Source organism: Juglans regia, chromosome 2, assembly GCF_001411555.2.
Source record: "Juglans regia cultivar Chandler chromosome 2, Walnut 2.0, whole genome shotgun sequence".
In the NCBI taxonomy this organism is placed as follows: domain Eukaryota; kingdom Viridiplantae; phylum Streptophyta; class Magnoliopsida; order Fagales; family Juglandaceae; genus Juglans; species Juglans regia.
In genome coordinates, this window is record NC_049902.1 from 24394935 (window position 1) to 24464104 (window position 69170).

General features: G+C 35.4%; 3 protein-coding genes and 1 pseudogene across 4 annotated transcripts; 3 read left to right on the forward strand and 1 right to left on the reverse strand.

Annotated features, from left to right (window-relative positions):
- Positions 1–13412: 13412 nt before the first annotated feature.
- LOC118347687 (protein FAR1-RELATED SEQUENCE 5-like) lies at positions 13413–15430 on the reverse strand. Its single transcript, XM_035687711.1, has 2 exons — positions 13764–15430; positions 13413–13512 (listed from the first exon to the last, which is right to left on the reverse strand). Exons 1-2 carry the CDS (start codon positions 15428–15430, stop codon positions 13413–13415), a joined length of 1767 nt encoding a protein of 588 aa, XP_035543604.1.
- Positions 15431–17926: 2496 nt separating this feature from the next.
- Positions 17927–30553, forward strand: LOC109012175 (serine/threonine-protein kinase BSK2-like). The gene is made up of 10 exons (XM_035687892.1): positions 17927–18208; positions 18624–18847; positions 19394–19529; positions 20362–20495; positions 21754–21859; positions 25002–25087; positions 26066–26254; positions 26359–26517; positions 27644–27757; positions 29880–30553. The coding sequence occupies exons 1-10, from the start codon at positions 18139–18141 to the stop codon at positions 30129–30131; spliced, it is 1470 nt and encodes a 489-aa protein (XP_035543785.1). The 5' UTR covers positions 17927–18138; the 3' UTR covers positions 30132–30553.
- Positions 30554–34162: 3609 nt separating this feature from the next.
- Positions 34163–39982, forward strand: LOC109012176 (ent-kaurenoic acid oxidase 2-like). 2 transcript variants are annotated; one of them, XM_018993693.2, is made up of 8 exons: positions 34165–34669; positions 36323–36803; positions 37348–37611; positions 38061–38150; positions 38274–38352; positions 38453–38559; positions 38854–38975; positions 39596–39982. In XM_018993693.2, exons 1-8 carry the CDS (start codon positions 34434–34436, stop codon positions 39717–39719), a joined length of 1503 nt encoding a protein of 500 aa, XP_018849238.1. In that variant the 5' UTR covers positions 34165–34433; the 3' UTR covers positions 39720–39982. The 2 variants fall into 2 exon arrangements, with proteins under 2 accessions (XP_035542255.1, XP_018849238.1); XM_035686362.1 differs by lacking the exons at positions 38274–38352; positions 38453–38559 and having other exon boundaries at positions 34163–34669; positions 39596–39800.
- A 13605-nt stretch (positions 39983–53587) lies between these two features.
- Positions 53588–69170, forward strand: part of LOC109012178 — a 15867-nt pseudogene continuing 284 nt past the window's right edge.

Genomic DNA, 69170 nt, shown 5'->3' on the forward strand with positions numbered 1-69170 from the left:
AAGAAATGATTTAAAATAATATAATTCAAGATAATGAATAAACTTAATGATATTCAGCGTTGGATTTCCCGAACAAAGACCAGAGAGAATGAATGAAACAAAGTCCTACTTCTCTTTAAAGAGTCAAACTAATCCCATCTCATCTCTATAAACAAACACATTTTATGTTATCTCATCTTATCTTATCTATATTCAACATATCTCAATATTATTCACACATATCTTAAAAAATCTTATCTCATCTTTGAAAACAAACGGGACCTAAGAATATGATTTATTTTTCATTATAAGATAATGATGATGTGGCTCAATGTTATTGACTGATGTAATAGTTAGTTACTTAGTTACATTTAGCTTCTCTTGTATAAATTGGTTGATGTAAACAGCTGTATACAACTCAGTTTTATAATACAGAAGCAGAGCTACGCACGACTCTGCTTTACTCTATTTCATTGTTCATTTTGCTTCAAGATTCCATGTTTAGATTCAGAATTTATCATGGTATTAGATGATTTTCTTTGATTAATCTGATTCTACGTGGATTCATTGAATCAATTTCACAATTCATTCAAGATGATAGATACAGATTTGCCTCCACCTCACAGTTCAATTCCATGGAATTCAACTCCACCAAACCCGATCGAGGATTCTTACTATTTGCATCATGGAGAAAATCCAAGTTTGATGTTAGTATCACAGCAGCTAAATGGTGACAATTATCATACATGGGTGAGAGATATGTCCAAAGCACTCAGTACAAAGAACAAGATGGGCTTTGTTAATGGAACCCTAAAGAAACCTGCAAATACTTCAGATCCGAAGGTCTCAGCATGGAAAAGGTGTAATGATATGGTATTATCTTGGTTACTCAATTCGGTCACCAAGAATATAGCCTCGAGCATTCCGTGTATCGATGTAGCGGCAGATGTTTGGAAGGATTTACAAGAAAGATTTTCGCAAGGGAATCAACTTCGAATTTTCAAATTAAAGAAAGCCGTCAGTTCCTTAACTCAAGAGCAAAAATCGGTTAGTGATTAATTTACTCAATTAAAAGTATATTGGGACGAATTAGCCAATTATCACCAATTGCCACAATGCACATGTGGAATAGTGAAACAAATTTTGGAATTTCAGCAAGAAGAGTATATTTTGCAATTCTTGATGGGATTAAATGATTCATTCACTAGTATAAGAGGAAATATTCTATTGTTGGATCATTTACCATCCAAGAATCAAGTTTTTTCCCTTGTTTTTACAAGAGGAAAAATAGAGAGAAATAAAGATGAATTCTGCACCGAGCTTTAACTTAATTGCTGCTATGACAACTAAGAACACAAAGAATGTTAACACATTCAACAAACAATTTGGATTTTGGAAAGATAGACCTATATGCAGTCATTGTGGATATACGGGTCACACCTCGGACAAATGTTACAAAATCCATGACTTTCCACCAGGATTTAAATCCAAGAAATCCAATGTTCACTCAGCAAATCAAGTATCCTCTTCTACAGTTTAGGAAAGTAACGAGATTCCACAGTTATCATTAACACAAAATGTCAGCAAATTCTTGCTTTAATCAATCACTCTCCCAAATCAAATGGTCCTAACTCATCAGTAAACCAAGTCTCCAATTTGGCTGCAGAAATACCTAACTCATATAGTATTCTTCCAACGCCAAATGCCAAATATTCTGAAAAAATTTCAGGTAAAATTTCTTCTATTCTTTCTATCTCTGCCTCTGTTAATTCTCCACACATTCCTTGGATTAATGACATTGGTGCCACAGACCACATGGTTTGCTCTACCAGTTTCTTTTCTTCAATTAATTCTTATGTTTCTTCATCTGTTAAATTGCCAAATAACACTCTTGTTTCAGTTACTCATATAACAACTGTATCTCTGTCCTAAGACTTGGTATTACACAATGTTCTTTGTGTGCCTTCTTTTTCATTTAACTTTATATCAGCAAGTAAATTGACCAAAGATACTCATTGTTGTCTTGTTTTAATTTCCAAATTCTGTTTTATACAGGGCCTATCTACATGAAAAACGTTTGGAGTGGGTGAAGAAAAATTTGGTCTATATCATCTCTTGCAAAAACACTCGGTTGGTTCATCATCTATTGCTCTTTCAATCAAGAAAGAATTCGACCTTTGGCATTACAGATTAGGCCACCTTTCTTTGTGTAGGTTACAAAATCTAAATAAATTTGTACTAGATATTAAAATCTCCAATTCTTCTCCATGGACTATTTGTCCATTAGCAAAACAGAAATGTCTCCCATTTGAACTCAGTAATAACACTTCTTTGATTCCATTTCATCTTGTGCATTGTGATATATGAGGACCCTTTTCAGTTAATTCTTTAGATGGTTCCAAATTCTTTCTAACAATTGTGGATGACTTCTCTAAGTGCACTTGGGTGTATCTTATGAAGCACAAATCTCAAACTAGACAATACTTGCAATCATTCTTTTGTCTTGTTGAAAATCAATTCAATCTCAAGATTAAATGCATTCGGACTAACAATGGGGCTGAATTCAATATGCTTGAGTGTTATCTACCTAAATGTGTAATTCATCAAATGAGTTGTGTTGAAAAACCACAACAAAATGGTGTGGTTGAAAGAAAACATCAGCATTTGCTGAATGTTGCTAGATCTCTTAGATTTCAAGCCTCATTACCATTAAAGTTTTGGGGTGACTGCATAAACAGCAACACATTTAATCAACTTAACTCCTACACCTTTATTAGCTAACAAATTACCATATGAAGTCCTTCATTCTTCTCCTCCTTCTTATACTCATCTAAGAGTATTAAGATGTTTGTGTTTTGTATCCATTCTTTCTTAAAACAGATTTAAATTTAATCCTCAAGCCAAAAAGTCTATTTTCATAAGATATCCTTATGCTGTGAAAGGCTACAAGTTGTATGATCTTGAATCTCATACAACATTTTTATCTCATGATGTGATATTTCATGAATCTATTTTTCCTTTTTCATCTATAAATTCAAATCCGTCTAATATTGATCCTTTTTTAGTCTTACCTAATATCATTTTTGAAGCATCAATTCCACCTGTTGCAAATAGTTTTCTGTTTACAGATTCATCATCTCTTCCTTCTAATACTTCTAATTCTGATTCAAACAATTCTTCTTCATTTCCACCTCCTACTCCTACTTCTTCCAATCAAATTCCTCTAAGACAGTCCATTAGACAAAGAAGAGAACCCAGTTATTTGCAAGACTATCATTGTCAACTTGCTTTGTCAGACAATAACCATGCTTTTCTTCAGTCTTCTCAATTAGATTTCATGGTAGAAATTTCTCAAGGTACATGTTATCCCATCTCTAATTTTGTTTCTTATCATAAACTTTCACCTTCTCATAGATGTTTTACATTGTCAATATCTTCCCACTCTGAACCAAAGTTATTCTCTCAAGCCATAAAAATAACTGAATGGAAAGAAGCCATGAATGCTGAAATCAAAGCTCTTGAACAGAATAAAACTTGGACTCTCACTTCCTTACCTGTAGGAAAGAAACCTATAGGCTGTAAGTGAATCTATCATATAACATACAAGGCAAATGGAAGCATTGAGAGGTATAAAGCCTGATTGGTGGCAAAGGGATATACACGAGTTGAAGGATTAGATTTCCAGAAAACTTTTTTTCTTGTTGCAAAGCTGACCACATTGAGGTGTTTGCTAGCTTTGGCTGCTGTTAAAAACTGGTATTTACATCAATTAGATGTAAATAATGTTTTTTTTGCATGGTAACCTCAATGAAGAAGTCTACATGGATGTACCACCAGGATTTGCAAAACAAGGAGATTCTAAGGTTTGCAGGCTTACAAAGTCACTTTATGGATTGAAACAAGCCTCACGCTAATGGTTTTCCAAACTTTCCTCTGCTATTATTGAATATGGATTCACTAAGTCCAATTTTGATCATTCACTTTTCATCAAAACCATCGATTCTTCTTTCATTGCTTTGTTAGTTTATATAGATGAAATAATACTAGCAAGCAATACCATGGATTCAATCACTGCCTTGAAGTCATTCTTAGATGACAGATTCAAAATTAAAGATTTGGGGGTATTGAAATACTTCTTGGGTCTAGAAGTGGCTAGATCTGACAAAGGGATCACTTTGTGTCAAAGAAAATACTCATTGGACATCCTACAAGGCTCAGGTTTACTAGCTGCAAAACCTGTCCAGTTTCCCATGGAACAAAACATCAAATTATCTTCATTTGAATGTGATTTAATTGAAGATGCTTCCAGCTATCAAAGCTTAATTGGTAGGTTGATATATCTTACCATTTCTTGGCCAAACTTGACTTATGCAGTTCAAGTTCTTAGCCAATACATGGATAAAGCACGACAACCTCACTTAGATGCAGCTCATAAAGTCCTTAGATATTTGAAGGGAACACCAGCACAAGGGTTATTTTTTTCAGCACAATCTGATTTACATCTCAAGGCTTTTTGTGACTCTGATTAGGCACGGTGTGTGGACTCTAGAAAATCAATAAAAGGCTTTTGTGTTTTCCTTAGTAATTCACTCATATCTTGGAAATCTAAAAAGTAACAAACTATGTCAAGATCCTTAGTCAAAGCTGAATATAGAGCCATGACATCCACCACTTGTGAATTGACATAGCTGCTTGCCTTAATGAAAGATATTCAGATTGATCATCACCAATATGCTCTGCTATTTTGTGATAATAAAGCTGCCTTACACATTTCAACAAACCATGTGTTCCATGAAAGAACAAAACACATCGAAATAGATTGCCACATTGAAAGAGAGAAAATGCTGGCCAACATCATCAAATCACTACATGTTGCTTCTACTCATCAATTAAGTGACATTTTTACTAAACCCCTTAGCTATAACCAATTTCTTTGCTTGTTGTCCAATATGGGAATTTTAGAAATCCATTCTCCATCTTGAGGGGGACTCTTAGAATACATGATTAATTTTTCATTCTAAGATAATGATGATGTGGCTCAATGTTATTGGCTAATGTAATAGTTAGTTACTTAGTTACATTCAGCTTCTCTTGTATAAATAGGTTGATGTAAACAGTTGTACACAACTCAGTTTTATAATACAGAAGTAAAGCTACGCACGACTCTACTTTACTCTCTTTCATTGTTCATTTTGCTTCAAGATTACATGTTTAGATTTAGAATTTATCACAAAGTTCCCTCATCGTCTCTCTCTTCCAGTTCTACGGGAGAGGAGGATGGAGTCTTGACTCTTATACTCTCTGTTTCATTTTTGGCACTGCCTTATTTATAGGTTTTTCTATTAATTTTTTTAACTTTTTCTTTCCACTTGTTTAGTCTAGGCCTAACTATCGCTTTCCGACAATTAGTTGTCTACACGTGCCTCCCCATGCAACTCCTTAGCTATTGCTCTACTGGAACAATGTGGAATTGTGGTGAAAGTCTCAACATATGACTTTCACGCGCAGGCTTGGCCCGCATGTGGCCACCATGCCGTCGCGTCGAAACGCCTCCAATAGCTACATGCACCGTACCAATAGTTTCATCATCCTAAAATCTATTAAATCTTACCCATCTCATCTCACTATCATCGGCACATGAACTTCATGTGCTATCATAGGCGGGTGCAAAGAAATTTGGCCAATCGATAGTTTGGGTCAGTCGATGCCGTTTATCCCATTATCTTTTTGCTTTCCCTAATCAAAGATTTTGAACTTGATGAAATCAATCTCTTCAAATATCATCTTAGGCAAACAAATTGCAGTGTACTACCAACAATCATGGCCTCCAACAATGACAACACAGTTTGCATAGGGAACTGTAATAAATCGTCATTTAAGACAACATTCTTTTTGCGGAGAATGGGTGGGGACCAATTTTTTAATCCTAAAACTCTATCTATTTTTTTACTTTTACACTGTATTTATTGTAACAGTTCGTCTAGATACATACAAGTTAGCGGATGAATCTGCATACCAAGCCTAGGTTGCCTGTTGCTATTAGAGTGATTTTTATTTAAAAAAAAAAATAAAAAAGAAAAGGAAAATGCGAATCTCATCTTCGTCTCCCCTCATCTTCTCTTCTCAGATCCTCTTCATCTCCCATTCGTCCGTCTCCCCTCCCCCAAATCTTATTTTTGCACCTCAAGATTTGTCGTTTGTGGGTGGTGCTCTCTCGTTCCTCCCTCCACTACAGATTGGCGAATTTCCTCCGCACGCACTACCCATCTCTTAAGCTTCAGATCATTCAGGTTGGCTGCACTCCTCCACAGCTCCGCCATCAAGTGAACTCATTGGCGTCGTCTGTAGTAGGTGCTTTCATTTCCCTCCACTGATCAGTTTATTCTAAATCCTGCCAAATCTACTTTAATGGGAAGTCTCTAACCTTTTTAACCGGAAATGGGCAACTGGGAAAAGAGGTGATGATTTTCTGGGAAGTTAGCTCTGTATTTCTATTTGTATTAATGGGAAAAAATCAACCCCAATTTGGGTTCATGTTGGAAGTGGATCCTCGTATGTATGGCCTCTATATTTATGACTTTTCTCTCCCGCCTTGCATGCTCCAATAATTTTCTTTGCTACTTCTAGTGGTAAGTATTTAACTAGCTTATTCCTCTTTCAGAACTACTACATTTTGGATAAATATTATGCATCATGCATATAATTAATCTCTAACATGTGTCCTTGGCCATAAATATGTTGAGATCATATATTATTGATGGATATCATTCTATTAGGTAAGGATATTTTCAAGATTTCTAGCTTGTAACCAAATAATCTCTTCTTTCTTGGCTAAAATCTATTTATAAGTTTGTTTATTAACACCATGATCAACGCATCATTTATATATATATATATATATATATATATCAATTAATGTTATAAATATTAATGTTTTAACTGCTTCTTATATTTCTATATCGAGTTTCACAAAAAGTAATCGCGTATTTTAACAGCTTCTTGGATTTGGTTAGTTTGCTCAATAATAAGCTAGGATTTTTTTTAAAAACAATCTTGGCACATCTAGACTCTAGACATGTTACCTAATTAAGTACATTAATCTTACATATATGAGTCAAAAGTGGGATCAAATATCCTTATTATAAAATCTATGGTGTCGAGAGCTTTCAAACACCCAAACTAATAATATAGCCACCACTAATAACTGTTGCTGATCAGTTCAATGCCATAGAACTAGAAATGACTTGCTTAGCACAGATCTTATTTATTTTTTATTTCTTCACCCACAAGGGAAATCCATTAAATGTTGGAGTTCATCACTCAACTTCATATTGCATAGTGAAGAAGTTGAAGTCAACTTCTGTAGATGATTTTTCTTGTTCTAAAATATTGATAAATATTATCTCAATGGGGAAAGGGAAATAGCACACATCTCCTATAACACCTTCTACTACAAATCCATCAACAAACCCATCAACTTAGGTATTTAAAATATTAATTAAATTTAGTTTTTTGTTCATTATCATGACATGGTTGACATCTTAGGTGATGCCAGGACCATTTTATACATATATGTCAACACCTCTTAGCACAAATCCATCAACAAATCCAGTAACCCAGGTATTTTGAATATTAATTCGACACCAAAGACATTAAAGACAAACTACAAGGCAATGATAAATGCTACATTCATTGAAGGTGTGTTGAAAGTGTTGATTGTTCACAATTCTTACAATCAAGTCCTAAGTCCATAGAAGTCGAGGTTCTTTTGCTTCAATAGAAAAGTGAGTGAGTATGTTAAGAGAGTGTTAGATACAAATGATTAGGATGTGGACGTGATAAATTCATTTAATTAAATTTGAAAACAATAGTTCGTATTTAAATAAACCTACTTTTATAGATTTGATAACTACAATAAATTAAAAAAAAAAAAACAAGAATCCTCATCCAATGCCCGAGTTGCTATGCATAGCGGTTGCAAAGGTGTTTCTCCCATCCAACAAATCAAAATATACATGACTACCTCCATTAGAACAAAGTGAGCAATAGGTTGGTTGAGATTACAAAGTTCATGTTTAGGGGGTATTCATTGTGATCGTATCAAGTACAATGAAATTAATATCAAAATGACCCAATAGATACGAAGAAGTGTGAGTTCACGTTGGATGTCTGCTTGTTGCTTTTAAATATCGACATGGTTTGGACTCCCAACTCCTTCTTTGCAATCTCTTATTCTCTTTTTCAAAGCTCTTTTTCCTTCCTTAGCAACTCAATTTCTATTTTTACAAATTCTTTTTCTCTTTCCTTATTGTTATCTGTCCATTTGAAATAGTTGCAGTGTGATAGCCCCTGATTATAAACAAACAAACGACAATTGTGTTTAAGCTTTATTAACTATAATGAGAAAAACCAATCCACTCAAATGCACACATATGAATACCACACACCACCAACAGTGTTGATAACCAATCCAGTCACGTTCAAAGCATGAACTTGAACACCACCCAATAACACAAAACCAAGGGTCTGAGATATCAAAAAAATATTACATAAAAAACAAAGAATACGAAAGCATATGTCAGATGTGTTAGCTCAAGAAACTCATAATGTTTTATTTTTTAAAAAAACCACAAGACGTTTCAAATATCAAGATAGGAAAACAAGAGAAAAATCAATGCTTTTAAGGATGTGTAATGGGCTGGTTATTAGAAAATTCCAAAATTTCCTTACCTATCACCAAACTTATGTAAAACAAACAAAGACTAGAGATCCTCGATGCATATTACCCTGAAAATTTTTATCATTTAAAGCCCGGTTTGGATTCACAACTCATTTTAACTCATCTCATTTCACTACTATTCACTACTATTCATCAACTTTAACTCATAAATTTCATTACTATTCACAACTCATCTCACTACTATTCATAACTCATCTTCAAATCCAAACGAGGCCTAAATCTTTAAACAACACAAAATTGTAGCCTAAAAATTTGCAGCAATCCATTATTTTCTAATTGATTTTAATTATAAAAAAAAGACCCTTCCGTTCTATGTCCAATTCAAAAATAGGTCATCCAGTTCTATATACAATCTAGTTCTATAAAATTATAGAAAGCCTATAAATTATTACATCGGATTGCCAAAGTTATTTTGGCACACCATATCAAAAGCTCTTGGTATATTTCTCTACTCAAACAAAATATGTAAGCTTTCACATCACTAACATATAAATAAAATAGAGTGAGGGAAGAGGATATCAAGATGCTCAAGTGAATGTTAAAAATCAAGAAATCACCCAGACAAATAAATGAAATTGATAAACAATCTTTATTTTTTTTCAATAAATAAGAAACACAAACCTCATACCTACCAAGACAATAGAACTTCGTAATCTGGTATTCATCTCAAAATTAGAAATTAAAAGCCTAAGTTTTACATACCAGATCAAAAACCTAAATACAAAACCTAACTTTTGAAAACAACAAAATCAAAATATATGTGCAACACAAACTTAATCAACCTAAATTTATTGAAAAACATAGAGAGAGAGAGCGAGAAGAGAGCAAATAAACGTTGGCCTTGATGACAAATCACAAAGAAGAGGGATTTGCAAGAGGTTAGGGTTAGGGTTTGGGTTTGAAAGCTTTAATGGGGGTTAAACGAAAGAAGAAGAGGCCCTCGGCTTGGGGTTAGGGTTCAGAAGCTTTAATGAGAGTTAAACGAAAGAAGAAGAGCTCCTCGGTTTAGGGTTAGGGTTTAGAACAAAAAATAGTGAGTGGGATATCCGTCGATGGGGAGAAGAGAAGAGAATTGAGGAGGATGAAGGAGAGAACAAGATGACGGGGAGAATGGAGAGAGAGAGAGAGAGAACGAACAAAGAGAAGAGATGCGAAGAGAAGGAAGATGTCGTCAAATGAAACACATTGTTTCACCACCCTCAAAATGTTTTGTTTCACTAAAATCCCTTCCTTCTCCGTAAATCCCACTTTCCTTTCATTTAGGTCTCGTCTTTCAAGGACAAAACTTTAAAAACTATTCTAAATTTTCGTACGGTAAGATACCCTTTGAAAACAAACCCTCATAATATTTTCATCTCACTCGGTTTTCATCTTACTTCAAAACTATTCATCTCGCTTTTGAAACCACTGACAGAAAAAGACATTTCTCTCATCTCTCTCCACTGGACCCCACTGGCCCAACGACACACAATAGGAATATATTTAATTATTTATTTTTCCTTCAAAGTTTATGAATATATTTTGTAAATGAGGTTGTGTTTTTTTTTTTTAACGAATATTTCTAATGTCTCAACAAAATATTTGATAAAAATAAAAAATAATTATACATAATTGGTAAATAAAGGAATTAAGAAAAAAAAAAGAGGCAAAACATTTCACATAAACGCCCAGGAAAATGCCAAAAATGTTGATGAAATTGGTTTTTACTGTTCAAGTGCGGGCTTCAACGGTTTTCTGGAATTACTTACTATAAAAAGTTAATATAATTATTTGTGGGTCCCACCAGTATAAATGCTTAGAAAAAAGTCAAACTAATCTCATTTTATCTCTATAAACAAACACACAGTACTTCATCTTATCTCATCTATACTCAACATATCTCAATACTATTCACATATATCTAAAAACATCTCATCTCATCTCATCTCTGAAAACAAACTCGACCAACTATTTCATTTAAATAAAACGAACTATTTTAATCCAGATGGATGGTTGATGCATGATTGGTCCCAGTTGCATTCAAAATTTTCCTTATTGTAAAGCAATGTTTGTTGAGAGAAAAAAGCTACTTGCACCCGGGGTTGGAGAACCTGGCGTACACGGCCATCCATGTGTACAAAATGAAACGGGATGTTTCGTTTATACCCAAAATCACTACGATTTGATTCAAACATAAAGACGAAACAAAGGACTGAAGGAGCACATCTTTAGGAGAAAGCTTTCCTTTCCCACAGAGAACACGAAGATCAGGTTCTTCGTGCAAACTCATTTTTTTCGTCTCACTTCTTCTTTGCATCTACTGTGCATCTTCTTCTCATCTTCATCTTCTCACTTTTTTCTCATTACTCCCATTTGATTTCTAGCATAAATTATAGAATGGAACTCACTCAGCATAAATTGTAAAAGTGAAACGATGCGTTTCGTTCAAATTCGATAACTCTCATCTTCTTCTTCTCATATTCTCCTTTGCATTTTCTTCTTATATTCTTCTCATCTTCATCTTCTCATTTGAAACGTAACACTCTCTTTCGTATACCCACAGAATAAATTCGGCTTCGGGAGCAAGTTTCTCCACGGATGTGGGGCTTTCGTCGCCCGTGATTGAATCTTCTGTAGTCTTGATGAGATGATGAATGAAACTATTCGACTTGTTCATAGCTTTATGTGATTTCAAATACTAGGCCATAGAAGATAATAATTAAAAAAAAAGGTAGCCACTTTGTAGAATCGTGGATTGAAGAATGAGTTGCGCTTCAGACCGGATGGGTGCCAAACGTGTATTCACACCGGCCAATAGAAATATGCCACGTAGGCATTCCATAGAAGAGTAAAATAAAATGAAATGCATTGAATCTTGTCAAAAAAATTACTTATCTCCGTCCCTCTCCCTCTCCCTCCCCCTCCCAGTTCATTTCGAGTCTTGGCCAAACATCACTTCTCTCTCCCTCTCCCTCCTGAATCTAAGTTCATTTCTCAGCCAAACACAAAATCGCCTCTCTCCTTCTCTCTCCCGCTCCCTCCCGAATCTGGGGTGCTAAACACAAAATCACCTCTCTCAACGAAACCCATCTGTGCGACGGAACCCATCTGTGCTCCACTCCACCAAGCCGAAAGCCCCAAAAAAAAATATCTGCATGTTGAAAGGTAAATAAAATTTGGATCTTGCCTAATGAAGCCAAACTTCTTTCATGTTTGTTTTCTACTCCTTTATAATTGTTTTATTTTTATTTTTTTGTGCTTATTGCTGCTACACCATTGATTTCTTTCTTTTACCATTTCTCAACGATGTAGGCGATATTGCCGTTGAATCTCGTCCATTGTTTTCGGTTGCAATGGATTGCTTCCTCCTCCAATTGTTCATATGGTTGCCTCGTATATAGCCATCTTTAGGCAGCTAAAAGTTTCAGTATTTTGTATAGTTTTTTAAAAAGAATTTAAAATGAAAGGTCTTTGAAAATGGTGTTAAATACTAAAATAGTTTTTTTATATTCTTTTATTTTTAGTTTCTAATTTTAATTTTTTTTTTTTGTGGCCTGATTATATTTCTCCAAGGCTTGCTCTAGGAATGTTTCGGGCAAGGCTTGTCTGGTTTGAAGCCTAATGTTAATGCCAAATTCAAAATAGCACAAACAAATTATGGAGTTACTAATTGATTAACTATTTCATATAAAATTTGTGACTAATTGAGAGTTGTAGAAGTATAATTTCTGGCAATAATCCAGATTACAACATGATGTCATGAGATAAGCATATATCCAGATTACTCATTAGGACTGCAAAATGTGAAATGTTATTATTGCCGTTTTGGTACTCGATGTTTTAGCTATTTGATTTTGCAATCTTTGATGCAGTGTTTCATTTTTATTTTTTTTTGCAGCAATATGGAAAGTAGTGGAGATACCATATCTAGCTTACGGTCTATGAGGGCAAGAGAGACGAAGTGATCTCGGGACAAAGACCTCTATGTTATTATGGCATTCCCTCCAAAATGCGGACGTCGGATAATCCAAAAAGTATTGGACGATCATTGTATTTATTGCGTTATTGCTTAATTGTAAATTTTATGAGCATTTGTGCTCTGTAAATCATTTAATGCTACATTAAGATGTACTTGACTTATCGGAACAAGTTGTGTTTATTTTCAAGATCAGTTTTTGTAAAAGACTATTTGAATATTATATGATGAATGGAGACGAGGTTTTGTATGCAAATTGGCCTCACGAATTTTTTCACTTTACTCTAATGTTTTGTCTTGCTTCTTTGTCGGTTTCTCTCTAAGGAAGTCATGATCTAGCACATTAATGTATATATATTTTGAGTCACACGTAAACTTCAATATTATTATATTCATCATGCATGGCATCATGTGATTTTAGAGCCTATCGATGGAAAAACTAAAACATCTAGCTAGTAAAAAGAGTGGAAACTAGCACCGGCCTACAAATAATTACAACAATCCAGATTACAGCAATCCAATAGCCTATTTATAAGCTCTACAAACTGAATGAATCCCAAAATTTGCAGAAATTTAGATATGAAGAAACATAAGTACAAGAAGCAGTTTCCAAAGGAAGAAATGAAAGCACAAATCAGATTCCTGTTTCAATTTACTCCATATACATATTTTAGGGTCAGTTTTTCTACTGAAAACAAGAAAATCAAAAGTATGATGCCTACAAAACTTGTATAATGGCTACAAAAAATCAGCTGCCCGATAATTAATCTTCTTGTACTGAAAATTCCAAGATGCTCCATACTCTTCATTTTCTGACATTTGTGGGAATTGCATATTCCTACAAACCAAGAACAATTTCACAAAGGTGTGACAATAAGTGATCAAATCAAACATTTAAATATAAAATAAATAAGATAAGATTAGTATTTGTACATATTAAATGTTGTTGACATAGAGGCCAGGTTTGAAGGTAATATATTTGAACTTGGCTCGCCCATATTCCTATAAAAAAATATTTTATCAAGTTAAAAGGTCATACAAGCAACATACGACATAATTAGAAACATAATAAAATATGTCGGCAATTACCTATGTGAAGGACAGTTGGTTCTAACATGACCTTCTTGTTTACAAATGCTGCATCGTCGCTTCTTCATTGGTGCATTTTCCTTTGGGTTCTTGTGTCGTAATGATTTGGGCCTTCCTTTAGATACAATGATTGGAGGATCTTGCAATGAAAAGTTTGAGACTATTTTGCTCTGGACTGGATGTCCCTCCCTGTTACCACCATCATCATCCTCATTCATCAAGAGAAGCTCTTGATGAATAGTCTCTATTCCCTTACAAGCATGCTCATATTTCTTAATAGATAGTGACCCCATCTCGGCAACTATATAAAACTGTCTCATCAAACGATGTTTCGAGACTAATGCAGTTGGGACAGTCTCCAATGGCTCCTCATCGACACATATCCCATCTACCATGCGACTCTTTGCATTGATCGTCCACCTCTCTAACACATATGATTGCACAAGGTCCAAACAATCTTTTTTTGTCAAAACTTGTAGGATGTGCCGGCATAGGAAGCCAATAAATTCAAATTTACAACATGTACAAGAAACAACATTTTTCTCCATCCCAAGTACTACTTCATATGTCAGTTTTTCATACCCATTAATGCCCACTAAATAAATTTTTCGTCCATCTTCCTCACGTATTTTGCGTGCCTTGAACCGTTGGCTATTAAATAACTCATCTTGGAAGATCAAAAAGGATTTTCTCGTGTAGAGCTTGGCCACTTCCTCTTCAATACTGGTGGAAGTTTTCAAAATAGGCCTCGATGTTTTTGTCTTCACATCTTTCTCTTTCTCACTTAAATAACGGGCATTCAAAGCTTTATCATATTGATGGACGAAGTCACTTACCATCGTACTTGAACGAACATAGTCTTTACAAAACTTATTCATACTCTCACTTCGTTGAGTTGTAGACATTCCAGCGCAAAATGTTGATCTCAAATAAGTAGGCACCCACTTTTCTCTCTTAACATAAATAGTTTGCAACCAACTATTTTCTTCTAACTTGTACTTCAAACACATTTCAGTCCACTCCAACTCAAACTCCTCAATAGTTAATGTCTCATGAATGCAGCGGTTAAAATCATATTTAAATTGTGCATATCTATTATAAACATGGGCTAAATGTTCAGGAAATTTTTGTAGAATATGCCATAAACACAATTTGTGAGTTGTATTGGGCAATACATTCGCGATGGCCTTAGCCATTGACTTGTCATCATCAGTTATTATTGTAGAGGGAGCACGACCAAGCATCGCTTCTAACCATGTTTTTAATAACCATGTGTAAGACTCAGCTGTCTCATTTATCAATAACGCACATCCAAACATGATAGATTGATGATGATGGTTAACTCCAGTGAATGGAACAAATGGCATTTTGTAGCGATTTGTTAGGTACGTAGCGTCAAACGTAACAATATCGCCAAAATATTGATATGCGGCTCTTGATCTCGCATCTGCCCAAAAGCAATTTCCCATCGATCCATCTGCATCAACTTGGATCGAATATACAAACCTTGGATTATTACGTTCGCTTTCCAAAAAGTATTCATATAACTTTTGTGCGTCTCCCTCATTAAGAAGTTGCTTCCTTCGATTGCCCAAATAATTCTGAATGTCCTTAGCAATGCAACCAACATTATAATCACCACCCGACTCCTTACTCAACACAGACATTATTTTCCGTGTTGGTATCCCTGACTCATTTAGTGTGTCTATTAATTTTTTTTGCGCTGGTGTCAACCGTCTATGCCCACGAAGTAAACTTGTACTCCTAGGTGTCAACAACTCATGATTATGTTGGAGTACAAATTTCGACACAACCCATTTGTCTCTATTCTTCTTTATTGTCATCATTGCCTTGCACCCACACTTTGTTTCCGGAGCCTCGGGTCTTGCTATCTCTTTAAGGTTAGAATGATTCTGACGAAATCCTTCTCTTGAACACACATACTCTACACCAATTAATGATTTGTCTATGCCTGACAACCGAGTGTGATTTGTTCGAATGCTAAAACCAGTTCATCTGGAGAAGGCTTTATAGCAACTTAGTGCATCCTCTACGTCATCAAACTCTAGCCCCACATACGGCTCCACATATGAAGATGACATTGTATGGCTTTCTTTGGGCATGTTCTTGTTTTGTTCAACTTGACCATCCTCTACAATCATCTCAACTTCATCGGCGCTAGAATTATCACTGTCTACAATCTCAACATGATCTCTTGATGTACTCATCATTCACTCAACCTTTATATATCAAACATTGGAATCAAACATTAAAAAAAATGAAATTATGTCAGATTAGAAACAAAAGAACAATTCCAAAACAGTGTTGGAGCATCACATTTAGAAAACATGGCCAACCAACACAACCACAAAATTTTTAAAAAACCGAGAGCACTAAATTGAAGCAGACTCAACACTTTTTTTTTTAATGCAAACTATTTACTGCAGATTTTGATTGCTCCCAAGTGTAAACTCCAAACAAACACCCAGATTTTCTAAATTGACAATTCTACTACACTTAACTCAACAAAATAGAAAGCAGTTAATCATACAATTTCATAAGCTAGTCAATATTATAAAATGCATCATTATATACAATAAAGGACAAAACATTAATATGAAGAATTGCTCTGGAGGTAATATAAGGTGCTGGTCAGTTGGATTGACACGCTATAGTTAAAAGGATCATTAATTCACCCTAAAGATGCATACAAGATCTTTCTTCCACTTTGATTGAACATAGTGTAAGACCCAGATAAGACCCAACATCAAAAGCATAGTCTTTAAAAAATTAAAATTAGAAACTAAAAATAAAAGAATATCAAAAAACTATTTTAGTATTTTACACCATTTTCAAATACTGAAAAACTCATTTATTGAAAAACTTTTGCATAGATTCAAAAAAATAATAATTAAACTAAGAAAAATTTCACCATAATTTAAAATAAAGTGCCATTCATAAAAGCTTTATTCAAATTCTCTGTAAACAACCTTTCATTTTAAATTCTAAATTCCTTTTAAAAAACTATACAAAATACTAAAACTTTTAACTGCCTAAAGATGGCTATATACGAGCCAATCATATGAACAGTTAGAGGAAGAAGCAATCCATTGCAACCGAAAAGGATGGACGAGATTCTACGGCAACGTCATCGACGATGTAGCAGCAATAAGCAAAAAAATAAAAAAAAAACAATTACAAAGGAATAGAAAACAAACACGAAAGAAGATTGGCTTCATTAGGCAAGATTATTGAAGGAAAACAAATTTTATTTACCTTTTAACCTGAAGATTATTTTTTGGGGCTTTCGGCGTGGTGGAGTGAAGAGCAGATGGGGCTCAAGAAGGCTGGCTCCGTCGCACAGATGGGTTCCGTCGTACCAATGGGTTCTGTCAAGAGGGAGAGAGAGAGAGATGATTTTGTGTTTGGTTAAGAACTCAGAACTCAGAATCGGGAGTGAGAGGGAGGGGGATCCAGTGTATTTCACTTCATATTACTCTCTCATGAAATGCCTACGTGGTATATTCTTATTGGCTGATGCAAATAGACGTTTGGCACCCATCCAGCCTGAAGGGTTTTCCTTGAAGAATTTACTTATGAGACTTTACCTAAATAATTCGATTTATGATGGAGGATTTGCTTCTTAGATCCATTTTGGTGCTGGTAGGGATGGTGGGTTCTTTTGCTTTTGAAATCGTTTTTTTTTTTTTAATTTTTAAATAATATCAACTGATGTCAGTCGCCGGATACCTACAGTGAAATTGTAATTGAGGAATCTCACTTATTCCTCATGTATCTTGATATATTTATGTTAATAAATTATTTGTTCGAGTAAAAACAAAAAAACATGGGTAGGCTGTACTTTACGTTTAGCAGCCACTTATAATTGGTCATTAATGTCCATAGTCTGTACAATGGTTTCCCTTGAGTTACCTCCCCAACTACTGCTTCTTCTTAAAATGAGTTATGATTTGTAAATAAATTTTTTAAATTATAAAATAAATATATTAATTGAGCATAGAGAAACAGCAAAGACACGTGGCTTATGATAGGCCTACTCATGCATGCTTGACTTCCTCAGACCTTACCTTTTACTTCTGTCTTACCAACTCTCTGTCTCTACCATATTTATTATTGTTTTCTTTTTCTTTTTCCAAAAAATGGCGTTTTACAATATTGCATTGCTTCCCGTGCCTGCCCTGGCCTTGCATAGCTCAACATTTTTCCGTTCGGTTTTGGTAATCAGACCCGATATTTCGGTCCGAAAAGCATCACCCGATACTCAACCTCGTCTACTCAACCCGGACTGAGCTGTACATAGAGCTTGGGACGTTCCCCGGTTTTCTATGTAGAGCAGAGTAGTTGGTGATCAGTGATGGGTTGCTTGCACTCAAAAACCAGCCAACTTCACTCCCCGGACGACCCTTCCTCCCAACCCGACCCAGGTCCCTCCCTCTTTCTCTCTCTCACGCGAGCACTTAAAATTTTTGTGGTTTTCATTTTTGGATTTTGAAGCTATTTCGTTGTTTTTCTTTAATGTTTTTTCTCCGGTTTTGAAGCTAATGGGCTTCGAGCTGGGTTTGTTTCTCCACCTTTTGAATAGTACTAGAATGGGAGAACAAGCTGCTATTGTTTTCTCAGACTTTGACATTGATTTGAATGGGTTTTGTTTGGCTTTGGGGTTTTGAACATTCTGGGGATCAAGCTGATTTGTCTTGCTCACTCTAGACTTTGAAATGTTGGTGGGTGTTGGCATTCCCTTTTTTTAAGCAAAAGGGAATGAAGCTTCTCTTTGTTTTCTCATTTCCATGACATTGAAGCATTGATGGGTTGTTGTTTTGGCTTTATTTGGTTTTAAAGCCAATGGGGGTCAAGCTGATCAAGACCTTCAAGTCCCGGCATTCAAAGAGTACGGTCTCAGTGAGCTCCGGAAAGCCACCAATGGCTTCAGCACCGATTACATTGTGTCCGAGAGCGCGGAGAAAGCTCCCAATGTGGTTTACAGAGGCAAACTCGAGAACAACCGCTTAGTCGCAGTCAAACGGTTCTCCAAGCAGTCCTGGCCTGACGCTCAACAGTTCGTGGTGAGACATTTACGAGTCTTCTTTCTGTTTTCTGTATGAGAAAAATAAGGAAACGGGAAAATATTGCACGAAAAATAAAAGAAAATATCTTTTTGGTTTCTTCTTTGTTTGGTTGATTAGAAAGTGAAATAAAATAGGAATCGAGATGTGGACTTTTGCATGAGGCATCGATTGGGGACTGGGAGAGTTGATAGGAAACTTTATTCTAAATAGGGGTTTACTATTTTGTCCTTTGTTTTCTTCTGAAACCAAGCAGGGTCTGGGGTTTTTATTACTTATATTTCAACACTACTTGGTTTGATTCCTTTTTTTCCTTCTTTCGGACCTAATTTTTCTAGGTTTTGACCTTACTTTGATATCTCGTATTTATTTTTTGACCACTTAAATTTCTAAGCAAATGAGGAACAAAAAGAGTGATGTGTTTGGGCTTTATCTGGACTTTCGACGAAATTTTTTATATCTGTAAGTCTAAACAAACACATCTTTCCGGATCTTTGAGTAAAATTTGTTTTGAGTTTAATGCTGATGAAAATGCTTGTTCATCAGGCAGAGGCAGTGGGATTGGGGAAGGTGAGGCACAAGAGATTGGTGAATCTGATTGGTTGCTGTGCTGAAGGAGATGAACGCCTCTTGGTAGCTGAGTTCATGCCCCATGATACTCTGTCCAAGCATCTATTCCATTGTATTACTCATTCTCCTCCTTTGTAGTTCCTTTTTCAAGCACATGTTGAGTTAAAATCTATATGGTAGCAGCTGATGAGCAGTTCTACTTATATTATTCTAAGACTGGCAGTTTACCGATAAAAAAATATTCTTATTCTAACAATGGCGGTGCACTAAGTTCTGTTTTTTGTTCGACCCTCTGGCTTTTCTTCCTATATAATGAACTATAATGACATGAACTCTCCACCTGCGAGTATGCCATCAGAAGCAACAACGATAAGTGCGTTGAACTTGTGTTTTTCCATTTTGGCATTCTCTCCCAAGAGAGAATATATGTTTTGAAAATGCATATACTCTGTGCCCATATATGTACTGATTGGGGAACGGGTTTTAACACTTGAAAAATAATGTCATTTAGCATCTGGGTTAATTTAAGGGGGATTGGGGTCTAACTTTCCTCTTGGACAGTGGTGTCGAATATCAGTTTCATGTGCTAATGATTCTTTAACTTGAGTTTATTCAGTGTAGAACTGTTTTCGTGTATTTTAGCCACATGTTTTCAAATTCTCTCGCTAACTGTAACTAGTCATATGAAGCTTTGGCATTTTAAGGGAATGATGTAAATTTTCGTTTCCCTGATTTCCTCTGAAGTTTGATATTAATAATGGTGTGAAAATTGTAAATAACCATCCTTTTCTAGCGAAATGCATTGCCTTGCCAATAGAGAAAAAATCCTGAAAGAAACTAATTTAATTGTAACTGTTCATGGTTGTTGAGATGCTCTAGATGCTATGCTATGCTATGTTCTGTTCAGGGTTTCTTGTAATGATTTTTGTAGTTATATCCTGCAGGGGATAAGCAGCCACTGCCATGGGAAATGCGTGTTAGAGTTGCATATAATATTGCACAGGCACTTGATCATTGTAATGCCGAAAATCGTAAAATTTATCATGATTTGAATGCATATCGAGTTCTTTTTGATGAGGTAAGATTATGACTTTAGAGTATACAACTTCAGATTTTTTTTTTCTTTTTTGAATTTGGATTCTGCAGACTACCATGACCATTCTGGCCATAAGTATATACTTTTGTGGGAATAAGTAGGTAAAATAACTGTAATTTACTTAATCGTTAGGTTAAGTTACTGAAACTAATGGAACGACTTGATGAAAACTCTCCACTTTCAATAATCAGTACTAGGGCATTTTTCCTCAATGATGCCCTAAAGTTCCACTGTTGAATTGCTTACTGAATGTATGGACTTTAGTTAGTGATGAATAGTTAGGTTTTACCCAAGTCACCTTAGAAGGACCCTGCAGTTAATGCTTGTGTTTTGTTGCTGTAATATTACCATGGCTCTTTAGATAAGTGCTGGCAAGTATGTGAGGCTTGTAATTTATCATGAAATCAAATTGCTATAATGTTCATGGCCCATTCAAGACTTGTCATGATGCTTTTCGTGTTGCATGAACATTCCTGCTGCCTCACCTGTATAATGACAAGGGTCTAGGATGTATTCCAGTGATTCCTACAGAACAAGTTCTGTTAACATGTTACCTAGAATCCTAGATTACCCGCAAGAAAATGATTTGAGAGTGGGCCAAAACTTAAGGAAATACTCCCATTGTCTGAAATGGACAGTTGATCTTATGAAATTTATCTCATAAAGGAAACATCAATCACACTCAGTTATTGAAAATGAGTCCCCAGTAACTGACCTCAATTTCAGAAGCTTTCTAATTAGTTAAAAAGTTTGCTCCAAAAAAAGGTATATTATCTTCCAAAGTGGAGAACTAACATGAAAAATCCAAAAAGGATATGGGCTAATTGGAATGGAAGGAGTAGGATTTATGTATCTGCAATAAAAGCTATATTTGCCCATTCCTATTTTAAGTCAGACCTCCATGCTTGCTTTGCATTATTTTTAGGCCTTGCTGATTCTTTCTGCAGGGGTACTAATCCGTTTTGCTCATATTCCATATCCTCTGACATTGCTTTTGATTGTTGCTGCCATAAACATCCTAAGCATTTTTTTTTGTCTAATTCCAAAAGTTTAGAGTCAGAGTTGTTGAATAACAACCCATGCTTGCAATCAAATGCACACATATGTAAGTATGAATGTATTTATGTCTGTACATGCATGTAGAAACTTTTATGCACATCAATATGGAATTTCTTTGGCAATATTATGTAATACGGTTAATTTTTTTTGGTTAGATTATGACTGGTTCATTCATATTCAGGATGGTGATCCTCGTTTGTCTAGTTTTGGCCTTATGAAAAATAGTCGAGATGGAAAAAGCTACAGTACTAATTTAGCTTATAGTCCACCTGAGTTTTTACGGACAGGTAATTACATAGAAAAAATGTATCCTTCTGAATGACTGAAAGTTGATTGTTGGATGTATTTCCTCCTTCCAATGCTACTTGCAACTTATTTTGATCAAGGTGAATTGCATAGCTTCGATGAATGGTCAGATTATCTTTAATTTGAAATAGAATGGTATATAGGTTTCAAGTCATTAAAGCAGAATCCTTTCGTAACCATAGGCCTTGTCATGCACTGTTGTTATGTACGAAAAGCAATAAGCTTGGTTTTTTTATACAGTAATGCACTTCAAGTTTGAGTATATTATGTTGTAATGCCCCGTACTCGGAGGGTCAAGGAATTACTTCCTGTCACCTAAAAATCAGTTTCCATAACACAGATATATACTGCAAGGCTCCATAACCCATAAATTCATTTGTTCAAATCAAATATATATGTTCCTCTACAAGGACATCAAAGGAAGATCTCAACATAACAAATTAAAATCTCCATAAAGACTCAATAAAAGTATCCACATCTCAAAATACCCGAATCAACAAAAAGTAATAAATCTATTGAATAAACTCTCCAATAATCAAAGTACCCTCTTCTACTTAATCCACCATGCACACATAGCCTTGCCCATGCTTCCTATTCTCAATTCTCAGTTGAAACATCCAAAATATCTGAAAATATTGTAGAGATAAGGGGTGAATACATATACCAGTATATAAACATGAGCTAGTATAGTATGCAGAACAAAACAGATTATCAAATTATCAGAGCGAACTTCGGAAAACATTTATTTACAACGATAAAATATACAAAATCCTTTGGCATAAATGTAGCTGAACATCATCATAACAGAACATATTCCATGTTTAACCCCCGTGGTATGGTTGTGCAAACCTCGACAGCCGACCGAGCAAAAAAATAATGTGAAATCTTCCCCTTATTATTCTCGGAGTCCCAAGTCTGCACACATAAAAGATCACGCAGAAAACTAATTTGTTTCCAAAGTGGGTGCACCAGAAACATAGATAGTACCAACATTATAACAGAGACCATAGTTTTACACCCGTGGTAAGGTTGAGACAGAAGCAGAAACAGAAAATCATGCCATGGTTTTCAGATGCAACATCATATTATAAAAGAGTACTGAACATAAACAAATAATCTTCATATAATCATGTTCAAAATTTCAAATTTTCATAATCGCTCTTTTTATACAATTGAGAACATAATGCAAAAGCTTTCTCATGTCTACACCAGTCATGATATAAAATATTTTTCTTTTTTTATACAGATATCATGAGTAATGTAGATAAAATGATTGAGGTTGTTTTCAAGTTTTTCATAACAAAGCAAAATGCATGTTTTTATAAAATCAACGTCAATTGATTATTTTAATACAAAGTCTAGCATAGGAGCACCATTTACTTGACTCTTCAGAGAATTACTTAAGCCTTGAACTCGAGCTCTAGTAGTATCACAACCTAAACTAGAAAATATTCACTAACATGTTAATAATCAACACAAAACCCTTAGGGGTTTGCTCAAGTGGTAAAGACCTTGGGCTTGGGGGTTTGCTCCCCCCAAGTCTAAGGTTCAAATCCTCTTGAGTGCAAACAATCTCTAGGAGCCATCGAACTGGGAGGTTTTCCTATTGAATTACCCGAGGTGCACTTGTAGAAAACTCCTTATCGAGGGCCTGTGCAGCCCTAGGATTAGTCGGGACGCTGTTCCTGGACACACGGTGCTAAGAAAAAATAAATAATAATAAACAACACAAGCACAAAACCAATCTAACTAACAAAATTCCCAAGCACAAAACCAATCTAACTAACCAAATTCCTGTAATTATTAACTATAATTTAGCACACTTAATCCATAATAATGCCTCTATTTCTAACCATGGCACAAGCACAACTTCCAAACTCCCTACACCAATACTTTAGCCCAACCTCCTCAATTCTGCTTTACTATTCACAACAACATGTCAACCAAGCAGCCCACAAGACAACATACCGAATAATCAAACAACACATTACCAAGTCCACTCCTTCATTGATCTACCACATCACAATCAAGGGGACCTTCACACGCCAACCCACCATGAGTTTACTTAACTTATCGATTCTATCATACAAATAAAGGCAGAATACTTTTCCAGCAAACACCAAAATCAATTGTACAACACTCTATTAGACTTGGCCAGCATCTAACAAGAAGAATTTTCCCAACCATCAATTAGAACCGTCCACAAAATCAACAACCTCAATACAAGATTTTCCCAACCACCGATTACAGCAGTCCACACAAGCAACAATCTCAACACAAAAATTCATAGTTAGCACAACCCATGAATTTATAGAAATCAAGTGCTAGTTATACCTCTGTGATTTTGACAAATGAAAGTAACCGTCAGACCTGCAGGAGATTCTGCTAGGTTGTTTTGAAAATTGGGGATGTTGTGTGCGATGGAGGTTAGCAGCGGGTTGGATCTTTTGTGAGTGATGGCATGGGTGTTTGCTGTGGTCTAAGGTGGAGTCGGGTGGTCTGGCCATGAGGGCTGGTGGCTAGGAGCTGGATGACAATGACGCATAGGGGCAACAGACCCCGATCTGAACAGATATCTAGAGTGAGTGAGAGAGTGAGTGAGTGAGGAGGGCTCTATGCGATGGCTGGGGGAAAGAGAAAATGAGAGTGTGGGAGAAAGAAAAACTTACCGTTGTTCAGGACAGAGAGGCAGTTGTGGAGAGTGAGAATCTGAGTGGAGTGGCATGAATGGAGGGGAAAGGGGAGTGAAGTGGGGAAAAGAAAAAAAAAACTGAAGGGAAAAGAAAAATGAAGAAACCGTTTGGGAGAGGGGAAGAAAAAGAGGAAAGAGGAGAAGAAACCAACTTAGCAAAATGACACCATTCCTACAGCTGGGTTGGGCTCCTCCATGGGTCTGGGCCAAGAATTGGGCTGGGCCGGGTGTTACATATTTTCTTTCAAAGTTGCATTTAATAAGTACAGACTAATTTTTCTATGGGCTGTGAGGCCTGCTAATAAGTTCCTGTTATGTAGTATTAACCCTTCACTTCTGGTGGTGATATGTTCATTTTAGAAAATTCAGTTGATATTATTGGAGATATGAAGACCCACGTCCAGTGAAGTTGATTATTGTCGTGCCTGCAGGAAGGGTCATCCCAGAGAGTGTGATCTACAGTTATGGAACTGTTCTGTTGGACCTTTTAAGTGGGAAGCATATTCCTCCAAGCCGTGTATGTTGCCTCCATTCCATAAACCTTTAGATTGTTGTCTATTTGTTTGTGTTGGAAGGGTTTTATTTTTCTTGTCTTCTTCTTCTTTTATGTTATCTCCATCAACCTGTCTGATCTAACTTGAATGCATTCTGTTTTTCATTTCATTCCATTATATATGTATAATGTGAACTTTCACTAGTTCTTTGTGGTTAGTAGGTGTGTTCTGTGGATGCTTCCCGTGTACTTGAGCTATGCCTTTTACTATCAATAAATTTTTACTTATAAAAAAAAAATGTATAATGGGAACATACTTTTAGTTATTTACGACATCAGCACTGCCTCAAATTACTGAGAACATCGGGTTATGAGAAAAATGGCTCCACAAAGAGTTGTATGCTCATTACCTTCACTTGTTTAGTAGATAGTATCTTTAATATTCGTCTCATTCTTGCATTGCATAACTTACTAAGAGCTGGTTTGGATAATGAGACGAGATAAGATAGCTTTAGATGAAAGTTGAAAGTTGAATTAAATATTGTTAGAATATTATTTTTTAATATTATTATTATTTTGGAATTTGAAAAAGTTGAATTGTTTATTATATTTTGTGTGGAAATTTGAGAAAGTTGTAATGATGAGATGGGATGAGATGAAACACTTTGAATCCAAATGAGCCCTAAAGCTCATTGGTATTTCTTTGTGTATGCATTTGGGTGACCACACACAGAGACAGAGAGTTGAATCATATAAATATATCATCATCATCGTCATCGTCATCATCATTCAAGTGTTGTTATAATTCCAGGCATTGGACTTGATAAGTGGGAAAAATGTATTGTTGTTGATGGATTCCTCATTGGAAGGACAATATGCCAATGACACACACACACACACACAAAGTCGCATCTAGTTGAATCATATGATCGCATGTGCTTTCCTAAATATATCATCGTCATCATCATCATCATCATCATTCAAGTGTTGTTATAATTCCAGGCATTGGACTTGATAAGTGGGAAAAATGTATTGTTGTTGATGGATTCCTCATTGGAAGGACAATATGCCAATGATGATGCTACTAAATTGGTTGAACTTGCTTCAAAGTGTCTTCAGTCTGAGACTAGGGACCGACCTGATACAAAGTTTCTTCTCGCAGATGTTGCACTGCTTCTAAAGCAGAAAGAGGTGGAATTTTATTTTATCCTTAAATCTTAAATCTTAATGCCACCTCACTTTATGATTTAACAATGCATTCCTTGGCCTATACTTGCTTTTATTCTGCTATTTAGGTAACATCGCACGTTCTTATGGGCCTGCCTAAAAATACAGCTGTGCTGCCAACGTTGCTTTCCCCACTTGGGAAGGCTTGTGCAAGGATAGATCTTACTGCTGTGCATGATATTTTGTTAAAAACAGGCTATAAAGATGATGAGGGTGCAGAAAATGAGGTAGCAATCTCCTTGAACACATTAAATGCAATGGATGCTCTTTTATTCTCTCAAAATATATCAATGTTGTTTAATGGATGTTAAATAGTCAAATGAATGAATAACCTCTAATTCGAGAAATATACCGAGCTGCCAAAGAAGTTTTGGTAGCAATTGTAATACTATATATCTAGTATAATAGGGTGGTGAATGAGATCTCACACTGCTTGGAATGGAGAAGTTTTTGTGATTTATAAAGATTCCAAGAAGCTCCAACTGTAACCTCGGCTAGTTATTTTGGAGTATCAACTCATATGTGGCTTGAGCTTTCCTTAGATTGTTACAAATGGTATTAGTGCTAATTTCAACTGGAAGTGTGAGATTCGACTATGCCACCACAACACAATTGATTGACGAGGACGTTGGATATTTAAAGAGTGAGAGATTGTAATATTCTGGATTTAGTAGAAGAGGTGGTGAATGAAATCCTACATTACTTGGGTGGGAAAAGTTCTTGCAATTTATATTATTCCAAGGGGTTCTAATTCCTACCTTAACTAGTCTCCACATGTGGCTTGAACTATCCTTGGGCCGTTAAGCAATTACTTGGAGAGTGGAGATGTGTCATTTACTTGTACATTTTAGTTTTAAAAATTTGTCTTTTTGGCATATACGTGTTGTGTCTGTTGTCATCTCCATGCAAGTTGTTTCCATGCAATCTGGATATATGATTGTTTTGAATTGCATAAGTCTTAAGCCCCGTTTGGATGTTGAGTTGAGTTGAAATGAGTTGAGTTATTTATAAATAGTAGGGAGTTGAGATGGTGAAGTGAGTTTTGTAGAGCCCACCTAAGATGAGTTTAGATGTTTTGAATGTTTAGATGAGTTTAGATGTATTTATGGGAAGTTGAAAAAGGTTATGGGTCCCATGTGTAAAGAGGTTTTGAGTTGATATGAGTTTAGTGATTTGAGAGTTGGATATTAGACTCAGTTTAAAATTAGATTGATCTCAGTTCAATCCAAGTTCCAAACGGGGCCTAAAACTTGTTTGGCAACCTGTGCTGATTTTACTTGTGTTTTCCTTATTTTGGGCTCATAGTATCATGAATTCTATTTCACGGTATTCTTGAACCATATGCATGTGTAGCTGTCATTCCAAGAATGGACGCAACAAGTGCAGGAGATGTTGAATACAAAGAAATTTGGGGATATTGCGTTTAGGGATAAGGATTTCAAGAGTGCAATCGAGTATTATTCCAAGGTAGATGCATTCTTTTCCTCTCCTTTTCTGTATTTACAATGGCATTTTTCTGTGCATATTTTTCTGGCAATCCAGGGAGTTTCATAATGATATTAACTCCATAGTTTAGCGTTCAATATGCTCAGGGATCAGAAATATGTTTTTAGCATATCTGAAAGGGTGATAACCTTGTAACCCACTGCCCACTTAAATAAAGTGTGTTTTTTTTTTTTTTTTAAAGGAGGACAGTGCCCCTATTTTTATTGATAGCCCTCACTTATGACGGAAGAAAACCGTAGTTACAACCAGATACCTGAGGGTTACAGATATTCATAAAAAACCAAAACCCAGGCATAAAAATACCTAGACGCCAAACCAAATTACATATATTCAAACTTACAATAGACGAAACAAAAATAAAACAAATAAAAAGAACCTGCAAAAATGAAACAGCACAAGCATAACAATTAATAAACAAGTTAAACAAACCAAATAAAAACAATATCTCATGGCGAGATCTGCAAATTGGGAAAACCAAGTCAATCCATGCAAAGAAGACCTCTTAGAGTATTGATCAATGGAACTTGATCTGCAAACCAATCCATGTTTAAAACCCTAGCTCCCTGTTTAACAAGATAATCAGCAACAACAATCCCTTCACGATAAACATGATTTACTCTATAGTCCAAACTTTCAAGACAAATATGAAGCTCCTCTCAAAAATCCTCAAGATACCAAATATTGCACTCACCCTTTCTGATCCAATTAACTAGAATCCGTCTCAATGTCAACCGGATAGAAACCAAGATTACAACATCTCTTTGCCCCTTCCAATAAACCCCTCAGTTCAGCAAAATTATTGGAGCCCTGACCTAAGAAAACAGAGAAAGCCGCACACATCCTACCATTGTCATCGCGGATGACCGCCCCCCCCCCCCCAAGCAACAGCTTGTCCAAGGTTACCCAAACTACTACTACCAGTATGAAGTTTCACCCAACCCTACAAGGGCGGAGTCCACTTCACCATAGAGACCTGTTTCACCCTTGGTAAAATGACTGGAATATCCAACTATTTAAAATAAAGTGTGCTTCCTATAAACGGTATAAACAGTAAAAATATTGCATTTATAATCTATGAGAAATACAAGAAAGCCTTCTACCACACACTTTCACCTAACCAACATGTGATTTGTAATTTTTTCTATTATATTTAAATACACATATTTAAGCATTAAGATAGAAGGAAAAAAATGACAAATCACATATTGATTAGGTGGAGGTGTGGTATAAGTAGGGGTGGCAATATGTGACACGACCCGTTAACCCAATACGAACACGACACGATAAAAGCGGGTTAGGGTTTAGTTTTAACGGGTTTGGGTCAAAACGGATTGACCCGTTAAGATACGATTGCTTGATGGGTCACTAACGAGTCAACCCGTTATGACCCGTTAAAAAAATTAAATTTACCTTTATACCCTTAGACCTAAAGGGCAAGGAAGACGCTCCACTTTCTTCTTCAAGTTCTAAATTTGTTTAGATCTGTGTTTTTAATTTTTTATTATATTTGAGATTGTAACATTAATATATTTACATTGTATGTTTTGTTTATTATATTTGGGATGTAATTTTAATAATGAATATTATTACAAATTGTGTGGATCGTATTTATTTGGATTGTAATTTTAGACTTGTAGTTAGTTTTTTATTTTTTATAGATATTATTTATATTTAAATATTTATATAAAATAAATTAAGTCAAATGGGTCGAGTCTTGTCGTATCGTGTCTGTTCAACCCATTAACGTAAACGAGTTGAAACAGAACGGGTCGTGTCGTGTCAACCCGTTATTTTACCGTGTCGTGTTCGGGTTTGAAATTTTGACACGAAATCCTTAACGGGTCGTGTTCGTGTTGACCCATTAAGTATAATGTACATACCTTTACATGACACGAATACGACCCGTTAACATCATTTGATACTCCTAGGTATAAGTCTTCTATGAAGAATTTCTCATAATCTATCACTGAATAAGATTTTGTGTAGTGGGTCCAAAAACTCTACCGAGATATCACTTTCTTCTTCTTCTTCTTCTTCTTCTTCTTCTTCTTCTCTTGTTTTTTTTTTTTTTTTTGATAAGCAGCTGGTTGCAATGATGCCCGTTCCTTCGGCCACTGTCTTTGCAAGGAGAGCCTTCGCCTACTTGATGAATGGTCAAGCAGAACTTGCCTTAAGGGACGCCATGCAGGCTCAAGTGTGCATACCAGAGTGGCCAACTGCATTCTACTTGCAGGCTCTTGCACTCTCAAAGCTAGGAATGCAAACCGATGCTCAGGACATGCTCAATGATGGGGCAACCTTCGAAGCAAAGCGGCAGAACAGTTGGCGTAGCTAAATTCCAAGCTCGATGCAAATACACTCAGTTTCCGTTTCCATCTGTCCTTGACACCATGGTGGCGATGTGGTGAGGAAAAATGAATAGTGTTAGTAGATGTTTTCAGGAAATTCCAACAGATAATGTGCTTGAGCAATGTATAAAGAAATTTCTCCAAAGATTAAAAAAAATAAGTCTTTGATTTATCAGATGGACATTTACCATGTGAAAGCTAATTTACGTGGCCTCTCATTGTCCCGCAGGGCGGAATTATCGCAATGAGTTAGAAATATGAAGTAGCAGATTCTTGTTTCCTTTGACATGTAATAGTTTTTTTTGGTTGGGGTTTCTGAAGGGCCCTGTATATTGGAGCAGTCAATGTTTTGCAGTGACAGATTTTGAATTTTGTTATTGGAACAGCAATGGTTTGGCCATTTTTCTTATCCTAAAAAATATTAATACAAAGTAATATTTAACTGAAGAAAGAAGGAATAAATGCAATGACATTGATGAATTACAAGCGTTTCAGGATTCAGGAATTGGAAGTTTTGATGTCAAGAACATTCCCTTTTCACAGGTTTGGGGGTGATATGAGAATTTTATGTTTTGTTTGAAAGTTTAAAATATTGTATTTTAATATTATAATTGTTTTGAAATTTGAAAAATGTGAATTGAGATTTAAAAAAGTTGAATTGTTTATTATATTTTGTACGAGGATTTGAAAAATGTGTAATGATGAGATGAAATAAGATGAGATGAGAATTTTGTATCTCATCCCACCCCCAAACCTGCCGAGCTGAGTTGAGTTCTTTATCAAATATGTTGAAGGGTTGAGTGAGTTTTGTAGGGCTCACAATGAGTTTAGTTGTGTTTGAATGTTAAGATGAGTTTAGATGTATATATGAGAAATTAAAAAAAGGTTGTGGGTTCCATGTACAAAGAGGTTTTGAGTTGAGATGAGTTTAGTGATTTGAAAGTTGAGTGTTTAGATGTTAGACTCAGCTTAAAATTAGACTGAACTGAATTGTTCAGTCCAAGTTCCAAATGGGATCTAAACCAAAACAATTATGAAAACATAAAAAAAGATATGAAAACACCCATTAACATTATGTTGAATAATCTTTCTAAAATGTCGTCAAAACAAATCTATCTTGAGATATGAAAATAATAATACTTACTGTCTACTAATGGCCCATATTTCGTGGTTTTGATTGTTAAGATTGGTCTACTAAAAAGCCTTTACGTTCTTGGCCGTATCGAATTTGGCAATCGAAATTAAAAAGAAAAAAAACAGTTCTTATTTGGGAAGTTCTGGTTCATGACAAGAATTAAAAATCTAGATTAGGACATTCTAAGACTATAACATATTATATAATGCTTTGTCATGGTAGTTGGATTAGAGACTTAACATGCTACTGCACATGGAATACAATTGAACTATATTCGTCACGAAAATGTCTTGTTCAATGTAAGGATAGATCCAAAATATATCTAGAGATAAATCAATAAAATAAAATAAAAAATAAAATAAAATGATGAGGTGGCTCAATGCTTCAAAAATTATATAAATAATAAAAGGTAATGAATCAATACAAAGTGCTAATAAGTGTGTTGATAGGCATTTTGGTTGTCTATTAGTGGATAAGATAGATAGGTCCAAGTACTCCATCTTCTATTTATAGGGCATGCAAGTAATAAATACAAAGGCATCTAGGATGAGTCATGCATATGCTTGATATGTTGTCATGTTGTGAGTAATATAAAGTGATTGGAGACTTTGATGCATGCATGCATGATGTATATGCTTCCTTGCCATGTTGTTAGCAACATTGAACCTAGCTAGCTAGAAAGAACCTTTCAAACATAGGGTTTGCCATTGTATTTAAATTTTTAGAATAGTCTGGTTTTGGGATTTCTTTTTATAACCCAAAGCTTCTCTGTTTATAAAGTATTTCTCCCCATGTGACGAGTTCCACACGCCACCGCAATTTGGCGACTCCAACAAGCATAGGCGCGCGCCGCACCAATAGATTTTTTGGCATCAATGTTTTAAAATATGTACCACCCTACCTTATCTCTGCTACTACGTGAGCCTAAGGCTAACCAATACAGATGAAAACATTTCATTTGGAATTATACCATACACTAGTTTTTACTATCTAAACACAATATTTTATTTTTTAAGTTTTAAAAACATCTACTTAGATGAACAGTAAATAAACAATATAAGACGGTGAAAATTGACATAAATAGTATATGAACAATGAAAACTGACATGAATAGTTCAAAATTTGGGTACTCTATAAAATAGTGAGACGCACACATTTTTCAAATTCTAAAAATTAAAAGCTATATCATCTCATCTCACTATCTAAACACATATTTTTTTATAAACTATTTTATTTCATATTATCTCATCTGAACTGTGTATCCAAACGAAGTCTAATGCTTCGGTAGAGTGGCCAGTGTTCATGGAGTACCGCCAAATATATAATTTTTTCGTCTTTAACTATCTACCTATGTTCATTCTTTCTGTTAATGAGAACATGAAAACAATAGAAGTAAAGTTCTCCAACGAAATGCCCTAAAAGCATTCTCATTGGATTTCCCATAACCTGTTTTTCCCTATAATGTGAGAAAAAATTTCGGGAATACTCTTAAAACCTCCCTCCATCCGGATTCATATTTTAGGGAAAAGATTTAGAGAATGAATAGTGGCTCCTCATATTTGAGGAACCACTATTCATTCTCTAAATCACTTTTATCAATATTTTATTCATTTCAATTAAATTAATTTTTCTTCCAATCATTTACACTTTCTCTCATACTCATATTTATTATAGTGTTAAAAATAATTTAAATAACTATGAAAATATATAAAAAATAATAATTTTAAAAATATTAAAAATAATTTAAATTTTTATTTAAAATATTCACTAGAGTAATAGTTCAAAACATAAGAAATTGAGTAGTTAAATTTGTAAATGGAAGTGAGAGAGAAAAGTAATAAAAAAATAATAGAAAAATATTATTTTAATAGAATAGGAAATAGATAGGGAATATGATGTAGAAGGTTTTGAAAGATGAATGTACTTTTTAACTAAATTATATGAAATTTTATGAAGAACCTAACGTGAATGCTCGATGAAAAATCACAGATCTTTCTATTGATAATGCATGGCTTCAAGCCACAACTAATTGATCTACTTATTGGATCAAAACAAAACGCCTTTGGTGGTCCTCTTCTTGACCTAGCTAATTAAGAAACATGGACATGAAGTACTTTCGGTTAATTGCTCATTTTATTTTATTTCATTTCATTTTGTCCCCTCCCTCTCTGTCTAAGCAATGCAAACATTGTAATAAGATTTTGTATGGGGTCACTCCACCCCGTCCTCTTATATCTCTAACTTAAACTCACTGCATCATTGATTAAAAGAAAAAAAGGGTACAAGGCAAAAACCTTGATCTTGCCAAATCTAATATGTATCATGATAAAGTCGCTCACTTAGTATCATTGTCTCTTGGGATTCTTGAAGGGTTAGACAGGAATATTAAATAATGTATAAAACAATGATATTTGCATGTGTCCTCATAATATAATAAAATAGCATAATTTCTCTCCACAAAAAATATATATATTTACGTATGAAAAGTTTTTCTTATCAGTCACTATTCATTACCCCACACCCCACACCTTATGAAAAATACTTCCACACCTTACAGAAAAATAAACCTATAAGTAGAGCGTGAAAGTGAATAGTGACTATGCATATAATTCCTTATTTGTATACACGTATGTGTAATTTAGTCGCCTACCATGCTGGTCATGACTCAGTTTGTATTTTTTTTTTTATAAGTTTGCTTAAGGTGGAGGATGGTTTTATGAGTTTTCTTCTACAAAAATTGAGCGAAATGTAGGCACATTTTCACCTTCATTTGAATCTCATAATCTTCAAGAGCGAGCTATCACAAAGTTTGATGGTGTTTTTTGTAGGGAATAATTTATCTTAGATTTTTGAGAATCATCCATTTATCAAATTTAGGTATTCCCACGTGCAAAGTGGTGTCACCGATCAACAACGAAGAGCATCTATTTTCGTGAAACAGCATCAGATGGAAGGAAGATGACAAACTTAACAACGTCATCATGTATGGATTTACGCTGTTCTTGGCAACATGTCAAGACTGCACGCACCGTGAATACAGACAGGTTTAGGCAGAGACGAGAGTCTTTAAAAGCCTACTCTGGATTATTTTGGTATTGAGAGAGCTTTCATTGGAGCCTTTGATCCAAGAAAAAGAAAAACAAAAAAGGTGAAGATGGAATTGGGTTTTTGGTGGATTGTTTCCAGTACAGCTTTGATTGGTGGGTTTGTTGCAGTATGTTGGTTGCTGAAGAGTGTAAACGAGTGGTACTATGTTTCAAAGCTGGGTGGGAAAGGGAATACTCTCCCTCCAGGTGATATGGGCTGGCCTTTGATTGGGAATATGTGGTCTTTTCTCTTTGCTTTCAAGTGGGGAGACCCTGATTCATTCGTCTCCAGCTTCGTATCCAGGTCTCTCTCTCTCTCTCTGTTTGTGTGTGTGTGTGTGTGTGTATATATATTGTGTAAGTTGGAAGAAAATCTGTTAATCTGTGAGAAAGATGAACTGGTCCCAAGAGAGTGAAAACAAGTACTACCATATATACTAACATGCATGTTTATTAATCACATATATGACCTGAGTTGACCGTGTTGTAGTACTTTTTATCCATGGCGCATGGGGATCATCGACATGAAAGAATCCACAAAATGCAAATTAATATCATATTGCAGAGCAAAATGAATATCCTCGAGCGGAGTTGTGTCTATTTAAACACAAAGACTGGAAATACACTAAAAACGGGAATAACAAAAAATACATTTATTTTCCTATAACTGGGAGCATAAAATCCGAGACTGTGAGAGTGATTTGTCTTTGAGATATGCAGTGTCAACATTCCAAGATATGACCCGAGAAATGCTCTGCGAGAATACTCCCAAGATATGCTCTGTTTTGAATCCGAGATATGCTCAATCAATTTGTTGAGATTTCCTTAACTAGTCAAACTACCATTTTGGGTTGAAGTTGTTGCCGTTGATACCCCTTCATCCTTCAAAGTCTCTCCACTACTGTAGCATGAATTGTGGGAGTTTTCCTTATCACTTCGATAGTTATGCTCAGCCTTATCACTCCCTTGAGTCCCACAATTCACGCCGAGATGCTGGGTTGTGCCAATACTCTGTTTGGGTGGTGGAAGTAGAGTTGGTGGAAGCCATGAGAGTATACGAAAAACAAGGAGTGGGTATGAATATTGATTATTTTGTGGGAAAAGCTTTGAGATTCCAGCGAAAATAGGACAGAAGCAGTGCAAATAACTGTTCCACATAAGGCCAGAAAGAGACGGAAAAAAAAAACATATTTCAGATATATTATAACTAACAAAAACCGTCTCTCCCAATCAGTAGAGCAGATATTCTCATTCAATTTCAGACACTACAGTTCACCCCACTTTCTAGAGAGAGTCTACCTTTTCCCCTTAATTAGTATTCTCTGATATCATTTGTACCATGAAACAACTCGAACAAATATGGGTAATGTTCACTGACACTCAAATACGCGACACTCTGTTGTGCTATATCTGATCTGCTAGAGCTGTCCTTTATCTTGTCTTGAATTATTTTCAAAATTTTGTCATGACACGCAATTGCTTGCCCACTGTTATGATCTCACATCGATTAAGTATGAGATTGGTTGATAGTTTATAAATCCCTAGGCACCATTCTCTTATAAGCTAGTTTTCAAGGGATAGTTCTACCTAGTAGGTTTATAACAAATGGTATCGGAGCCAGGTTACGTCTAAGGCCATGTTGCGACGGTTGCAATCGTGTGGCACGGGGGGTGATGCCGGCATGGTAGTGTTCGCTCGGAGCTAGAAAAAGACCTAGTGCACAGCCAGCCAGTGTGAACACCGGGACCGTCGTGAATGTCGGCTGCGGAGAGTGGTGGTTGTTACGATCCCACATCGACTAAGTATGAGATTGGTTGATGGTTTATAAACCCCTAGGCACCCTTCCCTTGTAAGTTATTTTTCAAGGATAAGTTCTACCTAATGGGTTTATAACACCCACTAACACATACAGTTGCAATACCTTGTATAATTCTTCTTTCTGCTTGGGAACTTGCAGATTTGGCCGCACAGGAATCTACAGGGCCTATATGTTTGGAAATCCAACCATCATTGTCACCATGCCAGAAACATGCAGACGAGTCTTGATGGATGATGAAAGATTTAAACAAGGCTGGCCTAAATCCACTTGTGATTTAATGGGGAAGAAATCATTTTTGGGTATTAGTGATGAAGAACACAAGAGGCTCCGCCGGTTAACAGCAGCTCCGATCAATGGACATAAGGCACTATCTGTGTACCATGAGCACATCAGGGATATTGTAGTGAATTCATTAGATAAATGGACTAAGGAAGAGAGACCAATTGAGTTCTTGACTGAGATTAAGAAGATCACTTTCAAAATTATAATGTACATTTTTCTAGGCAGTGAGATTGATCCAATGATGAAGACATTGGAGAAGGAGTATGCTATTTTGAATAATGGACTAAGAGCTATGGCCATTAACCTCCCTGGATTTGCTTACCATGAGGCACTCAAGGTAATATCCTATACAAAAGTTTCTTTCATCCAATTTTTTTTTTCAAGATCTTTAGCCTAAAACTGTCAAAGTTTTTGGACACTTGCTGCTGGCGTTTGTTCGAAATTGCCTCATCATGTGGAGTTGGCAGGGAGTATATCCTCAATACGCGAGCATATTCCCTTTTTTTTGTTAGAGAAATAAATAAATAGCTAAAAGAAGTTTTCTATCTAGCTGAAGATTTAGTACAAGCAGGTATATATAGAGAATTTGTAGTTAAATAATTGTTTCACAATTGGCATATTTTTTTTCCATGTTGATAGTTGGATTTAGATCCACTAGAGTGGGCAAGAACTCTAGGACTTAGAGTGAAAGAGAGATAAACACATAAAGTGGATTTCACGGCATTTATAGGGCCTACTTTGTGTGTTTACCTCACTCTCACTATAGACTCTAGAATTTGGGCAAGAACTCTAGGGGATCCAATCCCTGATATCTATTTATTCTCTTTACTTTGATTACCATAGTTATTCTATTTGCAAGGAAAATAATTCTTTTGTGTCAGGCTCGGAGAACTTTGGTAAATATTCTTCAAGATGTTGTAGATGAAAGAAGGGCAAGAAAAGGAAGTGATATTTCAGAGACACGCAAGAGTATGATGGACCTATTAATGGAAGTTGAGGATGAGAATGGAAGAAAATTGGATGATGAGGAGATAATTGACATAATCCTCATGTACTTGAATGCTGGTCATGAATCTTCAGCGCATGCCACAATGTGGGCAACCCTTCTTTTACACCAGCATCCGGAATGTCTTCAGAAAGCCAGGGTGAGTGCAAAATCTTGGTAGTGTGCACTTGGACACAGCTTCTTCTATTTATAAACTTTCAGCATTTAAGGGAAGGGGAGACTAACTTTGAGCTTCACTCAAAACTATTAATAGTCAGAGAATACGGAGGACGTGGTACTCACATCCTATTACAGAATGCCATGACATTAAAATTGCTTGAGATAACTTGTTATCCTATGATAGAATAGGAGTAGTAAGTATTGGTACAATATAAGAAAACTGCTTATTTGTGGTCAATTATTTTCTGAAAAAAATTATTATTTTCTGTCGAAATGAGTCTGTTTTCGTCACAAATAAAAATGATTTTTTCCCGTCCACCAATTCTTGTGGACGAGATAATGAATTCCATTGATGATTGGATCAATCCGCCATTTTCCCACACTATTTTTGAAACTCAAATACTATTTTAATTAACTTGACTTTTTCAGGCAGAGCAAGTGGAGATTGTTAGAAGAAGATCATCATCAGATGAAGGATTGAGCTTCAAAGAAATAAAGCAAATGGAATATCTTTCCAAGGTACATTTTGCTTATCCTTAATGACACATCCGAGACCATGTATTTAAATTCAGACAATATTCTATGAAATCGTATAAATTTAGATATAAAATAACCATTTTTATACTTGACTTGGATCAAAAGGTAATTGATGAAACGCTGAGAGCAATGAATGTTTCATTGTTTACTTGTCGGGAGGCAAAAACTGATGTTACCATCTGTGGTTAGTGATTCATTCAACTCCATTAATTAATACTTTTTATTCCTTGTTGGTTTATTTCTTAATATTGAAATTTATGAACAATTATGTTTATATATTGAAGGTTATAAAATACCACAAGGATGGAAAGTGTTAGTTTGGTTCAGGGGTGTTCACTTGGATCCAGAATATTATTCAAACCCCAAACACTTTAATCCTTCGAGATGGGATGTAAGTAATTAGACAATATTTATATAGAGTAATGCTATATGCAAGTTTTAAATATACAAGTCTCGTACAAGTCTTTTGTACAAAAGTAGGCCCTACCAGAAAAATGACTTTTTGTTTTACGCTTTTTACTGATAGGATCCATTTTTTTTACAAAGAGTCTACACGAGGCTTGTATATTTAAAGCTTGAACAAATCGTTGCTCATTAATATATGTATGCTGCTATTATTTCTTTGATGAGTAGATAGCTATTTATACATGATGTTATGTTTAAATGCAATGCACTATTAATGCAGGGACATAAATCCAAGGCAGGAACTTTTATTCCCTTTGGAACAGGGAGTAGGATTTGCCCCGGAAGTGATTTGACTAAGCTTGAAATTTCCACTTTTCTTCATTATTTTCTCCTTAATTATGAGTGAGTACTTCTCTCTTTGTTTTTCTTTGCTTTTCAAATAGTGGAAGGAAAAATGAGAAAGGAATTAGCTGTTTAATTAATAGTTTAAGATTTTACTTGATTTTTCTCTGGTCAAGATCAGATTTTACGAGAATATATATGATCAAGTCTGAAAAATTCAAACACCCAGCCTTCAGAGCTTGCTGATGCATATCATGTATTAAATAAAGTGGGCCAAATTAGTTTGGGCTAACCTATATAACCAACTCACCATTATACATACACATACAACAGTTTTTTACAATTCTTTTGTACAAAAACTTATTTAAAATTTGAAGTAACACTATCACATTTATTTATTATAAAATGTTGCAAAATAGTTGTATGCATATCATTATTATTTTTTTAATATGCAAGAACATAAAAATGAAAAATGATTGGGCAACCAACCCTGAAGAATTTTTTTTTTTTTTTAAAAGCACATAAGTTGAATACTTTTTGTCATGCATGGAAATGAGTCGATCATGTATTTTTGTAATAATGTATCTTTGCATGGCATAAAAATCCCAACAATTCAAGTTGGTGGAGCTCTCTAATCATGAGTGATTTTGGTTTAAACCCTAGCTTTGATGTGCATGCAGACTGGAACTGCTGAATCCGGGAAGTGGAGTGAGATATTTGCCTCATTCAAGTCCCATAGACAATTGTCTTGCCAACATCAAGAAGCTGATCTCGCCATCATCATCTACACAATCAACCAAATAGTCTGCCTACTTTTTCTTTCTCTGCTATATAATATGCTCGACCTCTTTGCTTTAGCCTATATTATATGTAAACTTTCCTCTCTCTCTCTCTCTCTCTCTATATATATATATATATATTCTCTCTCTCTCTCTCTCTCTCTCTCTATATATATATATATAGAGAGAGAGAGAGAGAGATCATGTAAGTCCATGACCATGAAAGAGGCCTCCTCATGTTGTACTAGTAGCATGTTTTTTTAATAAGAAAGGCCTTTCATTTTCTCCTGCTGCTTTATCATACTATACAAATCGATCTCAGGTCATGCAGTCCCCATTTCACCGAAAAAGCAAACATAAATTCAACATATATAGTGTACTGCTGACGCTGAACATTAGTACTATATATGTTTATGTAAAGGGTTGTGCAAAGAATTAACATTAAAATATAAATTAAATAATTAAATTTATATAATCTTATATCAGGAATTAGATTTATTACTTTTTATCTTTTTATTATTATATTGTCACATGTCTTTTTTTACTTCCTCGTGTATTTCTATAAATAGTACTACTGTACACGGATGTAATTAACACTTTACGGAAGAATACTTTTTATTTCACTTTCAGAAGATTCTTTCCCTTTCTCTTGACCCTTGATCTGCTAGGATTTTCACCATTTCTATGCTCTCCTAGGGTTCACTTTACATGGTATCAGACGTCATTTTTTTCTTGCTTCTATGGCGCTGTCTCACAAATCCATCTCCGAGGATGTCACTTTTCCTTATTTTCTTCATCCTAGTGGCAGTCTTGGTGTTCTCTTGGTTACGCAACTTCTTCTCAGTGAGAACTACCATGCCTGGTCTCGCTCAATAACTATGGCTCTCTTGATGAAGAATAAACTTAGATTTATTGATGGATCCATTACTAAACCTTCGGATTCAACAGACTTTTCTCTCAATGGCTCCATTATATATTTATTACTAAAGAATTGGAGTGGTGGCTACTCTAGCTGATATGAACATCTGCTATTAGAAAAAGTTAAATACTTATAATATATAAAGGTAAACGGATTAGGTATCACAAATAAAGTCAGCAACATTTTAGAACCTTCTAAGTCAATAGGTTAGGGTCAGGGTTAGGTTAGGGTATGATGGATTAGGTTTCAAGCTCTGCCGTCTGTCTATGTCTATGATACAAGGTTCTTCAATTGGACCACTCTTCTATTTTAGTTAACGATTTTTACCTACCCTAAACGTATATATGTTTTCCTACTTTTTTTATATTATTTCATTTTTTCTTTATTTATTTTAAATATCTTTTTAACTACCATTCATTACAAGAAAACTGTTTATTTATGGTTAATTATTTCTTACGAAAATGATTATTTTCTGTTAAAATGAGTCTGTTTTCATCGCAAATAGTCATTCTCGTTGCAAATAATCCGTCACAAATATCTATTTTTCTTGTAGTAATTAAATTTAATATATTCTTAAATCTTTCAATATTTCTCATATATTAAGATGAACCCAATCTATTGCGACATTTGCCAAAATGACATGCATCAATAACCTAATACGAAATTAAAAAGAAAATAAAGATGAAAAAAACTCAATCATATTTTTTTGAACATTTTATCCTTTTAGCAGGTTTAGAAAGATTTTTAGCATAAATATTATAATAATTATATGATTTTTAGCATTAATAACCTAATATGATTTTATATGATATGTTATATTTATTTTACAATAAAAATAATGTTACAGTTTAACGTACATACCACATTAAATCAGGTTAATTTATAATTAATTTATTTTTATATGACATTTTTAAGACTAAAATATTTGAAAGAGCCAAAAGCTTATTTGACACAATTACGCCTAATGTACCATCAAGATTCAAAATAAAATATACATATAAAGCCTATTAAACTAATAATTAGTTGTATCAAAGCAAAACAATATTATTGTTTTATATATTCTATATGTTGATGCCATTAATTTTTCAATGGCCGGACTGGTGAAGATCATCACTGGTGAAGTGCTTTTCCTGTAAAATAAGAAAGCTTTCATTGAACTCCCTGGCGTCTTTGAAGTTGCTCAGGAATATTCTAATTTTTTTAAGATGTATATAAAAGAAGTATATAATTTTTTTAAGAATGAATATATTATATTTAGTTTCAGAGATCAACTTAGAATATTTTTACGCGCATGGCAGACATGGAGCAAGTTGTTCGTTAGAAGGTCTACAATCTAGGAAGTGCCTAATATTATTCTTTCATATGTCTTTAGCCCAGGTTCCTGCAACTCAAATCTTTAGAATTGGGCCTGCAAAAATAGAGAATAAGGCAATTGGGAGAGGGTAGTCTTGGGGCCAGAAGTCTCCAATGTTAAAGTTAGTATCATCTTTTGGAAGTTTGTAAATAATGAAAGAGTCTAGAAAAGAGAGAGTTTCTCGTACCTGGATGTTGCTATTTACATTGGGAGTTTGGGGGAGACAGATCGTGTCTGCCCCCATGGAGTTCATATCCTTTGTACCGTTCCTTTTATCAGAGTCCTTTAATGCGGCATGCCTGTGCGACGATGTCATTAATGTGACAGGTAGCTTGGGTAGTGCTACCATTAATGCGGCGTGGTTCTCCGATTTATTTTACCTTCAGTTGTTTGCCAACGTTCCCATGTCAAAAGAAAAAAAAATTTTCGTCTTTTCCGTTCTGCCCTGCACAAGTCCCCATGAGTGGAGTGTGGCCGAGTGATGTCAGGCTTGTCTATCCTATTAGCCATCAGTGTTTACTTTCCTTTATATGCGATTTACTTTATGGACAAATTTGGACCCTGGGGCCGAGTGCCAGGTCGAAGTCCAGTGAGCTTGTGAAGTGGGGGGAAATCCCCTTCACTACAACAAATTTTAGTTTTAGGGACGAAATTGTTTAGGCACGAACTAAATTTCACCTCTAAAAGTAATTATTGTCATATCAAAAAATGGATGACTTTATAAAAACGTTCGAACGGCTAAATATATGTTTGAACTAGATCTTTTGTGATGAATTATGTCGTCTCAAAAAGTCAAACCCATTCGAATGACAAAAAATCCGTTCGAACAGGGAATTAATATCTGTTGAATGGTTTATAATATGTTTGAATAATAATCTTGTCAGAGAAGTAATTTATTTTGCTTGAAAAAGTTTAAAACCGTTCGAACCACAATTGATTTGTTCGAACGGGAAAGATTTGGTAGGAAAATTTGGCAAGAAGTTTGAAAGATTGTTCGAACTACACATATTTCGTTCAAACACAACATTTATGTAATCGAATAGATAGTTTGGTGAGAAATTAAATTAAAATTGGCGGAAATTTTTTTAAACTTGTTCGAACGGGAAAAATTTGGTAGGAAAATTTGGCAAGAAGTTTGAAAGATTGTTCGAACTACACATATTTCGTTCAAACACAACATTTATGTAATCGAACAGATAGTTTGGTGAGAAATTAAATTAAAATTGGCGGAAATTTTTTTAAACTTGTTCGAACAGAACATAAAATATTTACGAATTCATAAATTAATTTTATGTAATTAATGTAAAAATATTTTAGTGATTTATTTTATGTTCAATAAGATTTTTAGTTAAATAAATATTATTTTAAAGATAGTGTCATTTTTTATATTATCTTGAATGGTAAGTAAAATGAAAAAAAAGAAAACATAATTAACAAAAAACAAGCTAACAAACACTAAAAATAAAAACCATACATTAATTGCATCCTAAAAATATAATGTACAACTATTTGAATATTTAAATTAATTATAAAAAATAAAAATAGTCATGATTATCCATATAAAAAAGCATATTTAATGCAAATAAAAGAGATACACTATTGGGCCAAATCGTGTAGCACCGTCTCGACTCCAGCAAGGCGTGTCTTAATATCTATCACTCGAGACATGAGTTTCGACTTAGCCTTTGCAAGGGCGACCTGGACTTACACTTATTATCTTTTTTTATTATTATTGATTTTTGTTACTTATAAATTTATGTCAACGCAACAACGTTTATCATGAGACAATATTGTATAAGAGTTAGGGTGAGTTTGAATGTTAAAATGAGTTGAGTTGAGTTGAGATGATAAAAATATTATTATTTATTATTATTATTATTTTAGGATTTAAAAAAATTGAGTTGTTTATTATATTTTATGTTGAGATTTAAAAAAATTGTAATGATGAGTTGAGATGAGCTCAACTTCCAAACGAAGCCTTAATCTTATAATCGGTCCATTTGCTTTTCCCCAATCAATAGCCCTCCAATGGGTCACTTCTACGTAGCCAACTCACTTTAAGTATCATGTACCCCTATTGCAATGTATCACTCACGCATTCTCTCCCCATTCTCTCCCACGGAATCCTTCAACCCAGGGTATTAGGGCAGGTTTGGGACATCAAACAAAATACAAAATTATCATCTTATCTCATTTTATCATTACACATTTTTTAAATCCTCATACAAAATATAATAAATAATTCAACTTTTTTAAATCACAATACACATTTTTCAAATTCCAAAACAATAATAATATTAAAACTTAATATTTTAAACTTCAAAACAAAACACAAAATTTTCATCTCACCTCCAAACCTACCTAAGACTTTCCATTCTCGCCCACGATGAAGGCACTATTCGCCACAACAACGACCCTTACGTCGAAATGTCGTGAAAACAAAAATGATACATAGGAGAGGATTTTCTTTTTTTGGTTCTTACGTCAGCAACACTTTTATTATGCTTTCATAATGTATACCTGAAGTTTTTGGTTTGATTTCTTGTAGCTTCATTAACGTCAACTAAAGAGTGGGTTTGCTTGAAAATCTGCAGTGAAATGGCGTTGAGGGTAAAATCAAGCAAGGGGATGAGGAGATTGACAAGGGTGAGCAAAGTTAGCGAGGGAAGGAGACATAAGTCGGTAAAGAAGTCCAACGTAAAACAAAAGAAGAAAAATAATAAATTTGCAATAAAACCACCAACTGCTTTCTTCTACATCTTGTATGTGCCCTGTTTTATTTACAAGTAATTGATATGTGGTTTTAGTGCTTGAATTTGCTAGACAAGATTAGACACCAGTACGCTATGCCAAAATTTAATCAGATTTAGGTGTGTTGTGGGTTTGTGGGCGACGAAAGTTTTAGGCGACATAGATGGTGGGCAACGGATGGTGCGAAATTTTAATGGTGGGTTTGTGGGAGACGGAAGTTTAATTGTGGGTTTGTGGGCGACGGAAGTTTTGGGCGATGGAGATGGTGGGCAACGAATGGTGCTAAATTAATGGTGGGAGAAGGGTTGGTGGCGGTGAAACTGATGCATGATGAAACTGGTGTTGTGCGGCGATGCAAAGCGACGGAGATGGTGCGAATCAGCAGTCTAAAATTCTGAAGGGGGCTTTTGGCAGACGGCTTCTCATTTCATTTCTATTCTGGTTCTGAGAGTTTACTATATAGTGTGATGAGGCTATTGTAATTTCTGTAGAATTGCTTACGTGGTGTAATATTAGTGGAGTCTGTTAAACCCACTCCTTCATATGGACCGCTTCAAAGCGGAACTTTATGAAAACACCCGTCTTATCTTTTTTAATTCTAGTGTTTCAGATGTTGAAAAAAAAAAAAAGACTTCAAAAATAGATATATTACTTTTCAATAATGGTCCATTTATTGGGGATTTTGTGGGGAGGGGATCCACTTGTTAACTTTATCACCCAAACGGTCAGGGCTGTTACTTCTCTTTATCTAAGGGACGTTTAGATAATAAGATGATACGAGACTTTTGTAAATAGTAATAAAATGATTAAATATAGATGATGTCTTTATTGATGTTGTGTTTTTCAACTTAAGCAAATCTACTGCTTCGGGTTGATCCATTCCTGCAAAAAAGGGAGAAATGTAAGCTCGGAATGGTGGGGATACCTTCGATGTCTAAGTCAATTTGAGTTTTGTGTGAGCTTCTAAACTAATTATGTATATATCATTTTCCTATATTTATGTTTATTTCGTTCCTAAAAGACATGACTGCTGTCTGTGACTCTGTCCCAATGCAAGCATTATAATTGAAGTCTTGATGTCTTTTATTTAATATAACTATAGTTTGCAATTTACATAAAATACTCCATCACATTGCATTACTCAATCTTAGAATACAAATTAAAACTTAATTTACTTCTATCAGAATTGAGATCTTGTGTTCGAATTTAAACTCTACACTTTACCTCTAATTTAACTAGATATTTCAAGTATGTACCTACATACAATTAGGAAGTACACATCAAGATAATATTAAAACATAAATTAAATAATTAAACTTATCTCTTCTTATCATATATATTTTATTACTAAAGAATTGGAGTGGTGGCTACTCTAGCTGATATGAACATTTGTTATCAGAAAAAGTTCAAATACTTTTAATTATATATATAAAGGTAAAAGGATAAGGTATCAGAAATAAGTCAGCAACATTTTAGAACCTTCTAAGGCAATAGGTTAGGGTCAAGGTTTAGGTTAGGGAGGTTTCAAGCTCCCGCCGTCTGCCTATGATACAAGGTTCTTCAATTGGACCACTCTTCTATTTAAGTTAATGATTTTTACCTACCCTAAACATATATATGTTTATCTATTTTTTTTATATTATATAAATTTTTTCTTTATTTATTTTAAATAATTTTCTAACTACCATTAAATTTATTATATTCTTAAATCTTTCAATATTTCTCGTATATTAAGATGAACCCAATCTATTGCGACATTTGCAAAAAATGACACGCATCAATAAAATCTAATACGAAATTAAAAAGAAAATAAAGATGAAAAAACTCAATCATATTTTTTTGAACTTTTTATCCTTTTAGCAGGTTTAGAAAGATTTTTAGCATAAATATTATAATAATTATATGATTTTTAGCATCAATAACCTAATATGACTTTATATAATATGTTATATTTATTTTACAATAAAAGTAAAGTTACAGTCTAACGTCGTACATACTACATTAAGTCAAATCAATTTATAATTAATTTATTTTTATATGACATTTTTAAGACTAAAATATTTGAAAGAGCCAAAAGCTTATTTGACACAATTACGCCTAATGTAACTTCAAGATTCAAAATAAAACATACATATAAAGCTTATTAAACTTAGTTGTATCAAAGCAAAACAATATTATTGTTTTATATATTCTATATGTTGATGCCATTAATTTTTCAATGGCCGGACTGGTGATGATAGTCACTGGTGAAGGGATTTTCCTGTAAAATAAGAAAGCTTTCATTGAACTCCCTGGCGTTCTGGAAGCTGCTCAAGAATATTCAAATTTTCTTTTAAGATGTATATAAAAGAAGTATATACTTTTTTTAAGAATGAATATATTATATTTTAGTTTTCAATTCTGCTACAGTTAGTCCATTTGGGAGACACCTTGCGCACCCTTGCTCACTTGGCCTTAAAAAAAAAATAGAATTGTAAAAAACAAAAAAGGTTGAAAGCCTAAAAGGAAGAGAACATAATGCACGAAGAAGAAGCTTTGTTTCCTGCTCATGAAACAGTGCACCTACGTCTTCGCTGGCTAGTCTCTGCTTGCACGCCTCCTCTCCAAACTTTTTCGCACCGCACGTCTCTCTCGCAGGAAGAGAACCACGAAGAAGCTTCAGCTTGCGTTGCGCTCATGAACCAGTGCACCATTTCTCGTCTCCGCCACCGGCACATCTGACTGTCTTCGCACGTTTCTCTCGCCACCGGCACTGACCTCTGATCTGGCAAACTCCCACTTGTTAGTATCAATGTTGCGGAACCCCTGAATAGAGTAACCAAATTGATTTTTAAAATGAATGAGGAAAACATAGGAGTCTAGAAAATAACAGAAACTTGTGATGATTAGCACTGTAATACAGTTGTTCATCACACAATAAAATCTGAAGCTGTCAATTTTCATGGGTAGAAGATGCCGAATTGGTTTATAATATAATCTGTAAAATCATAAAATCAACTTCCCTAAACACAAAAAAGACGGGTCAGATGATAATGTGCAGTATCTTGACTAACTTGGACAGAAACAAATGGGTGCAATAAACCTGAAATTCAACCTGCAGAAGAAGAACACCCCACTCTGGTACACGCGAGGGGAAGATGTTCTTTGTTGGCGGAATGAAGATTAGAGCATGCCACCCCTTAGCCCTAATTATGAGCTGATGAAGGGAATAACCTTTTACCATTACTAAGACCTTCAGGCTTCACCATATTAGTTTCATAAAAAGATAATTAAAGTCTACATGAACAGGATCCTTAGAAAGTACACCTCAAGATAACATTTTTCTTAGATAATTCCACCAGTACACAAACTCCAAACAGTAGAGTAGACTAATCTAAATCAGAATATTGGAGATCACAAGAATACCGCATCTTCTTCATTTCAACGGTACAAAGTACAAACAATAAGATAAATAATTTAAATGCAAGACATTATAAATTTTACAACAGAAACTATTTCAATCCAAAATCTGATACAACGAATTAAGAACTAACAAATGTCCAGAAGCAGATCCTCCAGAGATAGGAAAGCCCACACATTTAAAAGGCGATTATTTAAAATTTGAATCCAATTACACACCTAATTACAGAGTAAACATCAGCTAAAAGAAAAACAAACTACTAAAAACAAAGAAGAGAAAAATACAATCGAAAACAGTAGGAAACAGAAAACAGGTAAAAACATTTTACATACAGATCACACCAACCATTACAGGCAGTGTTACCGTAATACCCACATAAGTATTAAGCTGGCGAACAAAACTCGAGAAATTGTTGTGCTTGAAATTCAGAGGAAGGACCAATCTCGCAAGTCCACCGGGTCCCACAGCACGAAACTCTCTTCGCTATCGCCCCATGATATGCTCGGGTCTCCACGAGGTCGAACGTCTTCGATAGAAATGGCAGTGTAGGATTGCCCTGTAAGCACTCGAGCGGCTGAGGCAAGCCGATATTCTCAGCGTCTCCTCCTCCTCCAGTACTCGACGGTATCGTTGGGGTATTTCGCAGAATGAAGGCAATGGGCTTATGGTTGAGAAGGCTTCGAATTCCGTCAGGGGAGGAGATGCCGAGAACCCAATGTTCTCCATGAAAAAACCAGCTTCGGCATCCATAAAGAAAGACCCAGGCAAAAGAAGTTGAGACGTCGTTTCGGGACCCAGTGTTAGGGACCTCGGTCAAGTCCTTAAACACTATGTTCTTCACGCCAATGGTAGCCTTGTGATGACCGAACCCTTGTTCCTCTCTTGCTTGGTTCTTGAGCAATAGTGGTCAAGATGACCACTTGGGTATGGTGAGGTTAAGTGTTTGGGCTAAGATGATGTATGAGATGGTAGTAAAGGTCAAAAGAGTGTATGGCTCAAGTGATGGTAAGGGGCACACGGCACTAGTATGGAGTTAGGGTTGGCACCACTTGGGAGTTAGGGTTTAGGGTTTGGAAAGATGGAGTTGGACGGCTAGGGTTTAGGTTTAGGGTTTGGTAATGGGCGGCTAGGGTTGGACGGCCACAAGGGTTTAACTTGGTTACTTGGTTGAGTGATTTTAGGAAAGTTTCCTAAAATCTTGGGAGTCAACTTTGGGAATGGGTGTGGCCGGCTATGGGAATAAGATGGTCAACTAGGGTTCCTAAAATATAGGAACACTAGTTATGGTAAGTATGGTGGGCGGCTAGGGCAAGTCCAAATAAGGCAAGTGGTTGCCGAAATGGTGTTGGACTTGGCAAGGATATTGTGTTTCGGTTAGGGCAATTTGTGAAGAGGCAAACAATTTATGGAAAGTGATAAACACTATGGTGGTCAACTTTTATGGATTGGATGGATTGAAAGAGCAAAAATATGAAGAACACTAAGAACAATGATGAACACTCAAGAACAAAAGCAAAACACTTATGAACTTGAATTGACAAAAGCATAAACAATAACAATCTAATACTTGATTCACGAATTGCACAAGAATTGAATAAATCTTATATATTGATAAACACAACTTGGATTCATGAATTGCACCAAGTTGCAAAGAACAAGTTAATGGATTACACCTATTCAATGAATTGCAAGGTGTAATTCTCTCTCTGGGATTCATGAATTTCACCCAAAAAGTACAAGTGCAAAGACACCGTTGATGATCTCTCAAACAATAGTTCTCTCACTAAGAGTTTTGCCAAAAGATCCTAAAGCAAGTGAATGAAGTCTTATTTATAAGCAATACAATTTGGAAACCCCCAATAGATCCATTGGAAATAAATAAATAAATATAAATAAATAAATAAAATAAATAAACATGATAGTGACATGGACCAAGCTTGGTTGTGGCATGCATGGACTCATGGGGGGCTAGGTTGGTGCATGGTGGTCTTTGGGCTGGTCCATGGCTAGGTGGTGCGGCATGGCTTGCTGATGGTGAGCCATGTGGGTGCACTGCATGGCCCACACTGGTAGCCTAGGCACTGGCTGTAAGGCATGGGCTGGAGCCATGCGCTGGATGGCATCCCTGGTGGGCATGCCACTTGCCTGCTCTGCAAGGCACGTGCTGGAGTCGTACACTGGATGGCATGCCATGAGGCATGCCACTAACCTCGTTGGTGTGCGGCAAGATGGTAGGCATGGGCGTGTGCGCGCTGGCTGAGCTGGCCGTGCGGCACATGGATGTGCGCATGGCCTTGCGGCACCTGGGCGCGGGCAGGGCCACGTGGCCCATTAGCGTGGGCACGGGCCTGCGCACTGGAATGTGTGTGGGCTTGTGATGCTCTGTTGCGCACCATGCCATGCGCATAGGCTGTGCTGCGCGCATTGCCGCACGCTTGGGCGTGCGGTGCTTGGCTGTGCACCTGGGTAGGTCCTCAATAGCCTCGCTAGCCCGCATGCTGGGCGCCCCGTGAGTGCCATCGCGTGGGTCAAGGCATGCATGCATGCTGGGCGCCCCGTGCGTGACCCCTCACGAGTCAAGGCATGGTTGTGGGCTAGCCAAGGTGTATGTTACTACCATGACTAGGGCATGTGCGGTATCTCTAGAGGTAACTCGATGTGGGGGTGTAACACCTAGCCCGTGCGCACTGTTTCATTTAACCCGTGGCAGCCACATCAATTTCGTGCGCAAAGGGGGTCCCCGAAATGGACTACATTCAGCTTTTTCCTTTAGTTTTAGAGATCAACATCTTAGGATATTGTTATGCGCATGGCAGACATTGAGCAATTTGTTCGTTAGAAGGGCTACAATATAGGAAGTGTCTAATGTTATTATCTTTTTTTTTTTTTTTTGTTACTTATAAATTTAGTCATGTCAAACTTATTCGCCGCAAATAAACAGTAAGACCATTGGAGAATTGGCGACAGACTTTAAAAACGCTGCAAATAATCTATTGCAGCGAAAATAACCACCCCGAGTTATAGTTGCGACGCTTTATATCGACACAAACAATCTTAATCGCAGCGTTTGTAAAAATCGTTGCAGAAAATAAGGCTCTATTTACGGCGATTTTGGTGTATTAGCAATGATATAAAGCGCTGTAAATACTTTTTCACAGCGATACGAGACTGAATTTCCAATGTTATTTGCGGCATAATTAATAATATTCTCAGCAAAAAAAATCACTGTAAACCCAAAATTTTTCACGACGAATTTTGGATTTCGCTGGTGAAATTAATAAATGTTTCAACAATTGCGACTACTGTCCGGCGCAGCATAATTCGCTGCAAGTAATTATTAGTAGCGATTTTGGTAGTAATTTGAGGCGAATTTAGGCGTTGGGAAAGATCTTGTTGATTGTAGTAACGTGTATCGTGAGACAATATTTTATCATTAAAAAAAAATATTTATAATTTTAGTTGTGTTTCAGAATTGTTGAAAAAAAAAGACTTTAAAAATAGATATTTTATTTTTCAATAAGAGAAAATATATTCACAATCATAAATTGTGTAACTATTGTGTAATCGATTTGAAAAAAATAAATAAAATATAAGATCTAAATAAAAAAAAATTAATTTTTTTTAATAATAAATCTATTTTTTTTAAAATGATTACGTATTTTACGATTATATATAAAATTAATCTTTTAATAATCATGCATTTATTGTGGATTTTGTGGGGAGGGATCCACTTGTTAACTTTATTACCCGAACCATCGGGGCTGTTGCTTCAATTCTCTTGCTCGGAGATGTTTAGGTAACGAGATTGTACGAGAGTTTAATTTTAATAATAGTAAAATAGTTTAAATTAAAATATTTTATTAGATTGGAAGAAATTAAAAAAAAAATTAATAAAAATATTATCAAGATAAAAAGTTATTTATATATAAATTTTTATTTTTAGTTTTATTTTAAAATTAAAAAGATGTCTGTAATTTTTGTAACCAACAATTAATTGACCATAGCCGTTGAAGCTAGCTGGCTAGCTATATATGCTGCTTAAAGTTGTGGGAAATACTTTAATTTTCCATGAATGATGTATGAAATGAGATTGAATATGCTATTGATGACTTACATCGTTATTATTAGTTTATCTGTATGCAAATACAAAATCATATATTTTAAAAATTATCTGACATTCAATAAAAATTCTTATATTAGATTATGCATTTTTGAGTCATATTATTTTATTATTATTAATTTTTTTTTCTAAAATTAATTCTTTTATATATTTTTTACAATTAACACTCACTACGTACATTTGACATTAATAATACAAATCTAATAATAATAAAATGATGAAAATATATATAATATTATAATAATAAAATGAAGGTGAAGGTTGTGTTGTTGAGATATATAGAGAGAGAGGAGAGAGCAAAACTTTATAAAATAATATTTGATGAGTGAATAATGCATCTCCAAAGATGTATATATCGACACCGTTCATAGTTATGGAAATATTTTCATATGCATAATCTAATGTAGTCAATTTAATAGTCTAATTATGCATATATATGTTTGCATTTGCATATAGATAAATCAATACCAATACTCTTAAGAGATCTTAGACATATGTTAGAATTATGAATTTTGCATAAAAAATAGCTTTTGAATTGTCGTTATTGGAACTAATTTTTATATCGAGAGGAAAAGAAGCTTAGGTATGGACTTATTATACATGTATTGGAGGAATTGTGATGTAAGTTTATACAGTCTGGCAATTAAGCACATGATCATGCCATGATCTCATTCTCTTTTTATGTGAGTTCTATATTTATTCATTTTTTTTAAAATGATTGCACGGCGCTTGCACACTCATGATTGCAAGTATCATTTTTCAAAATATCCGACTGATTCTATATTTAAAATATGTGCATGCAGGCTGATTTGACTTTTAATGAACGTGATTATAAAAACAAATAAATAAATGTTACATTTCTGATTTCTTCACATATATATATATATATATTATAGAATAAATTTATTTGAAGAGTTTTACATCACGTATCATCCATGTGATATATAATTTGATTTAAAAAATAAATTTAAAGATTTTTATATCATATAATTTAATTTTAAAAATAAATTTTAAAAATTTAAACCTTACAACTACTTAAGTACTGTCAAATTATATACACATACCACCTGTTCGTTGTACAGCCCCGCACAATCAAGCATGCATTTGCCATCCCATAATCCTGTTCTGCAATTCTAGTACAGGTTGTGTATTAGTGTCTGGCTGGTTTGACTTTTATAATATCTTCTAATCAACGTGATTAGAACATAAATAACAAAGAAAAAAAATTCTCTCCCCCATTCACGCTATATATATTATATACACAGTTTCTGCTGCATTTACATAATCCAAAACCTAGTTCAGTCTCAGATAAAGCATATTCCCTCCTCATCAACCCCAATCTCATCATCATGATAAGCATCAAGCAACTAGCTGAAACACGTGGCGACCTCACCTCCATCCCCACCGCGTACAACTTCTGTACTCCCAATAACGACATCCATCTACGGCCAGTAGTTTCGGATGAATTATATGCAGAGGACTCCGTCCCTACCATCGACTTCTCTCTCCTTACCTCCGGTACTCCCGAGCAACGATCCAAGATCGTCAATGACCTTGGCAAAGCCTGCCGAGACTGGGGCTTTTTCGTAATTATTAAATATGATATTGCAGTTGTCTTAGCAAGGGTTCTTTTGAGTACTTGTATTGGTATTAAGGGTTTTTTTTTTTTTTTCAAAGAGTTGGGATCATATGTTTAAGAGTGATTCCTCTCTAATTTTATTATAAACTCTCTCACTTATGACAGATAAAAACAGTGAAAATAACAACACACTTGTATTGGTATTAAGGTTGATGATGATTATCAGGTGATCAATCGACATGGTGTGCCGGAGAGCCTGATGAAGGTGATCATTGAGACTTGTGGATAATTTTTCAAACTGTCGGAGGAGGAGAAGCAGGAATATGCAGGGAAGGACACTTTGGACCCAATTTTTTATGGCACCAGCATTAATGGTGCAGCGACCCAAGTGTTATTTTGGAGGGATTTTATCAAGTTTTTTGTTCATCCTAAGTTTCACTGTCCGACCAAACCCACTGGACTTAGGTAATGATATTAATGCCTCTTCCCTGTTCAGAATCTTCAGGGTCATCGATCATTGGTTACTTTCTAACGAGTAATACTAGTTGCAGCAGCGATCATGATGATATAAATATTTTCGAAGTGCTAATACAAACATAAAGTTTTTTTATAAAAATAAACTTACAAATTAACATGTCTTTATATAATACATTAAATCTACTTTATAATAAAAATAACTTTACAATCTAATGTACCACATCAAATCAAGTCAATTTGTAAATTTATTTTTGTAGAATCTCTTTATAACTAAAACATTTCTATGCTTAAAATTCCATGACATTAGTAGAAGTATACTTATTTGGGAAATTACACTTTTGCTGTTTTAATTGTTGAAACAGAGAGATTTCAATGGAGTACAGCAAAAGAACGCGGGAAGTAGCTAGAGGGTTGATGAAAGGAATATCAATGAGCTTGGGGTTGGAAGAAGGCTACATAGAAAGGCCATGAATTTGGAGTCAGGTTTTGAGTTTGTTATCCGCCATGTCCAGAGCCGGACGTAGCAATTGGCTTACCTCCTCACTCAGATCACGGCCTCTTGACTCTTCTTATCCATAATGGGGTATGTGGTCTTCAGGTGCAGCATAAAGGGAATTGGGTCAACTTAAATTCCAATCACAATGTATTCGTGGTTAACATTGGCAATCAGATGGAGGTGAATCCCAATTATTCTAACATGATCAAGTTCATTAATTTTCACCTTTATACATATATATATATATATATATATATATAGATCAGTAAATATGCATATTAATTATATATACATATATTTTTTTTATTGCATGCATTGTTGCAGTTTATGTCACACCTTTATTTTTTTTCTTTATGAGCAAGTTTGTAGGTTTAATTGATCAAGTACAATTGATCATGTCTGTTCTTGGTGTTAAGAAGGGTAAATTGTAGGGATCGGTATGTGTGTGTATATATTCAACATCCCAATTGAGGGCATAGCTTACGATCATTAGCTTTAATCATGCCACTAGGCTTTTGATTGGGACATTGTAGAGTAATACAAACACTTTGTTGCATCTCTTCAATATATGAGATACATTAGCCACTATACGATCTCCCTCTGTTACATGGTACCATGCATATATAGTAGATCAGGTCCCGATATCAAACTCCACACGAGAGGGAGGGTTAAGATATAATAAAAGTAATTAAACTCTACTTATTCCCATACGAATTCAATCGGGGTCCTAAATCTGGTAAGTCGCTGCTTGCATGCTCTGATATTTATGTATGCATGTATTTTGTTGGCAGGATATATTTATATATATATATATATATATATATATATATTTGTTTAATTAATTAGTACTTGAAAATATTTGACAAAGAAATTTGATTCTTCGAATCTTTCTAAATAATCTAACCAAGAAGTGTTAAATTCGTGCAAGATATTGAGTAACGGCAAGTACAAGAATGTTTTCCATCGGGCATGTTTTCCATCGAGGTTACACATTACAAACCAAAGACAAAACAGAAAAACAAAGCAAAAAAACCAAGCACAACCAAGCATAAACTCATAATGCCTAAGACAAAGCAGGACAGTTTATCCATCTCGAAGGTATGGCAGTCCATCTTTATCCGTCTTCAGAAGACCACGAAGCTTACGAGGTAAATCAGAAAAAAATTCCCAGCAGTTAGTAAATCCCTTCAAGCCCATTCTAGCTAAGAAATCAGCTGGAGCATTGGCTTCCCGATAAACATGATTGATAGCTACATTCATACTTCTCCTCATATCTTTCAGTTCTTCCCAAAAATCTTCCACATACCATAAGCCACAAACTGATGTTTCAACCATTTTATCACAATACTGGAATCCAGTTCTATATCTAGCTGAACAATACCCATACTTTTAGCCAATTTTAATCCATGATAAACCGCCATGAATTCTGCAAAAGAAACTGTTCCTTGATCCAGGAAAATTGAAAATGCTCTAACCAAATTACCTGAGGAATTTTGGATTATTCCTCCACCTCCAGCTTGCCCCGGGTTGCCTCGGCTGCTCCCATCGGTATTGAGTTTGTATCTTCCCTGGTATGGTCGAAACCATTTGACCATCTGCAGTGTCTTCTTTGTACCCTTTTTTGGAGGGACATTTAGCTCTTTTAAGATCACCTCGTCTATTATTTTCAAATTTTTTCTGGCCTTTAATTTCGCACCTATTATGGTAATCCAATAGCGAATACTTCTCCAGACCTGTTCAACGGACTCACCACTGCCTTCCATACGAGCTTTGCATCTTCTCAGCCAAAATCTCCAAGTAACAATAGAAGGATGATCCCAATAAGATTACCCATAGTAGAAGATTTAGTAGCAGTATTATACCAACTATCAACTATTTCCTTCAAAGACTGACCCTCCCTCACAGTTATTCCCATCTGTAAAGCGCTTTTCCTCCAAATACATTTAACAAACTCGCCCTCAGCCAACATATGGTTTAGATCTTCATAAGCTCCATGGTCACAACAGTTGTACTTTGACACAATAGGAATGCTAATTCTTCTCACCCGATCATCTACACTCAGTGCACCATGAAGCCCTTTCCACATAGTAGTAGCCATGAATTTCGAAAGAGAAGGATGCCATACCCATACAGCCCAATCATCAATTGGCATTTTGATCTGAACACAATCCCATGCGCTTTTTGTGGAAAAAAGCCCCTTAGGAGATGGGATCCATACAAGCACATCTGCTCCATTTTTCCTCCAGTCCAAAACCTTCAAGATTTCCTCCAAACGGTTTGGGCCAACCAATTGGTTTATAAGCTCACAATTCCATCCATCCTCCAAGGTGCATTCTCTAATTTTCAAGGACGGATTAGCAACAATACTGAGGTCATTACAAAGTAGACCATCCTCCAACCAGGTATCACTCCAGAAGGATAAATTGCCATCCTTGACTCGCCATCTTGCAAATTGGAGAACTTTCGGAATGCATTGAATTACCATCCGCCAAAAACTCGTACCCACTGAGGGATTAAGTAAAGAGATATGGGAGTTTTTAACATACTTAGATTTGAAAAACTGAGCCCATAGATTATCTTCCGTAAGTAGCTTCCAAGCAAACTTCATATGTAGGGATTTTTTTATGTCTTCTAGATTTCTCAAGCCAATACCCCCTTCTTTTTCAGGATGACACATCCCCTCCGATGCCCTCCAATGCTTTTTTGGCTTCCTCTCATGGAAGCCCCAAAAGAAATCACTGCAATACTGGTTGAAGGTCCCTATGATTGACTTTGGAACGTACAAAATAGATAAGAGGTGGATAGGCATGCTCCCAAGGACATGCTTTAATAGGAGAAGGCGTGCCCCATTTGACAATAGTTTAGCTTGCCATCCTCCTATTTTATCTCTAATCTTCCCCAAAAAATGGTCAAAGTGGATACCCTTTAGCCTTCCGAAGAAAATTGGAGCTCCCAAATATTTAATCGGCAAAGAGTTTTTCCGACGTCTAGCATGAGAGATATGCTTAGAAAAAATAATTGATGATTTTTCCTTACTCACATTTTGGCCCGACCATTTTCCATACAACTCTAAAGACTCTGAGATATTCTTTTAATGAAGATTTATTGCCAGTAGCAAAGATAAAAATATCATCTGCATATGACAAGTGAGAGATAAGAGCGGCGTCTCTATGATGATGAAAAGGTCTTATCAAACCTTGCTGGGATTTTTCCTTCAACAATCTAGAAAAATGTCCTCCACTAGTATGAAAAGGTATGGAGAGATGGGATCTCCTTGTCGAAACCCTAGCTCACCTTTGAAAAAACCCTTGGAAACCCCATTCATAGTTACCAAAAACCAAGGAGAAGACACACAACTTCTGATCAGACCACAAAACTGAAAGAATAGAGAATGAAATGATTTGAATTCTACACAGACCAGTGTTGTATTCCATCAAATAAATATAGCCGTAGACTATGTACAAATAAGGGAAGTAAACAAGAAAGGAAATATACATGGAAGGAAAGTATACAGAAAGTAATAACTGATTTACATTGATTTACAACAGATTAATCCTAGGAAATAAATGGAGGTCAACTATCCTTAGTCTTGCCATTTGAGATAGCCTGAGATTGAGCAGTTGATAGAGCAGGAGATTGAGCCTGATAATCAGTCATGTTAACATTCTCCCGCAAGCTAATGGGTGTAGGACACACTTGTAGCTTATCTCTCAATAGAAGAAATCGAGCAGAGGTCAGACCTTTGGTAAAGATATCTGCAATATGTTGAGCTGTAGGAATGTAATGGATGACAATGTCTTTCTGCACTACTTTGTCCCGAATAAAATGATAGTCTACTTCGACATGCTTAGTACGAGCATGAAAAACTGGATTTGAAGCAAGAGATATAGCACCAATATTATCACACCATAGAGTGGGAGTGGTGGTAAGTGGAATATGCAGATCTTGGAAAAGCATTCTGAGCCAAAAAAGTTCAGCAGTAGCAAGAACAAGTGATCTGTATTCAGCTTCTGTGCTGGATTTAGACACCACATGTTGCTTTTTAGCAATCCAACTAATGAGGCAAGAACCAAGGAAGATAGCATAACTTGTTGTGGATCTTCTGTCATCGGGATTCCATGCCCAATCTGAATCAGTGTAGGCATTGAGATGTAGAAAGCCTGGACTGAAGCACAACCCTTGGTAAATGGTGCCTTTAAGATATCTGAGAACCCTTTTTGCAGCTGCCCAGTGAGTGGTAGTGGGGTTGTGCATGAATTGACATAACTGGTTTACAGGAAATGCAATGTCAGGCCTAGTTAAAACACAATATTGTAAAGCTCCAACCAAATGTCTATACTCAGTAGCATTGTCTAGAGGATCCCCATAATATTGTGACAGTTTGGTACCAGCAAGAATTGGAGTTTTGGCTGGCTTTGCCCCAGCCATTCTGGCTGTCTCAAGAAGTTCAGTGATATACTTGAGCTGGGAGAGATGAAGGCCTACTGTAGTTCGATGAACCTGAATGCCCAAGAAAAAATGCAAGTCTCCAAGATCTTTCATAGCAAAGCTTTGCTTGAGGCAAGAAACAAGATGAGTGATGGCAGATGAATTGTTTCCAGTGACAATTATGTCATCAACATAAATGAGTAGGAACAAGTGAATATTAGACTTGTGAAAAATGAAGAGTGAATAATCAACAGTAGATTCAACAAACCCGAGATCAAGTAGAGTGCTTGCTAGTTTGTTGAACCAAGCTCGAGGAGCTTGCTTTAGTCCATAGATTTCCTTTTGCAGCTTGCATACATGAGTGGGATAAGTGTTGTCAACAAAGCCCTGTGGTTGTTCCATATATACCTCCTCTTCAAGTGATCCATGGAGGAAAGCATTGGAGACATCCAACTGCTTTATTGGCCAACTGTAGTGTACATCAATAGCAAGAATGGTTCTGATAGTGGAAGCCTTGACCACTGGACTAAAGGCTTCTGTAAAATCAATGCCATCTTGTTGTTCATATCCCTTTGCTACTAACCGAGCCTTGAACCTTTCAATTGTGCTATCAGCCTTTTGTTTAACCTAGTAGACCCACTTATTTGAGATAATGGTTTTATCAGGAGGTCGAGGACAAAGAGTCCAAGTCTGGTTGGTTCTAAGTGCTTGATATTCTTCTTGCATGGCTTGGCACCAATGAGGATCTGAGTTTGCTTGTGCAAAAGTTTTAGGAGTGACAAAAGCACTTGGGGCAGAGTAGACCTGCAGGGGATACTTAGTGGAATATAGTTTGTAATCTGAAAAATTTTTGACTTTTCTGAAACCATCTTGGGATCTAGTCACCATTGAGTGTGAGGGTTGAGTATTTGAAGGGATGGATGAGGCTAGGTCAACTTGTGAGAAATTGGAAGGACTAGATTCTTGACTCTGATTATCAAAAGGTGACATGATAACAGGAGGGTCAGAACCAGTTGGCAGGTCATTAAATTCATTTTGAGGGACTGAATCAGAGAGCTCATGTCTAGGATCAACAGGATTGGAAATAGCATGAGAATTGGTAGTAATTTCAGCAGATATGAATTGAGGAGGAGTAAGAGTCATTACCTGAGAAGAATTTCCTGCTGTGGAACCAAAAATTGTTGCAGAGGGCTTAGTAGAAGGTGGAAACCAGTCTTGAGTAGGAAAGGAACCTTCATCAAACACAACATGTCTGCTAAGAATGATTTTTCGAGTTGCAGGATCAAGGCATCTGTATCCTCTGTAGTTGGAACAGTAGCCTAAAAATATGCATTTTTTGGATCTAAACATCAGTTTGTGATGGTTATATGTTCGAATGAGAGGAAAGCAAGCACAACCAAAAAAGCAGATTGATGTTGATGTTTCAAATCTGGTTGCTTGTGAAGGAGTTTGAAATAAGGAGATTGATGTTTCAAAAAAGCAGTAGGCAAGCGATTAATGAGGTAAACAGCAGTGTTAAAAGCATCATCCCAGTAGTCTAAGGGCATCTTGGATTGAGAAATCAAAGCTAGACCAGTTTCTACTATGTGTCTATGCTTTCTTTCTGCTAAACCATTCTGTTGAGCAATGTAAGGGCAAGACAATCTACGTGTAATACCATGTGTTTCAAGAAATTGATTGAATCTGTTTGAGATGAATTCATCACCACCATATGAATGAAAAGCTTTGATTTTCATAGATAAGAGGTTTTCAGCCATGCATTTGAACTTAACAAAGCATTCAAAAGTTTCAGATTTTGATTGTAAGGGATAGATCCAAGTGAATCTTGAAAAATTGTCAATAAAGGTCACATAATACTTGTAACCATTGTTTGAAACAATTGGTGAACTCCAAAGATCTGAATGTATTATTTCAAGAGGTGCAAGAGTTACATTATGAGACTCAGAGAAAGGTAAAGCTTTAGACTTTGCTAACTGACATGATTTGCACAAAGAACACTGCTTAAGAGACTTAGTGACAGGAAGTTGCACTAAAGATTTGATTTTATCAAAGGTAGCAGTAGCAGGATGGCCAAGTCTTCTGTGCCAAGTGATAGGATCAGCTGTGACACCAAGGAAGGCAGTGGTTTTCTTGGTTTTATTCATTTGGTTGGTGAAGGAGATCGGATACAACCCATCTTTACTGAGCCCTTGCAAAAGTGTCTGACCCATGCATTTGTCCTTCACAAAGTAATGAGATTCAGTTAATAAAAATACACAATGATTATCAGAACAGAATTTCTGTATGGAAAGCAAGTTTGCAGAAGCTGATGGACAGCGAAGTATATTGTTTAGCTTGAAATGGGTGCTAGAATTAAAGAGAACTGCAGAACCTTGATTTGCAATTGTCAAACCTATTCCATTGCCCACAGCAATTTCCTCATCACCTTTGTATGGTTCTTGGATAGATAAGTTCTCCAAAGCTGCTGTCACATGACTGTTTGCACCACTGTCAGCATACCAATTTTGCTCTTGAGAGTGTTCTATTGAAGAATTTGTTCTTGCTGCCATTGCAGCCAATTGAGCAGGTGGATGTTTGCCTTGATATGCATAATCCATACACTTGTAGCAGTCCAAGGCTGAGTGCCCCATTTTTCCACAAATTTGGCATGGTGCCCTATTGGAGTCAGCTTGAAAGGGATTCTTGTTGTTGCTATCTCTTTTCTGATTTGGTCTGTAATTGCCCTTGTTCTGTCCAAATGGCTTGCCTTTGCCATTGTGGTTTGACCATGTGGGTTTTGGTTTGTGAGAGTAGAGAGCAAAATTCCCTGAGTTACCAACAGATTGATGTTGATTGCCAAGTAGAGTTTCAAAATTTAGAATTTCAGCTTGAAAATCCTGAAATGTCATGGGAGCATCACGAGTAGCAAAGTTGTAAAAAGTAATAAAAGCAGTATATGCAGGACTCAAACCACCCAATACGTAGGAGATGAGATCATCATCTTCTACTGGTTTGCCTACAACCATCAATTGGTCAGCCCATGATTTGGCAAGACCAAGATACTCAGTACAAGACTGAGATCCCTACTGTAAAGATTGCAATTGGCGCTTTAGATAAGCTACACGAGAACGTGATTGAGAAGCAAATCTTGCTGCCAGAGATGTCCACACTTGTCTAGAGGTGTTCAATCCATATATAGAGGATAGAACTGTCTCAGATAGAGTGGTTGTAAACCAGCCAAGAAGATACTGGTCTTTCTTTTGCCACAATAGGTAATCAGGATTGATTACTATGGTTGTCTTTCCTGTTTCATCAGTGAGGAATTGATGGGGGCATGGTTCTGTACCATCTACAACACCCATTAATTCATGGCTCCTGAGAATAGGAAGAAACTGTGAAACCCAATTTAAATAGTTTGAGCCATCTAACTTGGTGGAAATGTGATGTGTAATACTTGGTAAGGTGAAGGTGTGATTATGAGGAGATGAGTCCATGTTCAAAGCAGGATCAAAGGAGTGTTCCTATGGTTGCTCTGATACCATGAAAGAATAGAGAATGAAATGATTTGAATTCTACACAGACCAGTGTTGTATTCCATCAAATAAATATAGCCGTAGGCTATGTACAAATAAGGGAAGTAAACAAGAAAGGAAATATACATGGAAGGAAAGTATACAGAAAGTAATAACTGATTTACATTGATTTACAACAGATTAATCCTAGGAAATAAATGGAGGTCAACTATCCTTAGTCTTGCCATTTGAGATAGCCTGAGATTGAGCAGTTGATAGAGCAGGAGATTGAGCCTGATAATCAGTCATGTTAACAAAAACTCCATAGAAAATCCAAAGGCACAAAACACATGTAGCAAAAACCCCCACTCAATGCTATCGAAGGCCTTAGCCATATCAATTTTTAGGAGAACATTAGCACCCCGACTTGGCCTATGAAGATAATGTGTCATTTCCTGCGTCAAGCTTATGTTATAAAAAATACTTCTCCTAAGAATAAAAGCGCCTTGATCCGGGGAAATGAACCGAGAAAGCAATGGTGAAATACAAGCCACTAAAATCTTAATACAAATCTTGTAAAATACTGAACATAAGCTGATAGGGCAGAATTTGTCAAAACTTTTCAAGTTATCGATCTTTGGAATAAGAATAAGTACAAGAGAAGTAGCTGAAAAAAATCTTGGTAAAGGATTACCTCGGAAGAAATCATGGACCGCCTCCACGGAAATAAACTCTTAACAGAATTTGTAAAAACTGGATCCGAAACCATCCGGCCTCGGACTACTATCCGATGGAATAGAATACACTGCATCTTTCACCTCTTGGATCGAAAGAAGCTCCATAATCTTCTTATTATCCCACTCAGTAATCACTAGATCAACCAAGTTTGCTAAATTCGGAAGACTACCAATATGATTAGAACCCAAAAACTCCTTAAATATTGCACCACCCCCTCATGAACTTCCTCCGGATTTTTTAGCCAACGCCCATCACTAAGCCTCATCTCCCTTACAACTTTATATTTTTTTGAATTCAGAGCGCGGAAAAAAGAGACATGATTAGCCTCACCTGATTTTAGCCAACTTTGCTTCGCTTGTTGTCCTAATTGTTTTCCATCGGGCACTTGTGAATGAAACAGATGCAAGAATGTCGATACCTGTGTTGTATGGACCAGCTCTGGAAACTGTTTTCAGCCCAGCACCAGCTAGAGTTGGTTGACAATGAAACCAATCCTCCTCCAGCATTCGCGGGAATGAAGTATAGAGAATACTTGGAAATGCTGCAGATGATCAGCAAAATACATGCGAGATTGTCTCGCAACCAATTAATTAAATAAAATTATTATTGCTTTTGGGTTAGGATTTTATGGATAATTCGGGCTTTGTCGTTTTTCATGTCTATCTATCGATATTACTTTATATGTTATTTTTATTACCAATTTTAATTGAATTGTATGTTGGGCGTGGAATCATGTACTACTATTATTGTTCCAAATTAATTATTATTAGGAGTTGTGTGCAGCCCTAATAAGGGTAATTCAGTGTTCTATATAATTATTCTTTTAATTAGTATATTTGTCATCATAATCTTTTAATATTACCTCAAATATAATGGCAATTATGCAGATATATGGTTGATATGTTGTCATGTTCTAAGTAATATAAAAGGGTAATTACCTGATCATAAGCATTGCATTAACAATAAATAGTTAAAAGTCAGCAAAGAGATTGATTGGAGACTCAAAGTATAGCTACGTGCATGCATGTATATATGCTTTACTATGATATGCTTCCTTCCCATGTTGTTTAGAAACGTTCAAAGACAGGGTTGGCTACTGTATTTAGATTTTAAAGGTTATTTATATTTTTATACTAGCTTTGTTTCAGCTAGGTATTCTTTTCTAACTCCAAGTTTCTTTCTCTATTCATAAAATAAGAATTATTCTATTCAACAATAATATTTGCTAGGGAAAAAAAAATAAAAGGATAACAAATAAAAGTATGTGTATGGTGTAAAGCTACAAAATAGAGTTTTTCATAAAGTAGGTATAAATGAATAAGAAAAGATATTTTACAGTTATAAAGTGGACAATGCCACACATTTATTTTTAAAAAATTTGGTAATTAAATATAAGACCTATATTAAAAAATTAATTTTTGAATAATATTAGGTATGGTCATGAATTGTGTAAGTACCGTGCGCTCTTTTTAAAAATAAGTGAGGTCCATTATTAAAAAATTAATTTTTTCATATAGATTTCAAATTTACTCATTTTTTTAAAGGAGTGTGCGGCATTTATACAATTTATGATTATATTTAGTATTATTATGAATAAATATATATTAATAAAATGAAGTACCATCCTTTTTTTTGTTAAAAATAAAAAAAAAAAAAAGAAAATTGGCTCCAGTGTTACCGAATGGAAAGGCCACTAATGCGTCTTTTTCTTGGGACGACAAGTAATGCGCTGTTTCGAAAGACAATTAGGTGCTTGTAATAAAAAAGATCATGCTAACAGCTCCTCTCCCTTCTCTATAAAATAACCAAAAAACCCCCACCCCTTCATTCCTCGTGTTTCTTTCCCTTTCCCTCTCGGCCTATACCTTTTTTCTTTCTTTCTGTTTATGTTTTTTGTCTTCACTAAATCGGAAAATGCTTGATCTATCTCTTTCTAACTACCAAACAAATATATGCTTCATACCACAACATTCCCCAAACACCAATCTACAAAATGAGCTAAGAACATATGTCATCTGACCAATGCGTGAATGTTGCCCAAACACTTTGTGAATGTTGCTTTTAGTCACAACTAGACTAGCAATCTTAACTGAACTAGCTATCGTGTTTATATGGTTTGCAATATGCTGCCCAAACACTTTGTGAAAGTTACTATCTTCTAGTATCGTAAACATCCAATTCCTTGTGTTGTTATTCTTTTCTTGGGAAAATGTTGCTTCAAATTCTTCTGTGCTTACATGGATTTTTCAGTTTGTGAATGCCTTTGGGGATTTTTTAGTTTGTGAATGCCTTTGGACCTTTTTCAATTAATATCTTCTAGTGTCGCAAACACCCATTTACATTGTTAGTTTAGATGGCCTTTATATGGGATTTTTGCTATTCTGGTTTGCTTTGCAGTCTCAAGTTTTGGTATCATGGCTTTATTATTATTATTTTGAAAAAACAAACCCAAACTTTCTATTTATGAATCAACAAATACAGAGTTTATCCTGTAATACAACACTATGCATTTCTACCGAACCACTTTCTATCCAAACTCTTTCCTCCTTTACGGTAAAAGAAAACTTTGCAAGAAAATCAGCAACTTCGTTACTTTCCCTATATGTATGTTGTACCATCCAATCTGGTCTACTGTAAAGAGCCCTTTTAATATCTTCTATCAGCTGACCATGCGCATCCCAATTGACTTTGACAAAGCTCTCCCTTGGGTTCCCTTCTCACTACTGCATTGCCCAACCACCCTTGCAGGATGGACCTGAGCTTGTTGGAACTCTTCTAAGCTTCCTTTTGCCTGCATGAAAATCACATCAGGACCAAAGAACTTCTTTTCAAAAACTAGTGCATTTCACCTCAACCAAATTTGAACCTTATTGTCTACGGTTATCATTTAATGTGCTTTCAATCGTATATGGAGGTCCGATTTTGGTGTACAGAGTGAGTTAATGTTTATGTTGGGTAGAAGATGTAGCTTTCTTTTTGTCAATTTAATAAGCAAAAGAAGATGGCCATTGATATCCTCCTACCGATTTAGCATCTCATTTCAAAAGGTTTGGGCTAGTCTATTGCTGCAGTGATGGTCCATGATAACTTCCAGGTGAGTTACTCTCTTTTGCAAAATGGAACCGAGTATGTGCATACTCATGTCTGAATAATATCTATCATTTATGTTGTCAGTTTAGATGGCCTTTAGACGAAATCTTTTTCGGTCTGGGAAAATGGCATCAGGTAATGGTTTTCATAAGAGTCAGTGAGTATCTTCATATTCCTTACCTGAGTCTTCACAGTTGACTTTTAATTTGCTTTTGCAGAGATATATTTTGAGCATAAAGGTAGCTGCATTCACAAGGGTTCCAGCATACTCCAGTTATGTGATGGAAGGCAACTGTTTTGTCACTGTTGAAATTGAAATGGCAACCACCAACAGAATACACCATATATTACTGGATAGGAGCAAAAGATCCAATGATGGTAGATGTTACTTTCAGATAACTAGTGTTTATTTCTTAAGTTCATAGCTCATGATGTTGTTATATGGAACTTGTGTTAAGTTGTACCTTGTATAATTCTTTCTTAGTTTTATTGTATAATTGATTAAAAGACAAAAAGGGTACAAGACAAAAACCTTGATCTTGCCAAATCAACCATGTATCATGATTATTCGCTCACTTAATATCATTGTCTCTTTGGAATTTTTTAGGGTTAGGAACATTAAATAATGTATAAAATAATGAGATTTGCATGTCCACATAATATAATGAAATAGCATAATTTCTCTCCATGAGAAATATATATTTATGTATGTGTGTAATTATTGGCCTTAGGGCTGAGCAAAAACCTGAAAATCCAATTCCGACTCCCCACTGACTTCGCTCCAGCTTCGACTTATCAAAGTCATAAGTAGCGATGTACCGACTCCAACTCTGATATTATACATATTTTATAGAAATTTTTGTATTTTTTATTTATAGAAAGTTTTGTATTTTTTTATATATTAATCATATATATATTATATAATTATAACTTATATAGTTAGTTAAATTCAATAATATACTAGTATGAGCAAATTATTATAATATAATATACTTATACTATAATATAAATTGACTAAATTGACTAATAATAGTTTAGTATATGTAAATACCATATTATTAACTATTACTATATAACCATACTATTAACTATTACTACCATGTAACACTAATGTATAATAAGAACTAATGTATAAAAATTAATATATAATAACATGTAATACTAGTTATATAATAACTAATGTATTATGTATAAACACAAATATGTAAATTTATAATAATATGTAATACTAATATATAATAATTAAAGTATAATAACTAAAGTATAATAACATGTACCAGTAATGTATACTAATCAATGTATAATAACATGTAATACTAATGTATAAACATTAATATATAATAACATATAATACTAATGTATAATAACATTAATTTGTACAATGATTTATTTTTTTCAATTTTGGTTATGTTTAAATAAAATTGAAATTTGAAAAACTATTTTTTTAAAAAAACTGAAATCTGGAAACCCAATCCGATTAATGAGAGTCCAAAATTGCCAAATTAAAATTTCAAATGGGTTAAGAAAAAAAAGTCTAAATCCGACTCTACTCCGACAAGTTGGAGTTGGAATTGGATCAGAGGCTATGTGAATTGGAATCAGAGTCGAAGTCAGAGTTGGAGGGGCACTCCGACTCTGACATTGTCAGTGCTCAGCCCGAATTGGCCTACCATGCTGGTCATGACTCATTACCCCTAGAGCACCAATTTGTATTTTTTTATATAAGATTGTTTAAGATAGAGGATGGTTTTATAATTTATTTATTTTCAAAAATTGAGCACAATGTAGGCATTATCACCATAATTTGAATCTCCAAATCTTCAAGGGTGATCAATCACAAAGTTTGATGGTGTTTTTTGTAGGGAATAAATGATCTAGATTTTGGAGAATCATCCATTTAACAAATTTAGGTATTCCCATGTGCATGTAAATCTAAAGGGTGTGATCACACCAAATCGTTTGTCACTTGCCAACTAGTGCCATGTGGTCTACAAACAGAGACTATTTGTGCACAATTCGTATACTTGCAATTCCTCTGACCATCGTCAATTTTTTAGACAAATACACTCATCGGAGTATCTCCATTTTGCTGAAATACCGCTCGTTTCCATTCTTCTTTTTCCAGCAGTGGTATCAAGAACCTTGTCATGACAGAGGCATTGTTTGCTCTCATTGAGAAGACCATTAATAGGCAAGTGTTTGGTTTGGTAACCACACTTACATATTACAATTATTTACGGAGACTCTTACATCCAAGGAAAAAACTTTTCCAAATGATAATGGGAGGCCTCAAGTATACTACGAATCTACAAAATTTGGTAACTAGTTACTATTTTGAGAAAATTTATTGGCATATTTTCATACAAAGAAGAAAATCAGTACTGCTAGAAATTAATAGAGGATTCAACAAATTTCTCAAATAATGTTCCAGCTGGTCGCCGGAGATCTTCACCATTGTCGAGGTTCGAGAGTGTCGGGGACACGTCAGAACTTGGGTCATCATCGTCCAATGCGCCAGACGAAAGCATAGATCTAACTTTCATAGAGTCGGAAACCAGTCTGGGCGAGGAAGAAAAAAAAGGTTGTGTTGTCCCATTTCAGCCAACGGTCAGGAAAATTCAAATCATTCCTGG

What these genes read in the sequence shown, in the direction of transcription:
- LOC118347687 (XM_035687711.1), bottom strand. Translation starts at nt 15,430, where the DNA reads ATGTCTGTGTTGAGTAAGGAGTCGGGTGGTGATTATAATGTTGGTTGC. An exon ending in ACCAACTGTCCTTCACATAG is followed by an intron (nt 13,513 to 13,763) that starts GTAATTGCCGAC and finishes CTTGGTTTGTAG; the next exon opens with GAATATGCAATTCCCACAAA.
- LOC109012175 (XM_035687892.1), top strand. Translation starts at nt 18,139, where the DNA reads ATGGGTTGCTTGCACTCAAAAACCAGCCAACTTCACTCCCCGGACGAC. An exon ending in CTGACGCTCAACAGTTCGTG is followed by an intron (nt 18,848 to 19,393) that starts GTGAGACATTTA and finishes CTTGTTCATCAG; the next exon opens with GCAGAGGCAGTGGGATTGGG. An exon ending in CAATCGAGTATTATTCCAAG is followed by an intron (nt 27,758 to 29,879) that starts GTAGATGCATTC and finishes TTTGATAAGCAG; the next exon opens with CTGGTTGCAATGATGCCCGT.
- LOC109012176 (XM_018993693.2), top strand. Translation starts at nt 34,434, where the DNA reads ATGGAATTGGGTTTTTGGTGGATTGTTTCCAGTACAGCTTTGATTGGT. An exon ending in AAATGGAATATCTTTCCAAG is followed by an intron (nt 38,151 to 38,273) that starts GTACATTTTGCT and finishes TTGGATCAAAAG; the next exon opens with GTAATTGATGAAACGCTGAG. An exon ending in TTAATCCTTCGAGATGGGAT is followed by an intron (nt 38,560 to 38,853) that starts GTAAGTAATTAG and finishes CTATTAATGCAG; the next exon opens with GGACATAAATCCAAGGCAGG.